General features: G+C 40.7%; 3 protein-coding genes and 1 pseudogene across 4 annotated transcripts; 1 reads left to right on the top strand and 3 right to left on the bottom strand.

Moving 5' to 3' along the window:
* Positions 1-1384: 1384 nt before the first annotated feature.
* LOC143626846 (uncharacterized) lies at positions 1385-3280 on the bottom strand (annotated as a pseudogene). Its single transcript, XR_013152501.1, has 2 exons — positions 1812-3280; positions 1385-1657 (listed from the first exon to the last, which is right to left on the bottom strand). The product of XR_013152501.1 is annotated as an uncharacterized LOC143626846 (transcript).
* A 9158-nt stretch (positions 3281-12438) lies between these two features.
* Positions 12439-18924, top strand: LOC143626847 (E3 ubiquitin-protein ligase UPL7-like). Its single transcript, XM_077096797.1, has 14 exons — positions 12439-12462; positions 12599-12718; positions 12931-13171; positions 13431-13999; positions 14525-15403; positions 16368-16702; positions 16907-17185; positions 17274-17526; positions 17638-17808; positions 17889-17981; positions 18059-18166; positions 18304-18420; positions 18591-18680; positions 18821-18924. Exons 1-14 carry the CDS (start codon positions 12439-12441, stop codon positions 18902-18904), a joined length of 3363 nt encoding a protein of 1120 aa, XP_076952912.1. The 3' UTR covers positions 18905-18924.
* Positions 18925-22674: 3750 nt separating this feature from the next.
* On the bottom strand, positions 22675-26303 carry LOC143626848 (threonine dehydratase 1 biosynthetic, chloroplastic-like). Its single transcript, XM_077096798.1, has 9 exons — positions 25893-26303; positions 24831-25010; positions 24465-24734; positions 24179-24385; positions 23698-23946; positions 23519-23592; positions 23306-23423; positions 23070-23204; positions 22675-22986 (listed from the first exon to the last, which is right to left on the bottom strand). The coding sequence occupies exons 1-9, from the start codon at positions 26301-26303 to the stop codon at positions 22846-22848; spliced, it is 1785 nt and encodes a 594-aa protein (XP_076952913.1). The 3' UTR covers positions 22675-22845.
* Positions 26304-29178: 2875 nt separating this feature from the next.
* On the bottom strand, positions 29179-33409 carry LOC143626850 (aspartic proteinase 36-like). The gene is made up of 11 exons (XM_077096799.1): positions 33385-33409; positions 32910-33177; positions 31563-31692; positions 31234-31481; positions 30698-30925; positions 30362-30524; positions 30094-30167; positions 29869-29965; positions 29635-29698; positions 29425-29496; positions 29179-29337 (listed from the first exon to the last, which is right to left on the bottom strand). Exons 1-11 carry the CDS (start codon positions 33407-33409, stop codon positions 29183-29185), a joined length of 1524 nt encoding a protein of 507 aa, XP_076952914.1. The 3' UTR covers positions 29179-29182.
* Between the last annotated feature and the right edge of the window lie 38680 nt (positions 33410-72089).

The raw sequence follows: 72089 nt of genomic DNA on the forward strand, positions 1-72089 counted from the left end.
AGGATGCCTAAACAAAACCAATGTCATATTTGTACCCAAAAAGTAGTTAACACAAATGATCCGTTGTCTGTGAAATGATCCGTTTTAACCCAAACTCGTCACCTCTAAAGGACGTCAACAAACAAACCAATGTCATTACCCAAAAAGAAGTTAAAACCATGGTTGTAAAACTCCCGACTAGGCGCCGAGTACTCACCGAGTAATCGCTACAAGGTATGATGCGGAGGCGACTTAGGCGACTTTCTTTAACTCCGTCTAGTTACTCGGCATCGATCAAAAGTGGTCAACCTTCGCCACAATTGGATCTAATCGGTCAACTCGAGCCAGCTATTTACTTTAAAAAGTTAAAACATAATTCATATTTCTATAATATTAAAGAATGACTATCACATTTTTAGTTAATTATCTTCAAATTTTAGATACTTTAGTATTTAAAAATGTATATTTTTTATTTATGTTAATATTCACGTATTTTGTTATATATATTAGTAGACTTTTGATACTTGACATATATATAAGTTTCCAAAAATTAATCTCATTATAAATTTATCACGCCCCAGTACTCCCCGAGTATTCTTCGCCTAGACCGAGTACTCGCAATTCCCCAGTCGACCGCCCTGGGAGCGCCTAACGACTTTTGCAACCATGGTTAAAACAAATAAATCCATTGTCATGAAAATAATCCGACAAATGATCCATTGTCACGAAAATGAAAACACCTAACGACTTTTACAACCATGGTTAAAACAAATAAATCCATTGTCATGAAAATAATCCGACAAATGATCCATTGTCACGAAAATGATCCGTTTTAATCCAAACTCGTCATCCGACATGGACCCATCCCTTTCAACACCTCTAAAGGATGTCTTTTTAACAAAAAGACATGTTATATTTGTAACCAGAGAGTAGTGTGTTTGTAAATAAAGAGAAAAAATAATCTGGTTGATTTCTTTCTTTTTTTTGGGGGGTAATTCCATGTTAAAAAGAGTCTTGAAAGCGATAGCTAATTTGACCTTAAAAGTCAACAAATCTCAATGAATTAAGTAAAATTTGCACTATTAAATTCATATGAATGTGAATACTCCATCCAATATAGAGATCCCACAAGTAATTTACATGACCACAAGAATCAATTCACAAAAGCCCCAAACAATAACACACTCCCACCTCACATAACCATAATCAACTATTGGCCAATAGTAATATTGTATTATTCTAGCAAGTAATAATATAATTCAAATATATTTTATATCAACATATAAAACAAAAGAAAGAACTCAGTGACAACTACCTTACAAACCCCAAAATGCACAACAGAAAACACAAACCACATAACAAAACAACCGCCAACAAAATCCACAACCATAAACCAAACATCAAATTAACCTATTGCCGACGTGTCTCCTCTCCTTCCACCTTCCTTATGTGTGCCTGCCTCCTCTCCTTCCACCTTCCTTATGTGTGCCTGCCGGAGCACCTCTCCGGTCGCACCCAACGGCGTGTCGTCCACGTCCACCATCGCCTTCATCCCCGTCCCCAACCCTCTCTTATTAACTTCCACAGCCGCCACCGCGGCTTTGGCGGCATCATCTCTCAGGTTCATAGCCTCCATCCGCTTCCTTGCATCCTCTTTTGTCACATCATCAAACATTTCCTAATCAAATAAAATCATTCATATTATTACTACTTCAAATATTATTATGGCAAATATTATTATGGCATACCAAATTTTACGCAAGATGTACATTATTATATATTTGCTAAAAAAAAGACTAAGTTGAACTTAATTACAATTACATTTTACTAACCTTTGTGGACTCACTAGTTTCAGACAACTTCTCCTTAGCCTCATCTTTCTTTCCAGTTAATAAATCCATGGCTTTTCTCGCGGTGTCGGCCGCGGCGTCCTTTAATCCAACCATCTTCCCCACCACCGTATCCTTCCCTTCCTTCGCTTTCTCTGCGGTGTAGTCTTTAGTATCCACAGCCTTTTTAGCGGTGTAGTCCTTTGCATCCGTGGCTTTTTGGGCGGCGTAATTACCATATTCGGATGCCGTATTCACTGTCACGTCTTTTGCATCTTTTGCCTTGTCTGCGGTGTAATCTCTGGTGGCGGCCGCCTTGTCCATTGTGTAGTCCTTAGCGGCAGCCGCCTTGTCGACGGTGTAGTCCTTGGCTTCTTTAGCCTTCTCCATTGTGTAGTCCTTTGTGTCGTAAGCCTTTTGAGCAGCATAGTCCTTGTATTCCCCCATTTTCTCCATTGTTGCATCTTTTGCTTCTCCAGCTTTGTTCACTGTGTAGTCCTTTGCGGCAGCCGCCTTGTCCATTGCTTCTCTTGCCTTCTCTGCCGTGTAGTCCTTTGCGGCAGCCGCCTTGTCAACCGTGTAGTCCTTGGCCGCAGCAGCCTTGTCCATGGTGGTGTTTTTGGCGGCAACCGCCCTGTCTACCGTGTAATCTTTCGCAGCAGCAGCCTTGTCCACCGTGTAGTCCTTGGCCGCAGCCGCCTTGTCCATGGTGGTGTTTTTGGCGGCAGCCGCCCTGTCTACCGTGTAATCTTTCGCAGCAGCCGCCTTGTCAGCGGTGTAGTCCTTGGCAGCATCCGCCTTGTCAGCTGTGTAGTCCTTGGCTGCAGCCGCTTTGTCATGGTGGTGTTCTTAGCAGCAGCCGCCTTGTCAGCAGTGTAGTCTTTCACGGCAGCCGCCTTGTCCATGGTGGTGTCTTTCGCAGCAGCAGCCTTATCAACTGTGTAGTCCTTGGCCACAGCCGCCTTGTCCACGGTGGTGTCTTTCGCAGCAGCGGCCTTGTCCACCGTATAATCCTTAGCCGCAGCCGCCTTGTCCACAGTGTAATCCCTAGCTTCTTTCGCTTTCTCAGCCGTCACATCTGCAGCCTCTCGACCTTTTGCCGCAGTATAATCCTTATACTCCCCCGCCTTACCCGCAGCCTCCCGCCCTTTCTCCGCGGTATAATCCTTATACTCCCCCGCCTTACCCGCAGCCTCCCGCCCTTTCTCCACCGTATAATCCTTATACTCCCCCGCCTTACCCGCAGCCTCCCGCCCTTTCTCCACCGAATAATCCTTATACTCCCCCGCCTTACCACCCGCCTCCCGCCCTCTCTCCGCAACATAATCCTTCCCTTCTTTCGCCTTCGCCGCCGTAACATCCACCGCATCATTCGCCTTCCCAGCAACCGCCTCTTTCGCGTGCTGCAACGTCCCAGTCACCGTATGAATAATACTACTAATAATCCCGGGACGGTCTTCATCACTACTCATTATCTTCTCATGTCTTTCCACCACCACTTCACCGGTCCTACCTGTGACATCTGCCCTGATCCGACCCGACCCAGGTACCCGTTTCTCTGACCCGATCTCTTTCTTTTATGATTTAATATTTATTTATACTTATATTTTACTTTTAATAATAATAATATATTTTCCTTCCCGCCTCTTTCTCTCTCTTTCTTTCCGCCGTCCCGTCCCTCTTCTCTCTTTCCGCCTTCTTTTCCCTCTTGTCGCCGTCCCGCCCTTACGCCTTGTTTCCCTCTTTTTCTTCTAACTCTTTGCTTGTCCTTTGTTCCTTCCCGCCTAAGGTTGTCTGCGCAGCTCCACGCGCCAGACCCCTTACAAGGAATCCTGCGTGAAGACCATCTGTTACAGCGATACGCGAGACGAACTCTTCTCGCAGCGTGCTAAGAATTGTAATTCTTCTCGCAGCGCGCTAAGAACGGTAGTTCTTCCCGCGACGCGCTAAGGATTTGTAGTTCTTCTCGCAGCGCGCTAAGAATCGTAGTTCATCCCTCGACGCGCGAAGAATTATAGTTCTTCCCGCGGCGCGCTAGGAATTTTAGTTCCTCCCGCGGCGCGCTAAGAAATGTGATTCTTCCCGCGGCGCGCTTAGAAATGTAGTTCTTTCCGCGACGCGTTAAGGTTGGCTCCGTCTGCCTTCGCGCTCGCGCTCTCTTGACCTTCTGTGTCTGCCTTCGCTCTCGCGCGTGCGCTCGAGCTTTCTCGCGCTGAACCCTTTGAGTTTTCTTCTGTTTAATCTAGCCGTTTGCTTTTGTGTTGTCTTATCTTTTGTGCTGTTGACCTAATCTGCTTTATGTCTGAAAAGTTACTTTCGGCGCAGCATGCGCACCAACCCCATTGGTTGGCAGAAAAAGTGACTGACATTATCTTTTGAGATCTGCTTTTTCCATGCTTGACCAGTACCTTTTTCTGAACTGCCCATGCCTTTTTACTGTTCCCTGTCAGCTTTTTCTCTTCTTCCCTGCTGCCATATCTTTTGATATCTTTTACTTGCTTTTGGATATCTTTTGTTATCTTTTGTTTTGTCTTGTTCTGTTTGTCTTGGAATCTTTTCCCCTTTTTCTGGATTCATGTCTCCTAGGGTTTCCCTATAAATAATAGTATTATTTTTCCTAACACTACACACACAAACACTTAATTTAACCTCCTCCTTGCTCTCTCTGCCGCCTCCCTCTCTGCCTCCGTCTTCCTCCCTGTTCTGCCCTGCTTTTCCGGTAATATATATTATATATAATAATTTACTTATTAATTATGCTAACTTGTAATCAAGACTTAAAACAAATCATTAAAACAATAATCTTTAATTATAGGTTAACTTGTGCTTGTTTAAAGTTGGTTCTTGCTTTATCTTACACCGCATCGTTTATCAAGTGAGTAATCTCGTACCTAATCCCTTTTTGCTTTTAATGTTTTGGGATGTTCATGTGTTCATACAAACTTAGAGTCTTAAACTTGTTTATGAGCTTTAGTCGCGCAGTATCCCATGTGTTGAGGACGTTTACTTGGCTGTTTATTTGTATGTGTGTATCATTAACCGCTTTGTTCGGCCTATTCCGCAGTTTTCATGGATCCATTAGATGAACACGGGAGACCTATCGTTTACGGTTTTCTTTGTTTACACTTGCACAGATGTTTTCTCGTTTTTGTGCTCAATTGGGAGCACGGATTGAACTATGAACTATGAGCTATGATCTATTTAGGCTTGATCACAATCTGATTGCACCCTTGTTAAACACCAGACATACACGTGTTGCGCGCAGATTTATTGTTATCTATGTATTGTATTAAACTTGATTTCTCACCAACACGCAAGTGTTTGACGTTTATTTTAACACATGTTCAGGTTTGCAGTAGCTGTTTTGGAGCTTGTGGACACGTAGGAAGTTTTCATTATTTTGGACCTAGATTAAAATGTATCAAGACAAGTCTTTGCTGTTCGAATATTATGATTTATAATATATTGATTTATGATGTTTACTTTGCGCGTGCGTGAATAAATGTATTTATTAAATATTGACACCCAATAGTGTCACGAGTAATGAAACAATATGTGGCGCCCCGATGTATAATCCGCCTTTGGTCGGGGTGTTACACTACCGTGCCGATTAATGTCCCTAAGCTCGTCCACGGCCGTCCGTGCCGCCTTCTCCGCAACCTCTTCCTTGCTTCTAATCTTTATTTGATGCCATTGTAATATGAAAATGTAACTTGAAATATTTAGAGAGTATGTTATATGATTGTTTAGTATGATTGATTAACAAAGTGTGAAGGAATTTATAGGAATGTGTAGTTTTATGGAAGGGGTTGTCGCTAAGGAACCGAATTCGGAAGATTAGGTTTCATGGAGGTAAGGTGGTATGGCTGCTTGCCACGTAGCATTGTGGATTGGCACGTGGACGTCATGCAGAGTAGTTTGGTGGCAAGTTTACTCTATTGGATAAAGTAAGAAGAACTGCTCGAAACAGATACGTGAACGCTTTAGACACTATGAATAAAATTTGTTACAAAGAAAATGATAAAATTGTTTAATTAATTAATTAAAGATTTTTGAATCTTTTTTAAGAAAACATAGTGTCATTTGATGAGCTTATTAAAGTAGCAGTATATATATAATCCGGAAACTATAATTCGGGTGTTACAATTTGATAAGAAGCGTGTTGTGGCGGAAACTATAATTCGGGTTGGGTTCTGAATACAAATTGTATCGAAGTACACGTGAATATAACTATATATGGTGTACTTCAAAAGGAAGTGAAATTAATATAATTGGAACCCACGTTCGTTTTGTTTTCATAAAATTTATTAAATAAACACCTAATTGAAGTTAAGTTTATATTGTTAAGGGTAACTCCTAATTAAATAGTAAAAGGAGTGAATTTGGATAATAAAAAACCAAAAATAAATCGATTGAAATAAGACAGGGGAGGTGGCTTTTTTCTAACTCGGGACACAGGAATGGAAAGGCGAGATGCTTACCACTTCATCATCGCCTGGTTGAAAACCTAATGGATGTGTGTTTAGGGGCATGTGTGTTGTGACATACAATCATCATCATTGAGAAGTAATATCACAACTCATAATATAATCTTGATCATTAACAAAACCAAAGGATTAATTAAAGTTTACACATTAACAATATCCAAGAGCATTCACTTAATGGAGATTTTTGTAACACTTTTTCATGTAACAATCGTATTTTCTTCTGTGGGGTTTTTCAAACGAGTTAGAATATTTATTTATAGTTCATTAATAGCACTGGAGTTATGACGTGCATTCTCCCATATGTGTTCATAGTTGCGAGGTACAAATCAAGAAATCTATAATATATATGACTTTCTTTTAAGTTGTTGATGTAACTTTATCCAATAATACATTTTGCGGACATATTGTACTATATATTAAAGGAAACACGCTACTACAATGTTTTCTTTAATATATAATATAAATTTGCACCTTAGTTCTTGAATTTTAGATTGTTTCAATTTAGTCCCTCTAAATTTTAATTTGTTTTAGTTTTGATCCATAGTATTTTTTTTTTGCTAAACTTTGTTTGCTTTTTACTTTAGCATCTCAAAGTTTTCATGGTTTTAGTATGTACCTTAACATGTGTTTTCCTTTTCATATAGTTTTTTGTTATTACTTATACAATTAGTTATTGATTCTTTGGTAATCTTTAGCATACGATATTTTAAAAATTTTTGTATGCCGTTACGACATGCTCATATTTTTATTTGTCATGCCGTTAAAATAAAGTTGTATTCGCAACAACTTATGTAAGTTCCGATAAAAACGGAGTTTTTTCCGCAATAGAATATTTTTTTTATATTGTAACCACATACTGAGTGTAGGTACCACATCAATGCCATAATTAGCCGAACCAATACCAACCAAATTCTTTTGATAGTTAGATAAACTTTTATTTTGTTGTGCCGAAGCGATATTCGTTACGATGTGTTTGCGTATTCGCGTTTTAATATGCGGGTCAGTTGTCGAGTTCCCCGCGCAAAGCGCGTTAGGAACACTCTAGTTAGATTTATGATAAAGGAAAGCAATTTCAACAAAAAAAATATATAGGGACTAAAATATCCAAAGCTAATATTAGGCACGCCTAGTACGTTGCACCCTTGTGTTTATAAAGGGATGTCTCTTTGCACACAAATGATTTCTACTTCCGAATGTGACTCCATTACCTAATAGATGACTCATTTTCTGAAAATGTATGTAAAAGCTACGGATCATCAATGAACTCACAACAAGTTGCGAACCTTTCGTTAGTTACTAACTGAAATCCTAACTTGGGCATCGTACATTTCAAAAGATACTTTGGACAAGCTTGGAGAAACAATAACAAAAAAGCCATACTGATCCAGAAGCTAAAATTCAAATAGACGTTGTTGTTCAACCACATTTGTAGCAGTGGGTAACATCAAGAGTCATACACTGAGCATATATAAATAAGTGCATCCTTCAAACTTTTGGTAGAGAAAGGAAATACAAGTTCAATATCTTTGTATTTTAATCTTATTAATTATGATATGAGCTTAAAGCGCTCTTGGTGGCCCAATCATTTATACTTGTTTGTTTGAATTGAAATTGACCCTAAACTATAAAAAACGATGATATACAAGACGCAACACTAGTATGCAAAGTAGAAAAGGGGGAACATTAAGAATCACACGAATGAATAGAGAAGAAAAGGGAAAAAATCATCTCAACAAACAAGATGATTCGTATTTTGGTTTCTACTTCAAAAACCTATATCATATCTATTTTTATTTTCCTAATTTTTTTTATTGTTTCAAGCTCCCATGTTTTTAGTTTGAATGGGCATTTTAGAGCTTATCCAATGCGGATGCCTAGATTCGACGTGAAGTTAACGTGGAGGAGTGAGAGAGACAAAAAGGAAGAGAGGATGAAGTGGGTCCAGAGTTTTGAAGATAAAATCGAACGCTCGGGCAGGTTTTGTGTGCGAGAGAGAGAGAGAGAGAGAGGCGGACGGTAATCTCACTACAACCACATGTTATTCTCATAGAGCACTTAATTTATTGCAATTACTAGAGCGGCATGTAAGTACTAAAAATGGTCTATGAAAGAAAAGTTTCATGAGCAAGCCCTCATATATTTGATTAGATAATTGTTCTTATCTCATCAAGTCAAGTTCTACGACCAAATGGTCATTGGACTATCAGGACCAAGGTGATTGATAAGAGTTTGCGTTTTCAAATCGTGAGGATTCAAGTCTCAAGATTGTAAAAAATGTATATTTAAATAGAGCAAGATAATATGTTAGGTTATATTCTAGCAAAAACAAAACCGATAATTGTCTTTGTCATTTGAAACTTTAAAACAAGATATTTATAAGAAAACGTATCACTAGTGGTAATTTCAGTAACCGTAACTTAAAAGTAATATGTTTTTCACCAAGATGCAAGTGAAAGGGAAAAGAATACTTCACTACATAATATTTTAGCTCACACATCTCACTTATAATGAATACCATATTTTCTAAACATCAATAAGATAAAAGAAATCAAGCTAGGCAAATTAAACAAGCGAAAATTGCAAAACAAATTCCACAAAACCACCCAATTACAAGCACCCGAGCTCACATCAGCGCCCCCCCCCCCCCCACCCCAAACGTATACTCCCATCAACCAGTGAAGCCAACATAACACCATTGTCCAAGGTCTTGCCCAAAATTTGAGTTGTGCCATTTCAAACATGCTATAATCAAATTATATATAAACGTGCTTAGTCGACAAAATTCAAAAAGATTTAACAATTAGCAAATCCTTAATCTACTTAGGAATTCGTTTTGTCGCACATATAGGGCTTGTTACGGATGTATAATGTGTTTTTAAGATTAAAAAAAATGCAGTGATGTCTGGGATGACGAGGGTTCCAATTAAGGTTAATATTGAACCGATGAGCTTTTTTACCTTTTTAGAAAAATTAAGATATTTCTATATGATGTACCAAAATTTTATTTCTATACTATTTTGTGCAATTGACCGTATGTAAGGAAGACCATTATCGATCATGTCAATTATTTCATATTATAGCAATCCAAAGTTTTAGTGGCATTGTGTAGACAAGCTTAATTTAGAACATGGATAGTCTTTCCATATTATCTTGTTTTCCTTATTTTATCTCGTATGCCACATCAACACAGCATCAACTTTTTTTTTCCTCGCAATTTTTCTTATTTTTTCCCAACATCATGGTGTCATGCGACTTCTTCCCATTTCTTCCTAATGGATTCCATCACACACAAAGTTCTGGTTTAGAGAGTTCTATGTTCAGATTTTTTCATATAAAATAACCAAGGACTGTTTTCTAGATATTTTCATCAAAATATCCAACAACTTGTGATATCTTTTGGTTGTTCTAGCAGCTTTGGCCAGCCTTTTCTAAGCCTTTCTATATATTAAATATCTTGATACGTATTTAGATTATGGTTCGAGGCTGGTCCAGAGCCTTCCACGACATGAACTTTGTGGTTGAAATACGCAACTCTACTTCTAGAAGCTTCTTTAGAGTTGTTTCCAACAACAGCTTTTTGGCAGAGTGTGCAACCATTCTAGGTTATTTCATGACGTTTATGGATTGTCATAGCAAACAACCGCATTTGGTCCAACACGTTGCGGATACTTATTACAGCCCTATTAAACAACCTGAAATTTGACGGTGCGTGACACTATGCTCTTATAAAATGTGATAAGTTCATAAACTATTCATTCAGTTATATTATCATTATTATTATTATATATAACAAATAATGACTTTGGTGTCGCTAAGTGCCGATTAGGCCACTTGGCGACACCTTATTAGTCTTTGTATTTTGTTTTTTTTTTAATTTTGGTACAATAACGAACATAAAGGAATTGACCAAACGCCAAATTTAGTGTCTTTTTATTGTTTTAATTCGATACAGCGACGAATGTGACGGAAACCCGGCTTTAATTCCGTGTAGACTCATAACCTCAATACCTGGGACCGGCAACGCTCGAGTTTACCGACCGACGCCACCACATTGGTCCACCTCAGTTTTTTATATGTTTTTCATTTTTTAGCTCCGGTATCATAACAAAGGTAACGAAAACCCATCGAATTCTTGTCAAGTTACTGTCTCAATGCCAGCACCGATAACGCCTGAGTTTATCACCACCCGGATTTACCGACCGAATAAACGTCGAATATTTTAATTTTTTATATGTTAATTTGACCGATTACTTTTTTTGGATTGTAACGTTGTCTATAGTGTACCGCCTATAATATCCAATTTCGTATCTCTTCACCCTTGTAGCATTGGAGTTTTACCAACAACCTGGATTAATGCCTTTTATTTAAATCAATCAATCAATCAAAAGGGTGTTATATAAGGCCGTGAAAATAAGCAATCCAAACACCCCCAAAATAAACAGACGGTAGTTAATCCCAATGAGTTAGGTCAAACTCGAACATACCCGGTGATTGCGTAATGCACCAGGTGGATTACCTCATCGTCACATCTATCATCATCGATCATCTGCTCTGATTCTTTCGCCATGGATAAACTTCGTAAACAACAGGTTACTCATCTCTCTGCTATTATCAATTTATCATCACATGCTTAGCACAATTCAAATTAATTCGATATAACATATAGATTAATCAATTTGTGGACTCTAGGTCATACTTTTGTTTCTGATTTAGCTCAAATTACTTCGATCTCCTGCTGTTAATCGCCATGGATAGGCTTCGTAAACAACAGGTTACTTTTATCTCTGGTGTTATCGAATACTTGTAGCACAGTTTAAGATAATTCGATATGTTAGGTGTTGTTAGCATATAGGTTAATCAATTTGTGGACTCTAGGTCATACTTTTGTCTCTGATTTGACTCAAATTGCTTCGAGCTCCTGATGGATAGACTTCGTAAACAACAGGTTCCTTTTATCTCTGTTGTTATCGACTACGTGTAGCACAGTTTAAGATAATTTGATATTTTAGGTGGTGTTAGCATATAGGTTAATCAATCTGTGGAGTCTAGGTCATACTTTTGTCTCTGCTTTGACTCTTACTTCGATCTCATGATGGATAGACTTCGTAAACAATAGGTTCCTTTTATCTCTGTTGTTATCGAATACGTGTAGCACAGTTTAAGATAATTTGATATTTTAGGTGGTGTTAGCATATAGGTTAAGCGGTTTGTGTTCAATTATCAGATAGTTTTTGGACTCTAGGTCATGCTTTCGAGTTTCGTCTCTGATTTGACTCCAATTCGTTCAGTGTTCTGCTTCGGATCACGATGGATAGACTTAGTAAACAACAGGCTGCTTTTATCTCTGTTGTTATTGAACATGTTTAGCGTAATTCAAGTTAATTCAATATGTAGGTGTTCTTAGCATATAGATTAATCAATTTGTATTCGACATCAGATAGTTTCTGTACTCCAGGTCATGCTTTCGTCTCGGATTTGACTCCAATTCATCCGGTGGTCTGCTTCGGATCGCCATGGATAGACTTCATAAACTACAGGATACTTTTATCGATTATGTTTAGTGTAATTCAAGTTAATTCGACATGTAGGTGTACTTAGCATATAGATTAGTCAATTTGTATTCGATCATCAGATTGTTTTTTTTGGACTCTAGGTCATACTTTCGAGTTTCGTCTCTGATTCGACTCAAATTATTTTTATCTTCTGCTTCGAATCACGATGGATAGACTTAGTAAACGACAGGATACTTTTATCTCTGCTATAATCGAACATGTTTAGCGTAATTCAAGTTAATCCGATATATACGTGTTCTTAGCATATAGATTAGTCAATTTGTATTCGATCATCAGATAGTTTTTGGACTCTAGATCATACTTTTGAGTTTCGTCTCTGATTTGACTCCAATTCGTGATCTTCTGCTTTGAATCGCCATGGATAGACTTAGTAGACAACAGGCTGTTTTTATCTCTGTTGTTATTGAACATGTTTAGTGTAATTCAAGGTTATTTCGATATGTAGGTGTCCTTAGCATACAGATTAATTAATTTGTATTCGATCGTCGGATGAGTCGATGGCGCTAGTTAGGCCGTAATCTTGTCTCTGATTCGACTCTTAGTTTCTTCAATCTTCTGCTTTGAATCGCTATGGATAAACTTCGTAAACAACAGGTTACTTTTATTCCTGCTATTATCGAGGATCTTTAGCATTTAAATTATCAATTTGATTCGATAATGAACGTATTATATTGCAATCGTATCTGTGTCCAAGGGTTGATGATTTAGAATGTTGTTTTGGTTGAATTAGGTGTCTCTTCGGGGAGCAAGTGAGAAGATCACTAGGGATGCTTTACTTGAGAAGGTGGCACAAGAGAGGGAGTTTCGCAATTACATGCGGCGAGCCACCACAGCTTCACTTTTTATTCAGGTTTTTGTTTTCTAAATAAGAGATTTACAATTTGAAATTGGATTGAGTTCTTAATTTCATTGAGACGAATTTGAAAACTTGTATTATTCTCAAGAACAAATACTTGGTATCATGAAATTATACACAAATATTACCTACAATGTTGGGCTTTTGACTGCAAGCAAGTCTTTACCTATCATTGCATGATTCGATTTTTATCAAATTTTGTTTAGAGGGTTTGGAGACGCTATGTTTCAATGAAGATGGCGGCTGTACATCTTAGAGAAGAGTGGCAGGAAATGGTCAAATGTCTTCCAGTTCCTATGAGCAGAGTTTGGATTTCCAATAGCCTATTGAGACCTTTTCTTTTCTATGTTACAACTTTAGCAACTCGAGGTCGAAGGTTTGAAGATAGGGATGTAGATTGTATGCAGATTTGCTTCAGAATTCTTTTGGAGAGCATAAATTCTAGTGGTATGGTTTTACTGTATTAAATATGAGATTCTTAGAAAACTTTATGGCACAATCTTCGTGCTTATCAGTTTCTATCTTTAACTTTAGCTGGTTCTTTTGTTTTGTTTCTAAAGATGTGTTTTGTAAGGCATAGATTAATAACCTTAGAAGTTAATCTGCAGTCTCAAAGTTAATAGTTTAATGCTTTGGCATATCTGTCTATGATATTAAACAGTTAAAGCTGAATTCTATTTCCTTAATTGAACCTTCTCTTTTGAAGATCCCCAGAAAAACTTTTGCACTCTTGCTACATCTAGCATTGAAGAACGAAGTACATGGAACTATCAAGCAAGGAAATTGATTTCTTTATGTGTACTCATTCTTTCAGAATGTGACTACTCAGACAAAGAGGGAAACCAATTTGTTGTTCTTACATCTATGGCAATGCGGTTTGTTGTTAGCTTGACTGATTTAAAATGTTGGAAAGGTCATAATGATATTACCCTGCAAGATGCAGATAAAGCAGTCAAAGATCTAGTTTGGTACATGTGCAGTGACAAAATTCAACTTTACATTTCCATCAGAAAATACCTTAATAGATTGGATATTCCTTTTTCTTCACCGACAAAAACAGTTGGCCATACAGATGATAGGTTCTTGATTACTGCCAGTGCAATAACTTTGGCACTAAGACCCTTCAATAATGACAACGTGAATTTGCGGCTTGCTGCTGAACAGTACTGTGTGCTGCTGCTCACAATTCCTTGGTTTAATCAACGCCTGCCAGCTGTGCTGTTATCTGCTATAAAACATAAATCTATCTTATCACCTTGCTTCAGGGAAATATTGGTAAGGCTTATGGGAACGCATTCTGAAAACATGTTATAACATCATAAATGATAACTTTATGTATATTATATCACTGCTTTTAATCTGCACATGCAGTAAGTTTTCTAAGTGCACTATTTTCATTTTGTGGATCACTTTATGAGGTGCAGATGTGGTATTTGGGGGACATTAGTACAGTTTTAAGCTAGATTTTGTTTCTCTTCATGAATTTTTTATGCTCATATTGTGAAACAGTAAGGATTTAGAAGTAGGATTGGCTTCGATTACCATTTCCAGCAATAAAATTATACAGCATATCATGTTATCCTAATCATTTTCCTTGGACCCATGTGACAAAAGTTTCGACCATGCTATCCTAATCATCTTTCTTGGACCCATGTGACAGTTTCGATGTTTAAGTTATTTTTTAGAATATTTGAGCTAATTATTCATTAGTCATGCTGATTTTCTTGTCAAACTTTAAAATAATACTGCATTAATATATAAAGCATGAGAAGCTGATCAATGTTTGGCAGGTGCTGGCAGATGTCGAAAGAGAGGGTTTTAAAAGAGATTTCAAATTTAAATAGTTCGGAACCGAGTTCAAGTCCAAAGATGTTGCCACCTGTTGGTTGGGCACTTGCAAACGTTTTATGTCTTGCAATCGGGTCAGACAGCAATTCAAAGGATTCTGGAAGGTTCACTCAAGATCTAGACTTTTCATCTTTCATTCGGGTTGTTATCAATTTTGCTGAAAACCTGTTAACTTACTTTGAGAAAGTTGAATGGACCCAAGTAAATAGTGAGTCATTGGCTGAGTTATCCCAGAAACAGTCAAATATGCTATACACAGATTTACTGAAGCCCGTTTGCCAACAATGGCATTTGATGAAGTTGTTGACCTTGGTCAAAGACCCATCCATTCAGAAAGTTGATGAGAAGTGTGAATTAACAGATGTTGCATACTATTATTCTTGTATGCTTAGAATATTCACCATTCTTAATCCATTCGCCGGGTCAATGCATATTCTCAATATGCTCGCTTTTACCCCTGGCTTTATTTTAAATCTGTGGGAACCACTTGAAAAGTCCTTTTTTCCTAAATTAAGTTCTGCTTCTGAGACTAACTTATCCAGTAATAACACTATTGAAGACTTGAAGGATGCGGTTTCCAAGAAGAAAAAGTGGGTGAATGTATTAAATAAGATAACTGGAAAATCCCAAGGAGATATTGAACAAACAGAGTCTGTTAGTAACCTCAGTATTCAAATTGGGGATGACTCTTCTGATGTATGGGATATTGAGTCTTTGAGGAAGGGTCCTGAGGGTTTAACAGCTGATGATTCTCATCTAATCCACCTCTTTTGTGCAACTTATTCACACTTGTTGCTGGTTATTGATGACATAGAGTTCTATGAGAAACAGGTAGTGTACTTCTTTCCCAAAATCAATATCAATGTGTCCTTATTTCTAGGGGTCTGCAAAACTTACGGGTGCGCGCGGGTCAGTTTTAGGCTAAAACCGAACCGAAAGCAGAAATTTTGGTTTTTGAAAACCGGTTGTTTTGTTTGTTTGTTTTTTTTCTGTTATGCCATTTGGGTTCAAAACTTTTGTGCCGAACAAAAAAAATTGGCTCAAAATAATGAATTTGGTTTAAATCTTTTTGTTGAGCCCTGCTTGCGGTGCGCGCATATAATGTATATGTGTGTGAACCCTCGGGTGGGCAAAAGTAAAATTGCACTAATTTTGACGTTATTTTACTAATCTCGTGAAAATAACGTTAAAAGTGGCGGAAGGTTAATCAGGCATCATGTGGTGGCGTTGATAGCCGAAAGACAAGGGCACATGCACCAATCAGCCGGTGTCCCGATGATTGAGTGCTATGTGCCTTATGTCCAAGGCTTGATGCAAAACTACTATCGAGCCGGGGGTCTCACCGGAAGCAGCCTCTCTATCCCTATGGGATAGAGGTAAGGCTGTCTACATCTTACCCTCCTCAGACCCTACCATAGCATTGCTATTGGTGGGATATACTGAGTACGATGATGATGATGATGATGATGTTTAAATCTTTTTGTTAATTAATACATAATTATTTATTATACATTTAGGCTGAAATATATAGGTTGCATGATGTTCAAAATAAAAAATGAAAATCTGTAAATTTGGTTCGGTCGGTTTTTATTACATGCAAAACCAAAACTGAAGAAAAAGTTTGGATTTTACGAAAACCTAAAACCAAACCTTCTTTTTTGGTTTTAGTTCAGTCATTTTGGTTTTTTTTGGTTTCCGATCAGTTTGTTCGGTTTCATGCACACGATGTTGCACACCCTATTATTACTATTGTTATTCTCCTATTTGATAACAAGTCATATTGGGAAATGAGTAGGTTCCATTTACACTGGAGCGGCAACGCAGAATTGCATCTATGCTGAATACTTTAGTTTATAATGCTCTGTCCCATAATGTTTCCCGCCAAAACCGTCCTCTTATGGATGCTGCTGTGCGCTGTCTACATTTGTTATATGAAAGGGATTGTAGGCACCAGTTTTGCCCTCCTGATTTGTGGCTTTCTCCAGCTAAAAAGAATAGACCGCCAATTGCTGTTGCTGCAAGAACTCATGAAGTTATGTCAGCTAATTTAAGATCTGATGATGCATTGGCTATTTCAAGCATGCACTCTGTTATCACTACCACCCCACATGTTTTTCCGTTTGAAGAGAGGTATTGCAAGTTAATGTGGTTAGTTAAACCCATCATTTCATACTTTGCATACTATGAAGATTTAACTTTGTTGGCAAATGTGAAGATAAAAGAGTTGATATTCTCCAAGTTCTACCCATTGAATTGTTTTTTTACAAAATCAGTAACTGGTTTTTATTTTCTTGAAAAATTAAAATACTGAAATAATTCTGCTTGTTTTGGCAGAGTTCAGATGTTTAGGGAACTTATCAGCATGGACAAGGTATCTAGGAGAATGGCTGGTGAAATAGTTGGTCCGGGTCAACAAGCTGTTGAGGTAGTAATCCGCCGTAGTCATATTGTTGAAGATGGATTTCAGCAATTAAATCCTCTAGGGTCAAGATTAAAGTCTAGCATTCATGTATCATTTGTTAGTGAATGTGGTCTCCCTGAGGCTGGACTAGACTATGGTGGTTTGTCTAAAGAATTTCTAACCGACATAGCAAAAGCCGCATTTTCCCCCGAGTAAGTTGAAAATAATTTCATATATTCCACTTTTACACCATTTCTGCCTCTTAAAAGTTATAATTTCCCTGATCTTTGTATATTTTAGTTATGGATTATTCACACAGACCTCAACTTCAGACAGACTGCTAATTCCAAGTTCAGCTGCAAGATTAGTGGATAATTCTATACAAATGATAGAGTTTCTCGGAAGAGTTGTTGGCAAAGCACTTTATGAAGGGATATTACTAGATTATTCTTTCTCACATGTTTTTGTACAAAAGCTGCTAGGCCGCTATAGCTTTATTGACGAGCTGTCAACACTTGATCCAGAACTCTACAAGAATCTTATGTATGTTAAGGTAAGCATTTATTATATACTAAACTGTGGTAGTAGAAATCCTTATTTTGGTTGCAATAAATAGCGCTCCCATAAAATAAAGTAGTGATGTATGTTAGTCATTTTATTGCAGCATTATGATGGTGATGTCAAGGATCTGTCACTAGATTTTACAGTTACTGAAGAATTACCTGGAAAGCGACATGTTGTAGAACTTAAAGCTGGTGGTAAGGATGTCAGTGTAACAAATGATAACAAGTTGCAATACATAAACGCTATGGCAGATTATAAACTTAACCGACAGGTATATATAATATTAAATTCGCTATATGAATATGATGCTAACATGCAAACCTTTTTGTATTCTTGATGCACATATGCCAGGTGTTGCCACTTTCAAATGCCTTTTGTAGAGGATTAACAGATCTTATATCTCCGTCTTGGTTGAGATTGTTTAATGCGGGTGAATTCAATCAGGTATTGCTTATTTGGGGTGTATTTGAATCTGAATTTGAATTTAAAGGGTAAGACTGATAGCTGATGTCTGTTTTAAGCTTCTTTCTGGTGGCAATCATGACATTGATGTTGATGATTTGAGGAATAATACACGGTACACTGGTGGTTACACTGAAGGGAGTCGCACAGTAAAGCTGTTCTGGGAGGTATACATTCTACCTATAAGGGGCTTTCCATCTTGAAAGCTTATATTTTCTACCTCCGATAGTTGGTTACTGATTGTAAGAAAATATATTTAAATCGAGTAGTTATTAATGACATTTTGCTGCTTACACTGGCTCAGGTTATTAGAGAATTTGAGCCAAAAGAACGTTGTATGCTCATGAAGTTTGTTACAAGCTGTTCCCGAGCCCCATTGCTTGGCTTTAAACATCTTCAGCCAGGTTTTACCATTCATAAGGTATTATCTTTTTTACTTTTAAAATCTATTGTTACCTTTTATTTCCACCCTTCTGGTGCTTTCTCTCCCATTTGTCTGATCAGAGATGATATAGCATGTAGTGGGTTAAATGTATAAATTATAAATCAACGAGAAGAGGGAAAATAACTTTTGATTTAATATTTATATAGGTTGCATGCGATTTACCTCTTTGGGCCTCGTTTGGGGGACAGGACGTGGATCGTCTTCCATCAGCTTCAACATGCTATAATACTCTTAAGGTATCATATTCTATTGTTGCAAGCTTATCAAACACACACACACACATGTATATGTCCATTATGTTTGGTTCTGTTTTGTCGTTAATTAAAGGAGTAGTTAATTGAAATATATATGTTGACCTTCATTTCGTTGTATGCAGCTCCCAACTTACAAACGGTCAAGTACATTGAGAACAAAGCTACTATATGCTATCAATTCCAATGCAGGATTTGAACTTTCATAAATATTGAACATAGTATGCGCATAGGTAAACCCCCTTTAATCACCTCCGATTTGCAATTATATAAATGAAAAACGGCCATGAGAGTTGAGCCGTGGAGGTGCATGTTTTAAAATCCACATGCCACTTAACATGTATGTGAGGCTCAAGAGAGCATTTATAAGAGTTTTTGAACGAGACATTTCTAGAGAGCATTTAACTTCTTTACATAGGGATGGTGGAAAGGGGGACTGAACTACCCGTGGGATTCGGATGAGGTTCGGGTTTAACTTATGATTTCCCGAACTCATTACTCATTAGTGACTATACACCTGCTCTTGAATAAACCTAACTTATGATTTCCCGAACTCATTACTCATTAGTGACTACTGCTGATTTCATAAATCTGCGAGTGCTCATGATTCTGATTATTCTTTTAAGGCAAGTTTTATTTAGTCAGTTTACTCATATTCCTTGATTTCGAGTAGGGCATTTAAGTTTTAAGTTTATATAATGCACATAACTTGCGAGAGTGCAACTTTCCGTTTATTTTAGGATTGTGTAGTGTATCAATAGTTGATTGCAATGTTTGATAATTCATTGTTAAGGTATATAAGTAACTAGCTATGTTTCTTCCAAATGTTTTTATATGTCTTTGCTAGTCAATTTTAATAAACACAGTGAAACATGAAAATTTAACCAAAAGAAAGCAAGAAAGCTGTAGCTTGCATGATCATAGTTGATGAGCTTTCTTTTAGTTCTGTGTAAAGGTTTTACGCATGATTGTAGTATTTTTCAACCATTGTTTAATTTAGATGTAGAATTATCCTCACTAAAGATGCTTACCATATGTTTCTTGATGAAATGAGAAAAGATTATAATTTTTTTTTCTTTTATAATATACGTGCAAGAAACATTGGTAGAATATGTTACTCACAGTTGTACCTCCAGATAAAGAGTGAAGTATGCGTGTCTTATGACACACCCAACGTAACAGCTAAGGGTAGGGTACGTGGATTTTACCAATAACCGAATCCCCTGAATTCTGAACGAGTAGATCGGTTCGGGTACTTTGGGTGAGCATGTGACCGGTTTCAATTAAACTGATCTAATATGGTTTGGTGAATGGGTGGTAAAAAAACTGACTCTGGTTACCCGAACAACCAGAAGTCTTTCATATTTTGGAGAAATAGGGTCGCCGGAGAAGTGAATATTATACAAATTAACCTGAATAAACTGATAGTATTTGGGTTAAATGGGTTTATTTTGAAAGACTAACTGATAAATGACCCTGATTACAATCAGGTATCGAGGGTTGGTTCAGTTTAATCGAATCTGGGTATTATACCATCGGCTTAAAATGGAGGGGACTTCAATGAATACAGTGGGCTTGGAAAGCAAATTCATCGAAGTCCACTAGTTTAAGCCCGTTGTTTAATACTATTCGATCAAACCAGCCTGTTAACCGAGCACCTGATTAAACCGATTGTAATTAGGGTCGCTTATCGGTTAGACTTACAAGCATAAAAATCCGAATAACCTGAACCAGTTAACCCAAATACCATCCTTTTGTTCCGGTTAGCCCAAAACTGTTTAATACCCACTTTTTCTCCGGCGACCCTTCTCTCACATTTGAAAGTAGCTACATCATGTTATTCCGGTTAATCCAAATCTTTTCTTTTACCGTCGATTGACCGAACTGAATTAGATTAGCTTAATTGAAACCTGATCACATGCCAATCCGATACACAAACAAACTACCCGTTCAGGATTAAGGTTATTTGGTTAAGTATGATTTATTGTATCAGCTTTTACATACAAAGACTTTTTATTGTTATTTCTAAGCATTCATTTTTTTTAATCACCAAATCTGCATTTGTTAAAAGTTAAAACAGCCCTAACAATCTTTGACTCGAAACTTAGAACTAATGCCACCCACCTCGTCAAAGAAAATATATGAAAATCATTAAGTTTAAGATTCTTATCTCAGTTATTTCTTTTGGGAGATGTTCTTTTTTTTTTGGTAATTCAAAGTTGAATTAATGCACAAGATATGTTAAAAGCTTACACGATCTAAGCAAAAGGAAACTCAACTGCAAATGGTACATAAAACTAGTTTGTAAATTGTAGATGCAGAATAGTTAAAAATAAATAATATAAACTACAGTTAAGACAAATTACTAAATTTATAATCTTAAATTGCCAAAACATTGTATTAAATTGTTAATAGTTACCCTAACACGTAACCTCAGGAAGCATCATGATTCACACACACACAAAAAAAAAATTCTATGGGTGAACAAGCAACTTTGGTTCTTCGTTCTCATGCTAACAGGAAGCAGTGCAATATGCAAATCTTAACAAAGACGGAATGTAACAGACTTGGCAGATTATATGCATATAAACCATACTCAAAATCAAGGACAAAGGGTAAACCTAATAAGGAACACTTACCTTTACAGAATGATCTGAATCACAAACAGTCGGGAGGAACCGTGCCTCTGAGCCAAAGACTTACTTAAATTGGGGACATGGTATTTATAAGTTCGGTTTGGGGGGTAAGATTGTGATGATGAAAATAAAAAACATACATTGGGAATATAGGATGCTTGGAAATATATTAAGTAATATCTATAAATGACATTAGTAAAGTTTGTTACTTTACTAGTGGTAACCAGAATTTAAAATCAACATGAGTACTTGTACAATACAATTGCAGGTCATATTTTTGTCACACCTGCTACTAGGGATGAGCAAATTCGGTACTGGTACCAGTTGGTACAATAACTTAACGATCAGTTGCTTAACAATAACTGCTCTTGAAAGAACCTTACTGTTGTATGCAACATGATCATATCGTACCAGTTATTAAATTGGCATTTTCCTACAAGCAACCTGAACTTGTAATTTTCAATTTTAAAGATTAATATGGATGGCGTGGAACTAATTCACAAGTGTCCAAAATATCTTTCCGCAGGAAAAGCTGTCTGAAAGGTCAATTCTCGTTCCAATGTAGACGTACAGACTGGAATCTTCGTCTACTGCAATCTTGTGTTATTGTAACTATATTGAGAGTTGTATAATTTGCTTTGTGGTGTAAATAATATCACAGATTTTTGTAGGTATAATTTGCTTTGTGGTGTAAATAATATCACAGATTTTTGTAGGTATGTGTGTCTAAACAAGAACTAGCACAAAACCTGATCTAAATTTTCATACATTCATTGGCTGGTGTGTTTTGCCATGGGTTGCTTGCTTAATCACAGTTTTTTTGTTTCTTATTTTGGGTTTTCAGCGAATTGTTGCTTTTTTTTATTCCGCTAAAGGAAAACAATCCAAGCTATTAGCAATCGAGGCTTGTATTCAGCGTGACATATAAAGGAATGATGTGTGTTGGTATAAATGCTTAACTTGTTATAATATAGAAATCATGAACAAATAAAGATGGATCAAGGTGCAACTTTTTAAGATGAACTGGTACTACAACCGAGTCTATTTGTTGTTTATTACATACCCAAGTCGTCGAATATGAAACAAAAAGTGTTCATGTTTTGTTAGGTCCGCAAAAGCTGATCACGCCAAACTAAATAGCATATTACCGTGTCTGTGTTAGGTTCAGTTTGGTTTCAGTTAAAACCGGTTACATAAAAATGGGTTAATGGCTGAGATCTAATGTTAAGCTAAGATGTTCCACTTATCTTTACATCCCAACTTGCACACACGTTTATCGAATAGGTTATATGCATCCCCGTCCGTTTCCCTGTTTCTATCGTTTCAGGTACTATAAATGAAAACTGCAAGAATCAGCCAACGAACACACCCTTGATAAAGCCTATTATTCTGAGACGTGACACATTGTTACAAGAGACATAAATTAAAAGTTACACAAGCACCCATATCTACAACAATGTCATGTTTTGGGTGACATAAAATTAATGTTTGAACCTTAATCACTAACACGCATCTTAACGCATTAATAGCCGGAATGCTTCATTATGGGTCTCAACTGCATACTCGTATCCAAGATTGTTTGCATGATACCGAAACTCATCTAACTCATTCGATGGAACTTGAATACCAACCAAAACATTTGCCCCCATTTCTCCCTGCAAACATAAAAACCAAGCTTTAGAGTCACCAACATCGAAAGGGCAAAACAGGAATTATTCACTTGGTTGAAAACTCAAACCTGTGCACGGTAATGAAACAAGCTTATATTCCAACGCGGGCTAAAAGCGTGCAAGAATTTCATCAAAGCCCCTGGCCTCTCGGGGAAAACAAACCGACAAAGAAGCTCATTTTCAACATTAGTTCGCCCTCCCATCTGAGAAGTCAAGAGTGGTTTTTGGTTTTACCATTAATCCATATAACCTACTAAATAGCTTTTATTCCAAGAATATAAAAATAAAGTTAATAAATTGTTACCAGATGGCGTAAATGATCTTTAACCATGTCGTTATTTGTGAACTCGATAGTTTTTAGGTTATATGACTCCATTCTTTCCACCATTGCTTGGAGCTCAAACTTTGTATGAAGACCAACACTATAACAAATTACAAAAGAAATATTAATTTATTAAAAATAAAATACCAGAAAATAAACTTAAAAACTTTCTTAAAATAAATTAAATGTTCTTGCCTGTATAGAACTAGAGCTTGTTTCTTTTCAGATTCATATCTGTACTTGAACTCGGTAATATTCATCTTCCCAATCTGCCAACAAAAATATTGATATTATGCAAAATTTAAGGGGTAAATATGACATTTTATCCATAATGAATGACGTTTAATAGTTTTTGGAAAATACAGAAAACTAACCAGTTCGGCAAACTGTTTAAAACTTCCAGGTTCCTCGGGCATGAAAGTTGCAAGAACAGCCTCTCGTTGTCTACCAACGTTTGCAAGTTCGGTTACTAATCTTAATCTATCAAAATTCATGTTGGCCCCACTAGTTATTGATACAACATTTATATCCTTAAGATTATAAAACTTGCAATATGCTTCTGCACCCGCAAGAGCAAGTGCACCTGCTGGTTCTAAAATGCTCCTTTTCTCCTCAAACATATCCTACAATATAAACACTTTAATCATTAATAACTTTTTTTCTCTTTTGAAAAACAAAAATCAAACCAATGCAAACAAAGAGAAATTTCATTCATTCACTAAAATTTGAAAACTATGTTAATCTGCTTGTTTTATGGTGATAGAAGCTGTTTTAAATAAGTAGTTTAAATTTGCTTACTTCAGACGAATTATTATTGACAGATGCAAAATTACAAGTTTACCCTTTGGGACTCACTTTTATGGATGCACAGATGGCATCACGACTGACAAGAACCACTCCATCAATCAATTCCCTGCATAACCGAAACGTTTCTGAACCGACTTCTTTAACCGCAACACCATCTGCAAAGCCTCCAACTTGGTCAAGCATTACCCTTTGACCATGATGTAACGATAACGCCATTGCATTTGCATCAGCAGGCTCTACACCAATGATCCGTACCTATATGATAAAGTTGATTAAAAAATATTAGGAAATAAAAGCTTATGCAATATACAGTTAACAACATTTGAAATATTACCTCTGGCGATACCCTCTTTATGTAAGCAGCAATACCAGCTATCAAACCGCCACCACCAACAGGCACAAATATGGCATGAATTGGACCTTGCATTTGGCGTATGATCTCCATTCCAACCGTCCCCTGGCCCATTATAATATCTGGGTGATCAAAAGGTGGAATGAACGTTCGGTTCTCACTCTCGCATCGTTTTTTAGCATATGCCTGTGCTTCATCATAAGAATCACCTTCAAGAACAACTGTTGCACCTAACCTCTTAACCGATTCCCACTAAACACATCATTCAAAAAAATACTGTTTTAAGATCATACAAGTTATATGTAATATGCATAATGCATGCATGTTTCATCAAGCAAGCAAGCAAACCTTGATCCGAGGTGTGGTGACTGGCATGACGATTACAGCATCACATCCCAGTGTCTTGGCCGCTAATGCAACTCCTTGAGCATGATTTCCAGCAGACGAACATATGACACCTTTTGCCAGTTGTTCTTTTGGAAGCTTTGCCATCATGTTATACGCTCCACGAAGCTTGAATGAGAAGACCTGCAAACTCAAATTTAGCATCTTAGCGTTATTATTGTTGAGTAATGGAGCCTTGGTTGGCCTTTTGCATGGTCAACATGAAGAAACAAAAAAGGGGATCTTAATCATTTTAGGCCAAGCTAATAAAAGAGAAACCCTAGTTGTAGCTAGGGATGTAAACAAGTTGAGTCACGCCTTAACTCCAATAGGCTCGAGCTAGGCTCGTTTTAACTTATGAGAGATCAGCTCGCTTCAAGCTCTTTTCCCAAAGCTAGAGCTCGGCTCGTGAGTCGTTTGTTATTTATTAACTGATTTTACATATTTTTAGTTATTATTATATGTTGAGAAAAACCTTAAACAAGCCTAAGCTAGAATCAAGCTCATGTGCAACACCTTAAACAAGCCAAGGCTGGCCTCAAGCTTGGTTGCATGGTGTAAAATTAATACATAGAAGTCCAAAAAAAACTTAAAAATACACAAGGCTTGTTAAGGCTCGAAGGGCCTAAACGATCTTCCAATGCAAGGCTCAAGCTCAGGCTCGATAACTAAAAAAGCATTATTTAAGACTCAGCTCTTTTCGAGCTTTTTATCGATCCGATCACAAGTAGCTCACGAGTAGCTCGACTCGTTTGCACCCCTAGTTGTAGCCATGGACATAGGTTCCACATCAAAACCAAACCACATTATATTGTCGTGTTCGTTTATTTTCTATTCTACACGATATTCATTTGTGTGTGTCTTGTTTTAATTCCTAACAATTATGTTAATAATTCGACTAATTAATCAAAATTAAGGAATATGTGCACATCCCTATCAAAACCACCACCAATTTTCAATAGCAACTAATACTAATTCGAATCAAAACATGTCGAAAACCGATATCAAATTAAAACTTCCGCTTACAGGCTGAAGATCTTCTCTTTTAAGCCAAACATTCACCCCTAACCTCTCCGAAAGCTTCGGGGCAAGCGACAAGGGCGACTCAATGGCGACATCGTAGACTCGATTCGACGACAAGATATTGGTCAAATACTCCATCTCCGTCAACGCACCATTCCCTTCCTCCACCTTATGGTCCGGCACCGCTCCCAACCGTCCCGATTCGTATTGAAATGACGACGGCGAAACCCTAAGCCGTTGCTGTTGTTGTTCAGGCACCTGCTGCACCACCTCCGTCGCCTTTGATTTGGACACCGTGGCGAGGAAGGAGAACCTGAGTCTCGTTCGGCGCCACGGCGTCGTGAATGACGCCGCATTATTGTGTGGTGCGGCGTCATTGGTTGGGAGATTGGCGTACGGGGTGAAGCACTGCATTTTGTTTGTTGTATATTTATTTATATGGTGTTGTATGACTTAAGGGTGGAGCGGGATTGTTGTTATAATGTTGGTTTGATAGATGGAGGAGGTTATGGTTTGGGTAATCAAAGTCAATTTGGCAGCCGCCGGTATTTTTATTATTAGATACATGTGTTAAACATGACTGCCAGCATGAGGGTTGGTTATTTAATTAGGTTGGTGATGGTGATGGTGATGGTGATGGTGATGGTGACTTCAAGATCAACCAATGTAGTTTTTAGGACAGGTAATTAATGATTGTTGCGTTTTCATGTTAAGTTTATGACTTCAAGATCAACCAATGTAGTTTTTAAAATATTGAATTTTGCAATTCAAAAAAAGGATAAAGGCGTAGCTTGTTGTTCGCTTGTCTTTTGTTTTATGTAATCAGTCGTTTTCAGTTTTATAATTTTTTTTACATTTAAATTCAAAATAAAATAAAAAATAAATCGTAAAGAATAGGAAAATAAATATGTTTGGGTGTAGTGCTCGGTGGCTTCTGTGTGCTACGGTGTTTCAATGAGGCCACTAGTGGTGCTCAATGGCTTTCACGCCAGTAGTGGTTTGTGGGTAGGGACGCGGTGTTTCAGTGAGACCACTTAATTACTAATGTCACTTCAGCACCACTAGCGGTGTTGCATAGACCATGCCGCATAGATTAATCGGTGTTGTAAGACTCGTTCTACTTGGTCGAGTACTCGCTACTCGGCATTCTTCAGAGGCTCTTTTCTCCAACTCGGCCTATATTACTTAGACTCGAATCTAGGCAGCCAACTCAACGATTCGTCGAGTCTAGTCGGTGGCCCACTTGGAACTACTCGACAATTACGCGGATCTAGTCGTTGGCCCACTCAAAACTACTCGACAATTACGCGGATCTAGTCGTTGGCCCACTCGAAACTACTTGGCGATACTTGGTGATTTCACTCGGATTTAGGAGATTTTGAACATGTGTCCGTTAGATTAATATTGATATTCACGTATATTGTTATAAATACTAGTAAACTTATGATAAGTGACGGTAGATATAACTTTCTAGAAATTAGTTTTTTTTTATAATTTATCATGTCCGATTACTCACTGGCTAGGCCGAGTACTCACAATTCACCTGTCCACCAACATAGCAGTGCCTAGCAAATTCTCTTGTTCAGTACTCGTTGGGTTCTATCTTGTAATTACTTGTAAGGCGTTGGATTCACCTGTTAGTTTGCTAAAATTACCCGTTTATATTTTCAAATACATTTTGTACTATTTAATCTTTCATATAGTTTTACAACCGAAGAAAATTAGAAGTTAATGAATTAGTAGATTGTTTTATTATTCAACAACAAAGAAAAATAGAAAGAGAGAATTTTTACGGTATTGCTCAGGTAAATAGGAACCTTTGTTTCGGTAACTGGGGCAGGCATTATCTAATACCATGTCCGTCCCATGCCCATGTAACATTATTAAGACTAGTCTAATAAACGGTTGGTTGAGGGGGGGGGGTGAATTTTATCGTTTGTATTTTGTCCGTTAAGTTTTGGTTCATTTCCCATTTGTAACCGAACTGAACGGGGAAAGTCACTTGTAAATGGTACAAGCTAGCAAACGGTCCAAAATGTCACAAATCTTCTAGATTTGTATAAAGCATTCATGCTTTTCAAATGTCTACATGTTAGGTTGTCATTTAAGAGCCTCATTATTACCATTCATATTTTCTAAAATGTGATACATATCCCTGAAGATAATAATGATGACAAGTTGTGATAAGAAACTAAAGGGTTATATACACAAAGCATGCTAATAACAAGTTGCTTTATGCTTTAATTAAACATAGAACCATTTTTATAATCCTAACACATTATGAATTATGAAGGAAGACAAAGGTGGAGGGCATTAATGATGAATTTTGACTTCCAATTGGAAGAGTTTTATGATAAGAAACCTGTGATATATAACTTTATAAAATGTGTTACAATTATAAAAATGATTTACGTTTTAAAACACAGTAAAAAATACAGTTACATTTGTCGGGCTGAAATTAATTTATGTGTAAATCATATTAATCCTAACCCAAACACAATTAAAACCATGAAGCACAAAAACAAATTATGTACTTTGATTATTTAAATAGGCAAAAGGGGTTGGCGGGCCAAATAAGTAGGCGGATTTGGCGAATTTGTAATCAAGGTGTAAACGGGTTGATGATTCATAGCAAAGTTGTAAACAAGTTGACGGGCCGAGCTTTATAAAATTTTATATTTTTAGTTCTAATATTAAACAAGTTGATGGATCGACTTCTATTTACATCACAACTCATTTATTGAACGTATTAGACGGATCAACCCGTTTACAACCCGAACATAGACCCAACTTAAAACTTTATTATCCATCTAAACTCTAAAGTTCAAGTCCCAAACCCTAGTTAAAACACAAAAAATACAGTATACAATATACAACCATATACATACACTCATAAAAACATATAGATATACAATTTAAGTTAATATGAATAATCAAGATTAACAAATATGTATTTAGTTATTTTACAAAGAATAGTTACATAAATCATCGCTAAAACGTGGTTCAAAATGACAAAAAGAAATATCTAATAATTTTGAACATGTTAGCACAACATGAATGAAAAAAAAAAGACCAAAAGATCTAAAACCGTGTTCTAAACAACTAGGAAGACGGGCCCCTTAACTCGAGCCAAACTTAGCCAGAGTTCATTTTAACTCAAGACCACAGTTGTAAACTTTCCACAAGCAGCATAGTGCCGCCTGCTCATCACCAAAACACAGGCCGACACAACCAACGGGCCAAAACAATGACTTTTGAGTTATTGACTTTTTGATTTATTTGAACTTGACTTTTTACCATAGTGAAGAACCAAGAGTAACTACTACTATATGAAGCAAAAGAGCTTGAATAACACTTATCGTTCTTGATGAACCGCTCTCACTCAACTCTCCTGCATACCGGGATTCGTCTTTACTTGAAGTTATCGACACGTTTACATCATTTGAACCTGAAAAAAGGTTGTGAAAAAGACGGTAAAAATGATATTATTACCTTTGGTATAAAAACAATGTAAAGGTAAAAAGATTATGCTTACAATCATAATCAGTCCATCCAATTCGTTTCTTTGATAAATCATAAACGAATATCTTATCTTTAAGAACAAGATCTGCATCGAAAAATAAATAAAATGGTGATCAAGAAGTAATACTTGAAAAATTAAACGGGCGGGTCAAGTGAAATATTTTTTTATTATAATTAACTAATTAATTAATGTATGATTTTAATCCAAGCTATTTTAACTGACCTCCAAGAATTGATACCCCGTTTTGAACTTTCTGAAAGCCGATGCACCATGGTGTACCTCCGTCCTGTAAGCATTCATGCAATCAATATTAGCTTGGTGCTTTTTGATACGCTTTCGTTTTAAATTTAAAAAAAAAACTGAATAATATTAATAATAATAATAATAATAGTAATAGTAATAGTAATAACATATATTAATAACTGAAAATAAAGAGACAACGTTAGGGACACTCACAACGGGATCTCCATGTACAAGATAGTTCTCCGGCTTAAGGATCATAGCCGCACCGCCCGCAAAGTTTAAAGAAACCTCCGGGAAAATCTCATTTATGCTTTTTTATGCAAAAAATAATAATAATAATAATAATAATAATAATAATAAAAAAAGAAAAAGGATCAGTTGGATGCCCAAATGACTACAAGTAAAAACCGAAAAAAAAAAATAGACATCAAGAGGTACCTTGATGTAACTAAATAACATTGGGTGTCCTTCGAGAGAACAGACGTTGCTAATTGTGAAACAGCGGCCGTTATCTGCAATGTTTAATAAAAACTATATCTAACTAAATATCTATTTTCTATAGAATTACCTTAATGTTGAAAGAATCTGACATACAACACGTTTGACCAGTAAAGTCAAAAAAACAAAAACAAAAAATAATAATAATAATAATAATAATAATAATAATAATAATAATAATAATAATAAAATAGAAACTGAAACTTACAGCATTGACAAAAGGTTCAAATGCTTCTGCAACAAGGTATGTCAAAGTTGTTCCAGAGTCAACAATGGTTCCTCGGTTATCTGACGTGGCGAAAACAGTCGGGTCAATTGGCAGCATCTGTCCGTTGACTGCAATACTTTGCAAATCAAGATTGTAATGAGGCCTGAAAGATTAAAATTAAAGCCCGTTACGATATTTGTGTTCTCTAACTAATAACAAATCTACTCAAGTGTATTAAAATTAAACAAAAAATCTAGCGTTTACTTGTTCGCCAACTTTAACATTTGGCTAATCAAAAAGTCGCGATTAAAAAAGTTACAAAATAATAATACGTACTGTGACGGGACAAGGGGACTATAAACCATGGTGGGGTCCATTATTTCACCAAGAACAAGCTTGCCACCACCCGTTCCATCTCCTTTTAAGCAATGTGAAAATACCTTTGGAGTAATCCCATGTGACGAGAGTTGTGACACAACAGATAAACGTTGTTGACCAAAACCAAAGATCCCGTCAATCGCCTTATCGGGTTTGGTCAAACTACCTGTTTGATATGTGCTACACCTATTACATATTATATAAAAAATATAAAATTGTTAACATTTTTTTAATGATGAGACTGAAATAAGATGTTCTACGGTAAGAGTCAAATATTATGTGGCGCGATAGTTAAGATTTTAGAATTTCCGTCATTGTTTAATTCTAACTTAAGTCATAAAACACATTTAAAAATATAAAACGGGTTACACGAACATGACCCGTGTAACTAAACGAGTTTGCGTGAAAAGATTATTAAACTTTCCAATACGATCAAGTCACATTGCAAGTCAAAGAAAACTTCTAAAACACGTGACAAAACATGAAGAACTCACCCAAAAGTAATGTAAGCCGAAGAGTTAGCAACCATGGAGGGTCCCACAATCGTGTCAAAATAAAACAAATCCGTGACGTAATGACCCGATGTGCCACTACCATCTCCATACTGAAACTTATAACCACATTGATTGCCTTCAGAACACAATGCATCCGAGGTTTGAACTATTGAAGAACACATTGAGTCCGAACATGATACCGTGGAAGCCGTTGTTGAGCTTCCAATATCAAAGAAATTGAGATCAATCTATAAAGTATAAACCCAAAAAGCATTATTAAAAAAATATTTTTACTGGAACTTAAAAAGCAAGAAAAGAAAAACACATACACCGAATCCACTTGACTGAGGGCAATCAGTGCAAGAACTACAAGTCACCCATAAAATGTCACTCCCGGTGTCGATCTGCACATTGAATTCTTTTGGTGGAGAACCCAATTTCACTTTAGTAAAATACAACCTGCAACACAGATAAAATTACACATTTTGACTTTTTTTAGTCAATCAATTTCTTCAAAATCTTCACATTTGTTCTAAAGCAGAGGAGTAAACGAGCCAACCTGCTCGCGACGCACTCGAGATCGGATCGATAAAAAGCTTGAAACGAGTTGAGCCTTTTCAAGATCGAGCCGAGCCAGAGCCTTAAATAAAGCTAGTTCAGTTATTTATCCCCAGCTCGAGCCTTGTATGGGAAGCTCGTTTAACAAGCCTCATGTATTTTTAAGTTTTACCTCTTTTGGACTTCTATTTATCAATTTCACACTGCACAGCCGTGCTCAAGCCGGGCTTTGGCTCGTTTAAGGTACTACATGAGCTCGAGCTGAACTTAGGCTCGTTTAAGGTTTTTCTCAAAATATTTACAAATAATTAAAAATGTATATAAATTAATCAATTTAATTAATTAATAATGAACGAGCTCGGCTCGATCTCTCATAAGTCAAAACGGGTCGAGCTTTAACGTAGTCGAGCTTGGGCTCGGCTTGGCTCGTTTACACCAATAATAATCTAAAGTATGCAACTTTTTTAACAAATTTAATAACCACCCTAGTAAAGTTACAACCAGCAGCTTCAAATGAACCAAGTAAGTGATCAATAAGTGACAGAATCCATATTAATTTTGTGTTTGTAAACAAATAGATTTGACTCCAAAAGGTCAAAATGTATCCAACTGTCAGTAATCATTAAGTCACATTTTTTAAAGAATCTATACATATCCATATTCACATTCATACACAAAATGTCATACAAATACCAGACAAACAAAAACATGATCACCGACAACAATGCATAATTCACAATACCAATAAAAAAAATACCAACTTTATAATAATAAACCAAGAAAATCAAAACCCACTAATAAAATCAAAAACTATTACTGGGTTTTCAATAAAATTACCCGCCGTAGTAAGAATCGGCGGCTCCGGCGAGATTGAAGTGAACAATGCATAGTTCACACCAACAATATAAAAAAAAATACCAACTTTATAATAAACCAAGAAAATCAAAACCCACTAATAAAATCAAAAAATATTTGTGGGTTTTTAATATAATTACCCGCCGTCAAAGTCAGCAATGCATAATTCACACAACCAAAAAAAAATAGCTTTATAATGAATCAAGAAAATCAAAACTCATTAATAAAATCAAAATATATTAATGGGTTTTCAATAAAATTACCCGCCGTAGTAAGGATCAGCGGTTCCGGCGACATTGAAGTCAACAATGCCGCCGGAGAACCGTTGCAAGATTCTGGCGTGTCTCACACGGTCACGTGCTCTCAGGACTTCAATCTCCACCGTCTTGTTCGCCGGGAAAACCCTTTCCAGTGTCAGAACTCTCGTCGGAATCCCGCCGCCGGTCACCACTGCCGCCAGCAGAATGATTGTTATTATTATCAAGAGCTTCATGCCGGTCTTTACCGGCGGTTTAATGATTAAGTAAATTACTTTTTTTTTTCACTAATTCATTAATTGGTTTTTGTGGGGGTTTAAAAGAATTAAAGATTTAAAGAGTGTGGATTGTAACGGTTGAATGTGTGTGTGTGTATATATAGTTGTACATGAAACTATGAAAGTATTTGTTTTGTAGAGAGAATGAGGATGGTGGTGGTCATCATTGATTTTGATTGGTCACTTTATTTAAAGTTGCACACCTCGATTGCTACAATAATGTGTCATTGGTCAAATAAACCGGTTAATCAAAATGACTCGAATTCAAAAACCGAACTGGTTTGAAACTGATTATGTAGAAACTGGTTTAGAACCAATTAAAATCGTAGGTTCAGAATCCGTTTGTAATTTTCTCCACCAAAACCGGTTTCAAACGGTTAACCGAACTGAAACCTAGAAAAAGCCGGTCAAAATCCGAATCGAAACCCCGATCGTAACATTGTGAAAAACCAGTTTCAACCCGAACCGAAACCGATGATAACCGGTTTTGAGTTTTGAATAACATTACACTCCTATTCGTATAATTTATGGCAAAAGAAAAACATATTTAGCGAGATGTGTAGTCAGTTGGTAAAACCCGCGTGGTACAGCTGTAAGTTAATTTGAATTCGGTTAGTATCGGGTGTAGGTAAGTAAAAAGGTTGGGGACACACATTGTGTTTGGTTTCCTAGAATGTAGGAACTCTAAGTGGTAAGTTGTTGGAGTTGGTAGATGTGCTTAAAAGGCGTAGGGTTCAGATAGCATGCCTTCAGGAGACTAGATGGAAAGGGCATAAAGGGCCCGAGTGTAATGGATACAAATTGTTGTACTCGGGGTCTGATGGGGCTAAGAATGGTGTAGGGTTCCTAGTGGCTAAGGAACTACACAATAGTGTGGTGGAGGTGATAAGGCATAATGATAGGATTATGGTGTTAAGACTAGTCCTAGGTGAGGAAGTAGTGACAGTAGTTTGCGCTTACGCACCACATGTTGGACTAGGAGATCCGGAAAAAAGAGATTTTTGGGATTGCTTAGACGCGGTGGTAAGGGCCATACCTAGGGATGAGAGGATGTGCATAGGAGGTGATTTTAATGGTCATATCGTAAGGATAGCGATGGCTTCCAAGTCGTTCATGGGGGTTTTGGGTTTGGTGATAGGAATGAATCTGGCACAGATCTCCTGGACTTAGCAGTGGTGTGACATCTGCCCTGATCCGACCCGACCCAGGTACCCGTTTCTCTGACCCGATCTCTTTCTTTTATGTAATATTTATACTTATATTTTACTTTTAATAATAATAATATATTTTCCTTCCCGCCTCTTTCTCTCTCTTTCTTTCCGCCGTTCCGTCCCTCTCCTTCTCTCTTTCCGCCTTCTTTTCCCTCTTGTCGCCGTCCCGCCCTTAAGCCTTGTTTCCCTCTTTCTTCTAACTCTTTTGTTCCTTCCCGCCTAAGGTTGTCTGCGCAGACCCCTTGCAAGGAAGCCTGCGTGAAGACCACCTGTTTCAGCGATACGCGAGACGAACTCTTCTCGCAGCGCGCTAAGAATTGTAATTCTTCTCGCAGCGCGCTAAGAACGGTAGTTCTTCCCGCGACGCGCTAAGGATTTGTAGTTCTTCTCGCAGCGCGCTAAGAATCGTAGTTCATCCCTCGACGCGCGAAGAATTATAGTTCTTCCCGCGGCGCGCTAGGAATTCTAGTTCCTCCCGCGGCGCGCTAAGAAATATGATTCTTCCCGCGACGCGCTTAGAAATGTAGTTCTTTCCGCGACGCGTTAAGGTTGGTTCTGTCTGCCTTCGCTCTCGCGCTCTCTTGACCTTCTGTGTCTGCCTTCGCGCCTTAGCCTTCTCGCGCTAACCCCTTTGAGTTTTCTCCTGTTTAATCTAGCCGTTGCTTTTGTGTTGTCTTATCTTTTGAGCTGTTGACCTAATCTGCTTTATGTCTGAAAAGCCACTTTTGGCGCAGCATGCGCACCAACCCCATTGGTTGACAGAAAAAGTGACTGACATTATCTTTTGAGATCTGCTTTTGCCATGCTTGACCAGTACCTTTATCTGACCCGCCCATGCTTTTTACTGTTCCCTGCCAGCTTTATCTTGCCCCCTGCAGCTGCCATATCTTTCCATATCTTTTGCTTTTGGATTCTTATGCTTTTTGATATCTTTTGCTTGATCCTGTTATGATCCTTTCCCCCTTTTTTAGGGATTATGTCTCCTAGGGTTTTCCTATAAATAATAATGTTATTTTTCTTAACACTACACACACAAACACTTATTATCTTTCTCTTCCTTTGCTCTCTGCCGATTGTCCTTCTGCCGCCTCCTCTCTTGCCTCCGTTTTCTCCTCTCCTCTGCCCTGATTTTCGGTAATATATATATTATATATAATAATTTACTTATTAATTATGCTAACTTGTAATCAAGACTTAAAACAAATCATTAAAACAATAATCTTATTTATAGGTTAACTTGTGCTTGTTTAAAGTTGGTTCTTGCTTTATCTTACACCGCATCGTTTATCAAGTGAGTAATCTCGTACCTAATCCCTTTTTGCTTTTAATGTTTTGGGATGTTCATGTGTTCATACAAACTTAGAGTCTTAAACTTGTTTATGAACTTTAGTCGCGCAGTATCCCATGTGTTGAGGACGTAGACTTGGCTATTTATTTGTATGTGTGGATCATTAACCGTTTTGTCGGTCTATTCCGCAGTTTTCATGGTACCATTAGATGAACACGGGAGAACTATCGTTTATGATTTTCTCTTTTGTATACACATGCACAGTTTGTCTTGTTTGTGAGCTCAATTGTGAGCACTGGCAGTCTTATGAATCTTAGAGTTGGTCCCGATCAGATTACACCCTTGTTGAAAACCAGACATACACATGTTGCGCGCAGATTTATTGTTAACTATGTATTGTATTAAACTTGATTTCTCACCAACACGCAAGTGTTTGACGTTTTATTTTAACACATGTTCAGGTTTGCAGTAGCTGTTTTGGAGCTTGTGGACACGTAGGAAGTTTTCTTTATTTTGGACCTAGATTAAAATGTATCAAGACAAGTTATTGTTGTTCGAATATTTTGCCTTATAATATATTGATTTATGTTGATTTATGTTATCTTGTGTTTACCCTGCGCGTGCGCGAATGAATGTATTTATTAAATATTGACACCCAATAGTGTCACGAGTAATGAAACAATATGTGGCGCCCCGATGTATAATCCGCCTTTGGTCGGGGTGTTACAGATTGGTATCAGAGCTCGTTGACTTTAGGATAGGTGGTTAGACGTAACGGCCTAGAATACCTAAGAGTCCCTTCTCGCGCATGAGAGAAATCTCATGTTTGCGCGCTTATTGTTAATTACTCGTTATTTATGAATATGCTCGCACTTGCGCAGTATATGATTTTATGTTTTATTTCGCGATATTTCGATTTTTGTTGAATTTCGATTTTTATTGATTTTTCTTACATGTTCGTTTGTTGGATTTGAAAATCCGAAAAGTCATGGTGATACATGAATAGTTGATTTTCAATTTCCCTTTACGATTATGTTCTGAGGTTGGAGACTTGAAAAGTCATGGTGATACATGAATTGTCAACTTCCAATACTCATTTTCTTGTATGTTTTATATTGAAGATTGAAAAGTCATGGTGATACATGAATCGTCAATCTCCAATACTCGTTTGCTCGTATATTTTAAATTGGGAATTCGGAAAGTCATGGTGATACATGAATTGTCGATTCTTGATTCGAATTTGTTACCTTTATTAAGTCTGCATTTTAGGATCATTTATTTTACTTTAACTTTTGACTGTAACTGACTCCGTGAAACCAAGCTTTTCGAGGTTATACTTTGCGCTAAAACCAAGATATTAACTAAAATTAAAATTTTTATAGAAATGCCTCCGCTATCTCGCCGATTTCAGAGAAGAGAAGCCTCGCGCATGCGTAGACAGCAACGTTCCCATGAAATGGCCGCCGCAATAGCCCAAGCTTTGAGCCAAAACAATACCAACACCTCTAGTTACAACATTAAGTCCTTTAACGCGGGTAACCCTCCAAAGTTCACAGGTCTTGAAGGAGCCACCATGATGCTCCAGTGGCTTGAGAAAATAGAAAACACTTTCCTCCACACCCAATGCCCCTCAGACAGACGAACCCTGTATGCTTCCAGTGTCCTGGAATCTAGAGCGCTTACATGGTGGAATGGAGTAGCTCATGCGCGTGGCGCAGAAGCTGCTTCTAGCATGCTCTGGGAGGAATTCAAGGAAATTCTGACGCGAGAATTCTGCCCTCCCAACGAAGTTAAGCGCCTGGAGGAGGAATTTTGGAATCTTAAGCAGTACAGTGGCGAAGCGCGCGAGTACGCGACACGCTTCCATGAACTAAGCCTGCTTGTCCCTCACCTTGTTACCCCTTCACGCCGAGCCATAGAGAAATTCCTTGGGGGTCTTCCCATGGAAATTCAAGATTCTGTATGGGCCAGAAACCCAGTAACCCTTTCTGACGCCATCGAGTTGGCCGCTGTGCTCAGCGACAACCATGTCAGAGCAGGAACCCTGTTCCTGCGAGAACAGAAAAGACCAAACTCACCAAGACTGCCCCTGAACCAACAGAAACCAAACCTGAACCCTCAAACCGTAACAACCTCAAGCGCAGGCGCAAGGCCTATGCGCTTACCAACCCGCCCATTGCCCAGCAACCCATCTACCAACCCCCAGTTTATGCGCCTAACCCACTGTCAACCTACCCAACACCTGTAGTCCACAACTATGCCTTAACCAATCCAGCACTCCCTGCCCCGCCACTTAAGAAACCTTACACAGGAAACCATCCCTTTTGCCCAACCTGTAGATTTCACCACCCAACCCAAACCCCGTGTCGACTTTGTACCCGATGTGGCCGTACTGGTCACACTGCTGAGAACTGTAGAGTCCTTCTCGCCAATCCAATTGCGCCAACACCACCAGTCTACCCGCAGAACCCACAACCAACCTACCAAAACCCACGACCCAGATCGTGCTTTAACTGCGGTGATCCCAGTCATTTCCGGAACGCGTGCCCGAGACTACAAGTTCAGATCACACAAGCGAATCCGGTGAACCAGATTTCGAACCAAGTGACGCGTGGACGAGCTTTTAACATAACCGCGCACCAAGCGCAAGCGAATAATGACGTAGTTAATGGTACATTTTTACTTAACGGATTTTATGCTTCTGTACTTTTTGATACTGGCGCCGATCGAAGTTTTATCTCTCGCGCCTTCGAGCAGAAGCTTGCGCGACCGCGCAACGATTTAAAAGAAGATTTTTCAGTTGAATTGGCTAATGGTGAAACTGTTTTAATAAACTCAGTGATTAAAGATTGCACGCTTAACCTTAACGAAAACGATTTTCTGATTGACCTCATCCCCATGCCTCTTGGAAGCTTTGATGTTATCATTGGTATGGACTGGCTCTCGAAGAATCGCGCCGAAGTTATTTGCGCCAAGAAGTTGATTCGCATTCCTCGAGAAAATGGTGATCTTCATATTTACGGCGAAAAACCCTCCAGTGGTCTTAAGCTTATGTCTTGCGCCGAAGCCCAAAGACTCATGCGGAAGAAGTGTATTGCATTTCTAGCCCATGTGGTTAAACCTGCTGAAGAAAAGAAGCTTCGCGATATCCCTGTTGTGCGTGATTTCCCTGAAGTTTTTCCTGATGATCTTCCTGGTATCCCTCCCGCTCGTGAAGTCGAGTTCCGTATTGATCTTGTCCCTGGTGCTTCCCCCGTAGCTAAATCTCCTTATCGTCTTGCACCCGCTGAGATGCAAGAATTGGCCAGCCAACTTCAAGAGTTGACTGCTAAAGGATTCATTCGCCCTAGCTCTTCGCCCTGGGGTGCTCTGGTGTTGTTCGTTAAAAAGAAAGATGGATCGTTTCGCATGTGTATTGATTACCGCGAGTTGAACAAACTCACCATTAAAAACCGGTATCCCTTACCGCGTATTGACGACCTCTTTGATCAACTCCAAGGTGCCTCTTGTTTTTCCAAGATTGATCTCCGCTCTGGCTATCACCAGTTGCGCATCCGCGATGAAGATGTTCCGAAGACTGCTTTTCGAACTCGTTATTGCCATTTTGAATTCTTGGTCATGTCCTTCGGTTTAACCAACGCACCCGCCGTTTTCATGGATCTAATGAACCGGGTGTGTAGGCCTTTCTTGGATAAATTCGTGATTGTGTTTATCGATGACGTTCTGATTTATTCTAAGACCAAGGCCGAGCACGAGCAACATCTCCGATTGGTATTGCAAAAGCTTAGAGCTGAGCAACTCTATGCTAAGCTTTCCAAGTGCGAATTCTGGTCTGATGAAGTACAGTTTCTTGGTCATGTTGTCAACAAGATGGGTATTCATGTCGACCCATCCAAGATTGAAGCAATCAAGAACTGGATTACGCCATCCTCTCCTTCCGAGATCCGTTCCTTTCTGGGCTTAGCTGGTTACTTCCGGCGATTCATTTCGAACTTCTCGAAGATCGCTTTGCCTTTAACAGCTCTAACGCACAAAGGTAAACCGTATATTTGGGGCTCGAAGCAAGAAGAAGCCTTTCTAACGCTCAAGCGTTTGTTGTGTGAAGCTCCTGTTCTTGCGCTACCTGAGGGTAATGATGATTTTGTCGTGTACTGCGATGCCTCCAACCAAGGTCTCGGTTGTGTTCTTATACAACGAGGCAAGGTTATCGCTTACGCATCAAGGCAACTCAAGGTTCATGAAAAGAATTATACAACTCACGACCTCGAGCTTGGTGCAGTTGTATTTGCCTTGAAGATCTGGAGACACTACCTTTATGGTACTAAGTGTATCCTTTACACTGACCATAAAAGCCTTCAGCATATCTTTGATCAGAAGGAACTTAACATGAGACAACGCCGATGGAACGAACTCATCAGCGATTACGATTGTGAGATCCGGTATCATCCTGGTAAGGCTAATGTGGTAGCTGATGCGCTCAGCCGAAAACCCTGCCAGCTTAACTGTATCTTGCCGCGCACCCAGCTTCACTTCGCGCCGATTCAAAGCAACCTTGAATCGCGTATTAGTGACGCGCAGCGCGCATCCATCAGTAATGGTAACCTTCGCGCCGAGTTAGCGTGTGGCGCGGAAGCGCATTTTGTGCCTAATCTGAGTGGAATTCTCTGCTATCTCAATCGCATCTGGATTCCCTTTGATGTGAATCTTCGCGCTGATATCCTGAGTGAAGCGCACAAATCTCGGTATTCTATTCATCCTGGCGCTGATAAGATGTACAAGGATTTGCGCATTACTTATTGGTGGCCCGGTATGAAGAAGGATATTGCTGTGTTCGTAGCTAGATGCCTGACTTGTTCTAAAGTAAAAGCTGAACACCAACGCCCATCTGGTTTGCTCGAACAACCAGAAATTCCTACGTGGAAATGGGAATGTGTAGCGATGGACTTTATTACCAAGTTACCTTTGACAGCAAGCAAACATGATAGCATTTGGGTAATAGTGGATCGTTTGACTAAGTCTGCTCACTTTCTGCCCATTCGTGAAAACTACCGTGTTGAGCAACTCGCGCAGCTTTATGTCAAAGAGATTGTCTGCCGCCATGGTACTCCTTTGAGCATCATATCCGATCGCGATGGCCGTTTTATATCCCGCTTTTGGAAATCCCTCCAATCTGCGCTAGGAACTCGCTTGGACATGAGTACGGCATATCATCCCCAGACTGACGGTCAGTCTGAGCGAACTATTCAGACTCTTGAGGATATGCTCCGATCTTGTGTTCTTGATTTTGGAGGTAATTGGGATTCACACCTGCCTTTGATTGAGTTCTCTTATAATAACAGCTATCATTCCAGTATCGGTATGGCCCCATTTGAAGCACTTTACGGTCGTAAGTGCCGCTCCCCGATTTGTTGGAGCGAAGTGGGAGAAACTCAAATCACAGGACCCGAACTTGTTCAAGAGACAACCGATAAAATCGCCAAGATCCGTGATCATCTGCTGACTGCCAGAAGCCGACAGAAGAGTTACGCAGATCGTAGGCGAAAGCCTCTCGAATTTCAAGTTGGTGATCTTGTTCTCCTAAAGGTGTCGCCTTGGAAAGGTGTTGTCCGCTTTGGGAAGAAGGGTAAGCTTGCTCCTCGATATGTTGGACCATTCAAGATCATCGCGCGTGTGGGAAAAGTTGCCTACAGACTTGACCTGCCGCCCGCGCTCAGAAATGTGCATCCAACGTTCCATGTATCCAATCTCAAGAAGTGTTTAGCTGACGAGAACCTTCACATTCCACTTGATGAAGTTCAAGTTGATGAAACTATGCATTTCGTTGAGAAGCCTGTTGAGATTATGGATCGCGAGGTTAAGCAAACCAAGCGCAGTCGTATCCCTATCGTGAAAGTTCGCTGGGAGTCCAAGCGCGGAGCCGAGTTTACATGGGAAAGGGAAGATCAAATGAAGATCAAGTACCCGCACCTGTTCTCTGCGCAACCTACTTCGAGATAAATTTCGGGACGAAATTTCTTAAAGTAGGGGAGACTGTGACATCTGCCCTGATCCGACCCGACCCAGGTACCCGTTTCTCTGACCCGATCTCTTTCTTTTATGTAATATTTATACTTATATTTTACTTTTAATAATAATAATATATTTTCCTTCCCGCCTCTTTCTCTCTCTTTCTTTCCGCCGTTCCGTCCCTCTCCTTCTCTCTTTCCGCCTTCTTTTCCCTCTTGTCGCCGCCCCGCCCTTAAGCCTTGTTTCCCTCTTTCTTCTAACTCTTTTGTTCCTTCCCGCCTAAGGTTGTCTGCGCAGACCCCTTGCAAGGAAGCCTGCGTGAAGACCACCTGTTTCAGCGATACGCGAGACGAACTCTTCTCGCAGCGCGCTAAGAATTGTAATTCTTCTCGCAGCGCGCTAAGAACGGTAGTTCTTCCCGCGACGCGCTAAGGATTTGTAGTTCTTCTCGCAGCGCGCTAAGAATCGTAGTTCATCCCTCGACGCGCGAAGAATTATAGTTCTTCCCGCGGCGCGCTAGGAATTCTAGTTCCTCCCGCGGCGCGCTAAGAAATATGATTCTTCCCGCGACGCGCTTAGAAATGTAGTTCTTTCCGCGACGCGTTAAGGTTGGTTCTGTCTGCCTTCGCTCTCGCGCTCTCTTGACCTTCTGTGTCTGCCTTCGCGCCTTAGCCTTCTCGCGCTAACCCCTTTGAGTTTTCTCCTGTTTAATCTAGCCGTTGCTTTTGTGTTGTCTTATCTTTTGAGCTGTTGACCTAATCTGCTTTATGTCTGAAAAGCCACTTTTGGCGCAGCATGCGCACCAACCCCATTGGTTGACAGAAAAAGTGACTGACATTATCTTTTGAGATCTGCTTTTGCCATGCTTGACCAGTACCTTTATCTGACCCGCCCATGCTTTTTACTGTTCCCTGCCAGCTTTATCTTGCCCCCTGCAGCTGCCATATCTTTCCATATCTTTTGCTTTTGGATTCTTATGCTTTTTGATATCTTTTGCTTGATCCTGTTATGATCCTTTCCCCCTTTTTTAGGGATTATGTCTCCTAGGGTTTTCCTATAAATAATAATGTTATTTTTCTTAACACTACACACACAAACACTTATTATCTTTCTCTTCCTTTGCTCTCTGCCGATTGTCCTTCTGCCGCCTCCTCTCTTGCCTCCGTTTTCTCCTCTCCTCTGCCCTGATTTTCGGTAATATATATATTATATATAATAATTTACTTATTAATTATGCTAACTTGTAATCAAGACTTAAAACAAATCATTAAAACAATAATCTTATTTATAGGTTAACTTGTGCTTGTTTAAAGTTGGTTCTTGCTTTATCTTACACCGCATCGTTTATCAAGTGAGTAATCTCGTACCTAATCCCTTTTTGCTTTTAATGTTTTGGGATGTTCATGTGTTCATACAAACTTAGAGTCTTAAACTTGTTTATGAACTTTAGTCGCGCAGTATCCCATGTGTTGAGGACGTAGACTTGGCTATTTATTTGTATGTGTGGATCATTAACCGTTTTGTCGGTCTATTCCGCAGTTTTCATGGTACCATTAGATGAACACGGGAGAACTATCGTTTATGATTTTCTCTTTTGTATACACATGCACAGTTTGTCTTGTTTGTGAGCTCAATTGTGAGCACTGGCAGTCTTATGAATCTTAGAGTTGGTCCCGATCAGATTACACCCTTGTTGAAAACCAGACATACACATGTTGCGCGCAGATTTATTGTTAACTATGTATTGTATTAAACTTGATTTCTCACCAACACGCAAGTGTTTGACGTTTTATTTTAACACATGTTCAGGTTTGCAGTAGCTGTTTTGGAGCTTGTGGACACGTAGGAAGTTTTCTTTATTTTGGACCTAGATTAAAATGTATCAAGACAAGTTATTGTTGTTCGAATATTTTGCCTTATAATATATTGATTTATGTTGATTTATGTTATCTTGTGTTTACCCTGCGCGTGCGCGAATGAATGTATTTATTAAATATTGACACCCAATAGTGTCACGAGTAATGAAACAATATGTGGCGCCCCGATGTATAATCCGCCTTTGGTCGGGGTGTTACAGATTGGTATCAGAGCTCGTTGACTTTAGGATAGGTGGTTAGACGTAACGGCCTAGAATACCTAAGAGTCCCTTCTCGCGCATGAGAGAAATCTCATGTTTGCGCGCTTATTGTTAATTACTCGTTATTTATGAATATGCTCGCACTTGCGCAGTATATGATTTTATGTTTTATTTCGCGATATTTCGATTTTTGTTGAATTTCGATTTTTATTGATTTTTCTTACATGTTCGTTTGTTGGATTTGAAAATCCGAAAAGTCATGGTGATACATGAATAGTTGATTTTCAATTTCCCTTTACGATTATGTTCTGAGGTTGGAGACTTGAAAAGTCATGGTGATACATGAATTGTCAACTTCCAATACTCATTTTCTTGTATGTTTTATATTGAAGATTGAAAAGTCATGGTGATACATGAATCGTCAATCTCCAATACTCGTTTGCTCGTATATTTTAAATTGGGAATTCGGAAAGTCATGGTGATACATGAATTGTCGATTCTTGATTCGAATTTGTTACCTTTATTAAGTCTGCATTTTAGGATCATTTATTTTACTTTAACTTTTGACTGTAACTGACTCCGTGAAACCAAGCTTTTCGAGGTTATACTTTGCGCTAAAACCAAGATATTAACTAAAATTAAAATTTTTATAGAAATGCCTCCGCTATCTCGCCGATTTCAGAGAAGAGAAGCCTCGCGCATGCGTAGACAGCAACGTTCCCATGAAATGGCCGCCGCAATAGCCCAAGCTTTGAGCCAAAACAATACCAACACCTCTAGTTACAACATTAAGTCCTTTAACGCGGGTAACCCTCCAAAGTTCACAGGTCTTGAAGGAGCCACCGTGATGCTCCAGTGGCTTGAGAAAATAGAAAACACTTTCCTCCACACCCAATGCCCCTCAGACAGACGAACCCTGTATGCTTCCAGTGTCCTGGAATCTAGAGCGCTTACATGGTGGAATGGAGTAGCTCATGCGCGTGGCGCAGAAGCTGCTTCTAGCATGCTCTGGGAGGAATTCAAGGAAATTCTGACGCGAGAATTCTGCCCTCCCAACGAAGTTAAGCGCCTGGAGGAGGAATTTTGGAATCTTAAGCAGTACAGTGGCGAAGCGCGCGAGTACGCGACACGCTTCCATGAACTAAGCCTGCTTGTCCCTCACCTTGTTACCCCTTCACGCCGAGCCATAGAGAAATTCCTTGGGGGTCTTCCCATGGAAATTCAAGATTCTGTATGGGCCAGAAACCCAGTAACCCTTTCTGACGCCATCGAGTTGGCCGCTGTGCTCAGCGACAACCATGTCAGAGCAGGAACCCTGTTCCTGCGAGAACAGAAAAGACCAAACTCACCAAGACTGCCCCTGAACCAACAGAAACCAAACCTGAACCCTCAAACCGTAACAACCTCAAGCGCAGGCGCAAGGCCTATGCGCTTACCAACCCGCCCATTGCCCAGCAACCCATCTACCAACCCCCAGTTTATGCGCCTAACCCACTGTCAACCTACCCAACACCTGTAGTCCACAACTATGCCTTAACCAATCCAGCACTCCCTGCCCCGCCACTTAAGAAACCTTACACAGGAAACCATCCCTTTTGCCCAACCTGTAGATTTCACCACCCAACCCAAACCCCGTGTCGACTTTGTACCCGATGTGGCCGTACTGGTCACACTGCTGAGAACTGTAGAGTCCTTCTCGCCAATCCAATTGCGCCAACACCACCAGTCTACCCGCAGAACCCACAACCAACCTACCAAAACCCACGACCCATATCGTGCTTTAACTGCGGTGATCCCAGTCATTTCCGGAACGCGTGCCCGAGACTACAAGTTCAGATCACACAAGCGAATCCGGTGAACCAGATTTCGAACCAAGTGACGCGTGGACGAGCTTTTAACATAACCGCGCACCAAGCGCAAGCGAATAATGACGTAGTTAATGGTACATTTTTACTTAACGGATTTTATGCTTCTGTACTTTTTGATACTGGCGCCGATCGAAGTTTTATCTCTCGCGCCTTCGAGCAGAAGCTTGCGCGACCGCGCAACGATTTAAAAGAAGATTTTTCAGTTGAATTGGCTAATGGTGAAACTGTTTTAATAAACTCAGTGATTAAAGATTGCACGCTTAACCTTAACGAAAACGATTTTCTGATTGACCTCATCCCCATGCCTCTTGGAAGCTTTGATGTTATCATTGGTATGGACTGGCTCTCGAAGAATCGCGCCGAAGTTATTTGCGCCAAGAAGTTGATTCGCATTCCTCGAGAAAATGGTGATCTTCATATTTACGGCGAAAAACCCTCCAGTGGTCTTAAGCTTATGTCTTGCGCCGAAGCCCAAAGACTCATGCGGAAGAAGTGTATTGCATTTCTAGCCCATGTGGTTAAACCTGCTGAAGAAAAGAAGCTTCGCGATATCCCTGTTGTGCGTGATTTCCCTGAAGTTTTTCCTGATGATCTTCCTGGTATCCCTCCCGCTCGTGAAGTCGAGTTCCGTATTGATCTTGTCCCTGGTGCTTCCCCCGTAGCTAAATCTCCTTATCGTCTTGCACCCGCTGAGATGCAAGAATTGGCCAGCCAACTTCAAGAGTTGACTGCTAAAGGATTCATTCGCCCTAGCTCTTCGCCCTGGGGTGCTCTGGTGTTGTTCGTTAAAAAGAAAGATGGATCGTTTCGCATGTGTATTGATTACCGCGAGTTGAACAAACTCACCATTAAAAACCGGTATCCCTTACCGCGTATTGACGACCTCTTTGATCAACTCCAAGGTGCCTCTTGTTTTTCCAAGATTGATCTCCGCTCTGGCTATCACCAGTTGCGCATCCGCGATGAAGATGTTCCGAAGACTGCTTTTCGAACTCGTTATTGCCATTTTGAATTCTTGGTCATGTCCTTCGGTTTAACCAACGCACCCGCCGTTTTCATGGATCTAATGAACCGGGTGTGTAGGCCTTTCTTGGATAAATTCGTGATTGTGTTTATCGATGACGTTCTGATTTATTCTAAGACCAAGGCCGAGCACGAGCAACATCTCCAATTGGTATTGCAAAAGCTTAGAGCTGAGCAACTCTATGCTAAGCTTTCCAAGTGCGAATTCTGGTCTGATGAAGTACAGTTTCTTGGTCATGTTGTCAACAAGATGGGTATTCATGTCGACCCATCCAAGATTGAAGCAATCAAGAACTGGATTACGCCATCCTCTCCTTCCGAGATCCGTTCCTTTCTGGGCTTAGCTGGTTACTTCCGGCGATTCATTTCGAACTTCTCGAAGATCGCTTTGCCTTTAACAGCTCTAACGCACAAAGGTAAACCGTATATTTGGGGCTCGAAGCAAGAAGAAGCCTTTCTAACGCTCAAGCGTTTGTTGTGTGAAGCTCCTGTTCTTGCGCTACCTGAGGGTAATGATGATTTTGTCGTGTACTGCGATGCCTCCAACCAAGGTCTCGGTTGTGTTCTTATGCAACGAGGCAAGGTTATCGCTTACGCATCAAGGCAACTCAAGGTTCATGAAAAGAATTATACAACTCACGACCTCGAGCTTGGTGCAGTTGTATTTGCCTTGAAGATCTGGAGACACTACCTTTATGGTACTAAGTGTATCCTTTACACTGACCATAAAAGCCTTCAGCATATCTTTGATCAGAAGGAACTTAACATGAGACAACGCCGATGGAACGAACTCATCAGCGATTACGATTGTGAGATCCGGTATCATCCTGGTAAGGCTAATGTGGTAGCCGATGCGCTCAGCCGAAAACCCTGCCAGCTTAACTGTATCTTGCCGCGCACCCAGCTTCACTTCGCGCCGATTCAAAGCAACCTTGAATCGCGTATTAGTGACGCGCAGCGCGCATCCATCAGTAATGGTAACCTTCGCGCCGAGTTAGCGTGTGGCGCGGAAGCGCATTTTGTGCCTAATCTGAGTGGAATTCTCTGCTATCTTAATCGCATCTGGATTCCCTTTGATGTGAATCTTCGCGCTGATATCCTGAGTGAAGCGCACAAATCTCGGTATTCTATTCATCCTGGCGCTGATAAGATGTACAAGGATTTGCGCATTACTTATTGGTGGCCCGGTATGAAGAAGGATATTGCTGTGTTCGTAGCTAGATGCCTGACTTGTTCTAAAGTAAAAGCTGAACACCAACGCCCATCTGGTTTGCTCGAACAACCAGAAATTCCTACGTGGAAATGGGAATGTGTAGCGATGGACTTTATTACCAAGTTACCTTTGACAGCAAGCAAACATGATAGCATTTGGGTAATAGTGGATCGTTTGACTAAGTCTGCTCACTTTCTGCCCATTCGTGAAAACTACCGTGTTGAGCAACTCGCGCAGCTTTATGTCAAAGAGATTGTCTGCCGCCATGGTACTCCTTTGAGCATCATATCCGATCGCGATGGCCGTTTTATATCCCGCTTTTGGAAATCCCTCCAATCTGCGCTAGGAACTCGCTTGGACATGAGTACGGCATATCATCCCCAGACTGACGGTCAGTCTGAGCGAACTATTCAGACTCTTGAGGATATGCTCCGATCTTGTGTTCTTGATTTTGGAGGTAATTGGGATTCACACCTGCCTTTGATTGAGTTCTCTTATAATAACAGCTATCATTCCAGTATCGGTATGGCCCCATTTGAAGCACTTTACGGTCGTAAGTGCCGCTCCCCGATTTGTTGGAGCGAAGTGGGAGAAACTCAAATCACAGGACCCGAACTTGTTCAAGAGACAACCGATAAAATCGCCAAGATCCGTGATCATCTGCTGACTGCCAGAAGCCGACAGAAGAGTTACGCAGATCGTAGGCGAAAGCCTCTCGAATTTCAAGTTGGTGATCTTGTTCTCCTAAAGGTGTCGCCTTGGAAAGGTGTTGTCCGCTTTGGGAAGAAGGGTAAGCTTGCTCCTCGATATGTTGGACCATTCAAGATCATCGCGCGTGTGGGAAAAGTTGCCTACAGACTTGACCTGCCGCCCGCGCTCAGTAATGTGCATCCAACGTTCCATGTATCCAATCTCAAGAAGTGTTTAGCTGACGAGAACCTTCACATTCCACTTGATGAAGTTCAAGTTGATGAAACTATGCATTTCGTTGAGAAGCCTGTTGAGATTATGGATCGCGAGGTTAAGCAAACCAAGCGCAGTCGTATCCCTATCGTGAAAGTTCGCTGGGAGTCCAAGCGCGGAGCCGAGTTTACATGGGAAAGGGAAGATCAAATGAAGATCAAGTACCCGCACCTGTTCTCTGCGCAACCTACTTCGAGATAAATTTCGGGACGAAATTTCTTAAAGTAGGGGAGACTGTGACATCTGCCCTGATCCGACCCGACCCAGGTACCCGTTTCTCTGACCCGATCTCTTTCTTTTATGTAATATTTATACTTATATTTTACTTTTAATAATAATAATATATTTTCCTTCCCGCCTCTTTCTCTCTCTTTCTTTCCGCCGTTCCGTCCCTCTCCTTCTCTCTTTCCGCCTTCTTTTCCCTCTTGTCGCCGTCCCGCCCTTAAGCCTTGTTTCCCTCTTTCTTCTAACTCTTTTGTTCCTTCCCGCCTAAGGTTGTCTGCGCAGACCCCTTGCAAGGAAGCCTGCGTGAAGACCACCTGTTTCAGCGATACGCGAGACGAACTCTTCTCGCAGCGCGCTAAGAATTGTAATTCTTCTCGCAGCGCGCTAAGAACGGTAGTTCTTCCCGCGACGCGCTAAGGATTTGTAGTTCTTCTCGCAGCGCGCTAAGAATCGTAGTTCATCCCTCGACGCGCGAAGAATTATAGTTCTTCCCGCGGCGCGCTAGGAATTCTAGTTCCTCCCGCGGCGCGCTAAGAAATATGATTCTTCCCGCGACGCGCTTAGAAATGTAGTTCTTTCCGCGACGCGTTAAGGTTGGTTCTGTCTGCCTTCGCTCTCGCGCTCTCTTGACCTTCTGTGTCTGCCTTCGCGCCTTAGCCTTCTCGCGCTAACCCCTTTGAGTTTTCTCCTGTTTAATCTAGCCGTTGCTTTTGTGTTGTCTTATCTTTTGAGCTGTTGACCTAATCTGCTTTATGTCTGAAAAGCCACTTTTGGCGCAGCATGCGCACCAACCCCATTGGTTGACAGAAAAAGTGACTGACATTATCTTTTGAGATCTGCTTTTGCCATGCTTGACCAGTACCTTTATCTGACCCGCCCATGCTTTTTACTGTTCCCTGCCAGCTTTATCTTGCCCCCTGCAGCTGCCATATCTTTCCATATCTTTTGCTTTTGGATTCTTATGCTTTTTGATATCTTTTGCTTGATCCTGTTATGATCCTTTCCCCCTTTTTTAGGGATTATGTCTCCTAGGGTTTTCCTATAAATAATAATGTTATTTTTCTTAACACTACACACACAAACACTTATTATCTTTCTCTTCCTTTGCTCTCTGCCGATTGTCCTTCTGCCGCCTCCTCTCTTGCCTCCGTTTTCTCCTCTCCTCTGCCCTGATTTTCGGTAATATATATATTATATATAATAATTTACTTATTAATTATGCTAACTTGTAATCAAGACTTAAAACAAATCATTAAAACAATAATCTTATTTATAGGTTAACTTGTGCTTGTTTAAAGTTGGTTCTTGCTTTATCTTACACCGCATCGTTTATCAAGTGAGTAATCTCGTACCTAATCCCTTTTTGCTTTTAATGTTTTGGGATGTTCATGTGTTCATACAAACTTAGAGTCTTAAACTTGTTTATGAACTTTAGTCGCGCAGTATCCCATGTGTTGAGGACGTAGACTTGGCTGTTTATTTGTATGTGTGGATCATTAACCGTTTTGTCGGTCTATTCCGCAGTTTTCATGGTACCATTAGATGAACACGGGAGAACTATCGTTTATGATTTTCTCTTTTGTATACACATGCACAGTTTGTCTTGTTTGTGAGCTCAATTGTGAGCACTGGCAGTCTTATGAATCTTAGAGTTGGTCCCGATCAGATTACACCCTTGTTGAAAACCAGACATACACATGTTGCGCGCAGATTTATTGTTAACTATGTATTGTATTAAACTTGATTTCTCACCAACACGCAAGTGTTTGACGTTTTATTTTAACACATGTTCAGGTTTGCAGTAGCTGTTTTGGAGCTTGTGGACACGTAGGAAGTTTTCTTTATTTTGGACCTAGATTAAAATGTATCAAGACAAGTTATTGTTGTTCGAATATTTTGCCTTATAATATATTGATTTATGTTGATTTATGTTATCTTGTGTTTACCCTGCGCGTGCGCGAATGAATGTATTTATTAAATATTGACACCCAATAGTGTCACGAGTAATGAAACAATATGTGGCGCCCCGATGTATAATCCGCCTTTGGTCGGGGTGTTACAAGTGGCCCATGACCTAGGTATTTTAAACTCTTTCTTTAAGAAAAGAGAACCACATTTGATTACCTTTAGCAGCGGGGGACGAAACACACAGATCGACCACATATTGACGAGGAAAGGAGACCGACGTTGGTGGAGGGATTGCAAGGTGATACCGAGGGAGACAGTTGTGGTTCAACATTGATTGCTGGTAGCAGATATAGACTTTAGAAATAAGTTGATTGAGCGAGAGAGAAAAGGTACACCTAGGATTCGATGGGGAAAACAAAAAGACGACAAGCTGTCACTATTTAAGGATAAGCTTATATCGATGACCTTGGTTAGAGCAGAAGAGGACTCATGCCAGATGTGGGAAGCAGTGGCGACAAAGATTACCCTGGTAGCGAAGGACACTCTCGGGGTTACGACTGGAAAGACGGGGAGGCATAAGGAGACGTGGTGGTGGAATATAGATCGTCCAAGAAAAGATATGGGAAAAACAAGTTAGGAAGTTTTAGGGAGCTTATGAGGTGCATGAATGAGGAAGAGCGAGTGGGATTGAAGGAGTCATACAAAAAGGCTAAAAGGGAGGCGAAGAAGGCAGTGTCGGAGGCAGAGAACAATGCCTATAAACAGATGTATGAACATTTAGAAACACAAGAGGGGGAACATGATATGTTCAAGATTGCCAAAGCAAGGGAGCATGGAAGGAAAGACCTAGGGGCTGTGAAGTTTATAAAGAGTGAGGATGGGCAGGTACTAGTTAAAGAGCAGGACATCAGATTAAGATGGAAAAACTATTTTCATAACCTTTTCAACGGTGAGAGGGCCTACCAAAAAGAAAACGACAACACACGCCTACGACGACAACAACGGAATAATTGCTTCTGCCGACGTGTTACGCAGGAAGAGGTAAGGAATGCACTAAGGAGGATGGGAAAAGCTAAGGCAGTTGGCCCAGACAACATATCTATTGAGGTGGGGAAGTGCCTATTGGAGGAAGGAGTTTTGTGGTTAACTACTCTATTCAATAGTATCTTCAAGTCCGGTAAGATGCCAGATCAGTGGAGGAGCAGCGTCGTAGTACCTATTTACAAGAACAAAGGAGACGCCCAATGTTGTGGGAACTACAGAGGCATCAAGCCACTAAGTCATACTATGAAGCTACGGGAAAGAGTTATAGAGACTAGAATTAGACGGGAAACCCAGGTTACGGTGAACCAATTTTGTTTCATGCCGGGGCGGTCTATTATAGAGGCAATACACCTCATAAGAAGACTCATGGAAAAGTATAGGGAGAAGAAGCGTGATCTACATATGGTGTTCATTGACCTAGAAAAGGCGTACGACAATGTGCCACGTCGACTGCTTTGGGATAGTCTTGAAGGCAGAGGGGTCCCATGGAAATATATAGAGATGATTATGGATATGTATGCCAACACTACAACAAGTGTGCGTGCGCCCTTTGGGGATACTGACTTATTCCCGGTGGATGTAGGCCTTCATCAGGGCTCAGCACTCAGCCCATTCCTTTTCGCAATAATCTTGGACGAGTTGTCAAAGTCAATTCAGGAGACAATCCCTTGGTGTATGATGTTCGTAGGCGCTATTGTCTTGGTGGCTGAGAGAAAACAAGATCTGAACATGAGGCTAGAGGAGTGGTGAGCAGCTTTAGAAAATAAAGGTTTAAGGATTAGTCGCTCAAAGACCGAGTATCTCCATTGTAACTTTGGCGGGAGAAACGACGATGAAGAGATCCAGATCGCTATCGAAGACCAAGTGGTTCCGTAGGTAACGAAGTTCAAATATCTAGGATCGTTTGTCCAAAGTGACGGGGAAATAGATAGTGACGTGGCCCACCGTGGCACCGTGTCCAAGTTGGATGGAGTAAATGGAGGGCAGCTACAGGAGTTTTGTGCGACAAGAGATTCCCAAACAGGCTAAAGGGTAAATTTTATAGGGTCGCGGTTAGACCGGCAATGTTATATGGAACGGACTGCTAGGCCATCAAGAAGTCACATGCGCGTAAGCTAGAGGTAGCAGAAATGAGAATGCTAAGGTGGATGTGTGGGCACACACGATTAGACCGAATAAGAAATGATGTTTTCCGAGAGAGATTAGGGGTTGCTAACATTTCAGATAAGATAAGAGAAGGGAGATTGAGATGGTTTGGACATGTGAAGAGAAGAGAGATGACGGCTCCTGTCCGATCTGTAGAAACTATTAGTATAGAGGGGAGGAGGGATGGAGGACGTCCCAAATTAACTTGGGCCGAGAGGATTAAGCATGATTTGCTAGATTTGCACCTCTCCGAGGACATGGTTGAGGATAGGAATTCGTGGAGACGTAGGATTAAGGCTAAGGACTTTTAGGAGAAACGTAGAGTTTTGATTATAATTCTTTTATAGGGGGTGTTTCTTTACCTTATTTCGAGTGAAAAATGATATATTACTATAATACCCTTCCCTCAAATTAGTATTTATAACACATATTTAGTATTCATTACTAATATCACTATTATAATTGATCTATTTCTATATTTAGTACAACTATTATTACTATAACACATATTTAGCAGTCATCACTAATATCACTATTATTATTGTAACACATATCGAGTATTGATCTATTCATTATAATATCACTATTATTGATCTATTCATTACTAATATCACTATTATTACTATAATACATATTTAGTATTCACTACCAATATCACTATTATTATTGATCCCATGCATATGGTTTTCGAGCCGAGGGTCTCTCTGGAAGCAACCTCTCTATCCTTTAGATGGAGGTACGGTTTCCTACATCCCACTCTCCCCAGACCCTGCTAACAGCTTTGCTATTAGTGGGATTTATACTGGGTATGGTTGTTGTTGTTTAGTATCGGGTTACGGAACCAAAATTTAACTAAAAAATGCCCAAATACAAAAGATTAAGACATTTAAAATTAAAACAGAACATGCAAGTTGTGACGGAAAACCAACACGGATTCAGTCAGTATTGGGTTATGGAGTCGAAACTAAACCATAAATTAAATTCTTTGATGTATAAATAAAAACAAATTAACAAATATAAAATAAAATTAAAAACAAAACCTGTACGTTGCGACGTCAAATTGACGCGAATTCGATCAGTATCAGCATTAACCCGTAAACATAAAGTGGTAAGCCCAAAATATTATCTAAAAAAAATTAGTAACATGACACCACAACATCCCGTCATATGTTTCAGTCATTTTCCGCTGACACCAACAATGCATATTAATATCATGTAATATACAAATTAAGAAGAAATATAATTTATAGTTAGGAATTTAAGATTGTTAAATAGGTTTTTTTGTATATAGATCGATATTAGACCAAATCATGAGTAATTTTTATAGTTGAAACTTTGTTTATATTAAATAACTATTAGCTCAATTCTGTATATGTAGCTAATATTAGCTACATATACACGGATGGCAATGAGTCGGGTTTAGCTATTTCTAAACCCATACCCAATTATGAAAGCTTGTTCCAAACCCATCCCAAACCCGTTGGGTTTTAATCGGGTAATTACCTGTCGGGTTTCGGGTTTTTAATCGGGTTTTGTCAAAATACCCATTGGGTATACCCGGCCTAAACCTATCAGGTTTCTATCGAATTTTGGCAAAACATAACTAATCGGTTACAAATAATGATTACCATAAAATAAAATGTCTTAAATAATTGCTATAACAAGTTTCGACAAATAATATATTTAAAATATTTAAAGTATACTATATATTTATATATAGAAAAAGTTATGTCGGGTACATCGGGTATATAATCAGGTAAATGGGTTAATGTTATCGGGTAATCGGGTTGGGTAATCGGGTATATTGCAAATCCCAAACCCATCCCAAACCCACGAAAAAATTCAAAACTAATCCCAAACCCTAATAGGTCAGGTATTACCCGTTCCATTTATATCAGGTTTCGAGTTTTTTCATCGAATTCGGGTTCCATTACCATGTCTACTTATTGAGCTTTCTACACTATGCTTTGGTCTCATTGTGTTTCTAAACTATTTAAAGGGCTCTACCATTAGTTTTATATTTAAATGATTATATTACAGAAAAAGCTTTACAAAGTGTGGGTATCACAACCCCCACCGATATTACTCACTAAGCTTTTCGTAGGGATGCAAACGTGATTCCACCAAATTTAAGTTTGACATATTATCTTTAATGACTGACAAACATGTCGGTTAAGGTTTGGGATCTTAATGTCTTAAGTTTGAAACCTAATTCAAGGGGGTTTCCTCCTTGATGGTGTTACTGGATGAGTCAATCCTGAAGCGTCAAAATCAATATCTACGGTTAACATCCAGTCTCAAGAAAATCTCACTCGGGTATTATGATAGTTTCAAAGGTTGTTAAAAAAAGGTTTTGGAGCTTTCAAATATAGAGAACTGAGATAAAACATGAAGTACACAACAATGCAAATAATAGTCATAAGTCATGTATCTTTATTCAAAAGTGTGCCAAAAGTTGTAACACATTGAAGACTTCTACTACTTTGATATATTGTGAAACTTAATAAATAAGACATGGTTTTAATGAGAAAAAGTTTACCAAGTACGGGCGTCATGATCAACACCGACCTCTAATCCTTCGAAAATGCTAAACAAACCTTGTTTGTACATCACTAACACATTTTGGTGCATACATGATTTGACTGAATCACATTTGACATATTATATTTCATGTTTGAAATCAGACCTAAGAACATAGAATTCGATCTCAATCAAGATCAACTATTTATGTTTATTATAATTCTAGGCACACTAATCGATTAGGGCACATGTGGCTTTCAAATAAAGAGAACCGGAATAAAACATAAAGTTTACAATAGCGCGAATCAAAATTGTGTATTTCGAATGCTAGAAAAGGATTATCCAAAAGAAGAAAAAAAACATCTTAAAGATACCCGGAGGCAATTAAAAATTTTATAAAATATAAAAGAAAAATCAATTATAAAGTTACTGGTTTAATTGATGATAATTAGAGCAATCTTTAACTAATTAACATTTATATGACTTAATTTTCTTTTCTAAAAACAATGTTTAAAGAAAGTGAATTCTTCATCAAGAATAAACTATAAACCTAACATGTTTTATACCTTGAAATTTAAACATACCACATGTGTCTATATATTTACATTTCAAATTTCAAGCCAACATCCCATATGCTTTGAACATTCATAAAAGATTTGTCAAATGTGTTTGAATTTCTACTTTGGTCTTGCAAGCAAATTTAGGATTAACAATTATGAAAACACCAAAAAAATTTGATTTATGTGGAATTGAGGTTTAGATGATACATGGACGTTTTCAGGCTATTTACCGAAAATGCCCCTATGCATGTTATGTGTTTGAAGAAACGTGGATCGACTCACTGGTAGACGATCTACTTTCCTCGGGTGTGATTACGCTATTTCACCGATGGTTCTCTTGGATCTGGATTCTTCCACCTACAAAATGAACAGCACCGTAAACTTACCCCTCAGAAAGGGACAGAGGGGTCCTCTTTGGGGTAACCCTCCGGTGTGAGAATAAGTATTGGTAGGAGAAGATAATAATATGAGAGTAAGGAATTTGGAGTGTATTGCTTAATGTAGCTGAATACTCTGTAATTGGATGATATTGGATGATATTCGATGATCTCTCCTTGTGGAGTTGATGTGGTATTTATAGTGCTAGGGTTTCCAATGATTGGGCTCAGACCCAATTAGGGCTTTGTTGGCCTCTTCCAGTTGCTTTGCGCCACGTGTTCTTTTGGACACCTGGTGCTTTTTCATTGGTTATAATCACGTGGTAGCACATGGGTTTTGCTGAGTTGTCCACCTTTCATTGGCAGCTGTCAACATCAGCATATTCTTATTCCTTAAAAAGATACCTTCTGGAAGGTTGTCTGACGTGCACAATCAAGGTTGCCCTAATCCTGATTTGGATAAGGACGAGGTTGATTATGTGCATGTGTGATACGCGCCTATCCTGAGGATGCGCGAGGTCTTCTCTTTATTCTCACGCGCAGATGTTTCATGCGCAGATGTGATATGCACGAGCATGTGATATGCGCCACGCGCGGATGCGCCACGCGCATATGTGATATGCGTGAGCATATGTGATGCGTGAGCATATGTGATGCATATGATGCCTGAGCATGTGATGCATGAGCATATGTGATGCCTGAGCATCTGTGGTGCCTGAGCATGTGATGCATGAGCATATGTGATATGCGTGAGCATATGTGATATGCGCCATGCGCGTAGGTTTTGGCTTTGTGCCTTCATAATGTCTTGATTTCAAGCCTCTTTTCCATATCTTGTGGGTTGACCCGCCTCGCTCGGTGTTGAGGCGGGTACATACCTCTTCAAGCCCCCCCAGTCTAATGTGTGTCTTGTCTCGCGCGAGCGAGGTAAGATAGATATTAGACTTAGTAGTTTGCTCTTTTAGTAGGGGTTTGTCTTTTTCTTCTTATTAATCATCGTTGCGCGAAATTCTATCCTTTTGGTTGAAAACGAATCGTCCCTGTACGTGGTTGGTTGTTGCTGACATGCGTCAGTGATGGAGACGTGTCAGACCTTTCGTGTGCTCGAGGTGCTACAGTTGCCTTTCGTGTCCCCTCACATAGTGTCAGGGACACGTGTCGCGCTCGCGTTGGTCCGTTCGTGCGAGTGGTGGCGCGTGAACTCTGGCAGCAGCTGTATAGTTTCTTTTCGTGTCCCCTCACACAGTGTCAGGGACACGTGTCGCGCTCGCGTTGGCTTACACCTGCGAGTGTTGGTGCGTGAAGTCCGATCAGCACCAATTTTTCTCTCTCCTGGGCCTATAAAAGCCAGCCCCCTTGAGTTTTTTATCATTCATCTTCTTGTTTATTCAGAGCTTTTTCTTTCTTTCATTCTATTCCGATTAGCTGTCTTCTGCTTCCAGATCTCTGTTCTTCAGATCATCGTTTGTCAGTTTTTACAGTTGTATGTGTGACATCTGCCCCTATCCGACCCGACCCAGGTACCTGTTTCTCCGATCCGATCTCTTTCTTTTATGGTTTAATATTCATTTATACTTATACTTTACTTTTAATAATAATAATATATTTTCCTTCCCGCCTCTTCCTCTCTTTTCCTGCCCGCCGTCCCGTCCCTCTTCTTCTCTCCACCTTCTTTTCCCTCTTGTTGCCGTCCCGCCTCTTTCTCTCTCTTGTCGTCGTTCCGCCCTTGTGCCTTGAACCTCCTTCTCTTAACTCTTTGCTTGTCCTTTGGTTCTTCCCGCCTAAGGTTGTCTGCGCAGCTCCACGCGCCAGACTCCTTACAAGGAAGCCTGCGCGAAGACCAGTTGTTCCTGCGATACGCGAGGCGAACTGTTCTCGCAGCGCGCTAAGAATTGTAGTTCTTCTCGCAGCGCGCTAAGAACGATAGTTCTTCCCGCGACGCGCTAAGAATTGTAGTTCTTCTCGCAGCGCGCTAAGAACGGTAGTTCTTCCCGCGACGCGCTAAGAATTGTAGTTCTTCTCGCAGCGCGCTAAGAACGGAAGTTCTTCTCGCGACGCGCTAAGAATTGTAGTTCTTCCCGCGACGCGCTAAGGATTTTAGTTCTTCCCGCGACGCGCTGTGGACTGTTTTCTGTCTGCCTTCGCGCTCGCGCGCTCTTGACCTTCTGTGTCTGCCTTCGCGCTCAAGCTTCTTGAGTCTTTTCTTCTGTTTAATCCAGCCGTTTACTTTTGTGTTGTCTTATCTTCTGTGTTGTTGACCTGACCTATCTTATGTCTGAAAAGTTACTTTCGGCGCAGCATGCACACCAACCCCATTGGTTGGCAGAAAAAGTGACTGACATTATCTTTTGAGATCTGCTTTTCCCATGCTTGACCAGTACCTTTATCTGACCCTCCCATGCCTGTTTACTGTTACCTGTCAGCTTTTCCTTTGCCCCCTGCAGCTGCCATATCTTTTGATATCTTTTGCTTTTGGAATCTTTTACTTTTTGGAGATCTTTTCCCCTTTTCTAGGGATTGTGTTCCCTAGGGTTTCCCTATAAATAATAATGCTATTTTCTTAACACTACACACACAAACACTTACCTTCCTTTGCTCTCTGCCGTTGTCCTCTGTCGCCTCCTCTCTCTGCCTTCGTCCTCTCTCCTGTTCTGCCCTGTTTTCCGGTAATATATAATATATATAATAATTTGTTTAAGTTACTTATTAATTATGCTAGCTTATAATCAAGACTTAAAACCAATCGTTAAAACAATAATCTTTAATTATAGGTTAACTTGTGCTTGTTTAAAGTTGGTTCTTGCTTTATCTTACACCGCATCGTTTATCAAGTGAGTAATCTCGTACCTAATCCCTTTTTATTTTTACTGTTTTGGGATGTTCATGTGTTCATACAAACTTAGAGTCTTAAATTTGTTTATGAACTTTAGTTGCGCAGTATCCCATGTGTTGAGGACGTTTACTTGGCTGTTTATTTGTATGTGTGTATCATTAACCGCTTTGTTCGGCCTATTCCGAAGTTTTCATGGATCCATTAGATGAACACGGGAGACCTATCGTTTACGGTTTTCTTTGTTTACACTTGCACAGATGTTTTCTTGTTTTTGTGCTCATTTGGGAGCACGGATTGAACTATGAACTATGATCTATTTAGGCTTGATCACAATCTGATTACACCCTTGTTAAACACCAGACATACACGTGTTGCGCGCAGATTTATTGTTATCTATGTATTGTATTAAACTTGATTTCTCACCAACACGCAAGTGTTTGACGTTTTATTTTAACACATGTTCAGGTTTGCTGTAGCTACATTTGGAGCTTGTGGACACGTAGGACGTTTTTACTTTTGGACCTAGATTAAAATGTATCAAGACAAGTTATTATTGTTCGAATATTTTGTCTTATAATATATTGATTTATGTTGATTTATGTTATCTTGTGTTTACGTTGCGCGTGCGTGAATGAATTTATTTATTAAATATTGACACCCAATAGTGTCACGAGTAATGAAACAATATGTGGCGCCCCGATGTATAATCCGCCTTTGGTCGGGGTGTTACAGTATGTCTGATAGCTCAGACAACACAATCTCCCCTATCCATCGCCGTGTTAAATCATTAGTAATGTCTACGTTGAAGAAGACCGGCAAGGGGAAAAGGGCTGCTGAGGCCTCGTCGGAGGAGGTAGGGAGGACCAAGGCCGTGAAGAAGTGGGATGAGATCCCCTGCAAACTCAGGCAGTCCGATTTTGACAGCCTTATCGCCTCTCAGGGTTTTCTCCCTGAGTTTGGCTGCATGTTGCCGGGGGCCGGGCAAACGGCGGCGGACCCGCCTACCAGCTATATATCCCTTTACTGCCATTTTTTCACCCACTGCAACCTTCGTCTCCCGATGACAAGGTTTGTGGGTGCGGTGCTTAGGTTTTATGGGATTCATATATCCCAAGTCCATCCGTTTGGACTTGTGCGCATGACTCATTTTGAGTTCATGTGCAAATCTCAGCGCGAGGAGCCCACCCCTCGGCGCTTTCAGTTTTTTTATAAGCCCAAGATCCAAGATTCTTGGTTCTCATTTATTCCTCGCAGTCAGAAGGTCAAGTGCTGCACTGTTTCATTCAAGAGCCTTCATGACTGGTCTGAGAGATTTTTCTATATAAGGGCTGGTGTGATCCCCATCCGCATGACCATGCACGCGATCTCTTCTGCGCCTGCGGATGTGGGTGTCCTCAAGAACCCATCTGGCGCCTGGGTAAACAAGTTGACTGCCGAACCATCCCCCGCCAAGAACATTTGCGAGGAGGCGCTGGTGGGGGTTGGCATGAGCAGGAGGTGGGCCGACAGCGCGACTGAGCCCGTTATCCAAGTTGACGGCTTGTGTAAGTTAATCTCATTCCATTACTTCTGCGCTAATGTACTTCGTTTTGCTGATATCATTTGACTTGTTTTGTGCAGTCAGCAAGGAGTATGTCCACGCCGCCTATGACGAGCATATGGAGGGTGGCTCTGTCGCGCTGGGCGCTGGTGAGGTTGGTTTCCCCGATCGCTTCGATGACATGTTCATCCCTGTTGATCTGGGATTTGTCTTTGACAGCGATGCGCCTGGTAAGCCTTTGTACTTATGCTTATGCCTTTATAATACCAAATTTGGCTAACATTTCCGTTGCGCGTATTGTAGATGCGCTCGAAAACTACGAGCTGGAGCTCGCGGAAGAGGAGGAGGAGGCGCCCCAACTAAAGCGTAAAGCTAAGTGGAAAACTGGCGCAGGGGCCAGTAAGAAACAGAAGAAAGATGATGCCCCTGTTGTTTAGGATCCTCCTACTCAGGCTAGGGGATTTGAGAAAACCCAGGAGTTTCCCTCCAAGTTTTCCTTCTCTTCCCTGCCTCAAAAAGTGGGCAGACCTCCTGTCCACACGCGGTATGGTGCCACTACCTCCTCCCTTCGCGCGGCGGAAAAGGGAAGCGGCGTTGCGCCTTCGACAGGTATACTTTGCTTATCCTTTGCTTATCTTTCATGGTTCTACGAGCGCGATTCTGATAGAATTACTAATGAATCTTTGCTCACTCAAATGTTTGTAGAGCCGGCGACCTTGGTGGATCAACCTCAAGCGCAACAAGATGCCGAGGCTTCGCCGGGGGTCGCTTCGAAGTCCCCTGTTTTACCCTCGAAAAAGGGTAGAATGGACTTCATGGCGATGTTTGCCTCGCGAACGGAGTTGCGCCAAGGTACGTATTGTGCTTTTATTTTCTGACTTTCTTTTAAATCAAGTCATGAACCATTTCTTTTTGTTGATTTTTTCACAGGAGTCATTGCTGGCGTCAAAGCTGCTAGCGGCACTCCTGGCGCCGGTGCCAGCGGCGTTGGTTCTGCTCCTGCTCCTGCAAGCGCTGAATCTCCCCTCATCGGGATTACTAAGGAGCAGGAGGCCGTTTTACGCGCCGACCTGGCGGCGTCTAGACCTCCCTCACCTCCTCCTGCGCACAGCCCTCCTCGCGAGCATGATTTTGGTTCCAGGTCGCAGGAGAAAAGGCCTGTTTCAGAGGAGGATGAGGAGTTTGAAGTTGAAGACTCCGACGTCGGCCGCGCCAGCCCTGCAGCGCCACGAGATTTTCCGGCGCAGCCTTCTGGTGGGGCTGGCGCTGACTTTTCTGCTTCATCCCCGCAGTTACAGGTTCGTTTTTGCTCCTCTGCGCGGACTTTCATATTACTGTTTTGATGACTTAGATCATTACTTTGTGTTTGCAGGAAGCCGATCACATTTACCGCCCTAGATGGAACATTACTGAGGACAGCTCATTCCAGTCCATGGGTGTGTGTGAGGACTTCTGGGCTCATTCTGTGCCTCCAGCTGAAAGGAGGTTTCAGGAGGCCCGCGCTCGCGATGACTTGCTCAAAGATCATCTGTTTGCTGGGTCGGCTTTCTTTGCTGCCTCCCAAGAGCTTCGCTATGATTACGTAAAGGCACGTGATGCTCTTGCGGAAGCCAAGCAAGAGGCTAAAGTATCTGCTTGGCATCTTTCTGATGCTCGAGAGAGAGCTGAGAAGCTCCAAGCAGAGCTCAGTGAGAACAGGGCAAGTGCCAACACCGCTTTCGTGAAGCGCGGGCATGAGCTACAAGCTGCGCGGGAGAAGCTGCAGGCGGCCGAGGCGGACGCTGCCAAGTACGCGCGTAGAGTGCGCGACTTGGAGCTGGACGCGGAGGCGCGTGACCAAGCTCTTGTCCAGTCTATAACTGACAAATCATCACTGGAGAGTGAGGTTGCCCGCCTGAAGAAGGAGCTGGCGGCCGCGCAGGCCGAGAAAGACAAAGCCTTGGCGACGGCAGCGTCTAGCCAGGAAGCACTCGATGCTGCGCGGGCGGAAAAGGAAGAAGCCTTGGCGGCAGCAGCGTCCGACAAAGAGGAACTGAAACAGACTAAGGAAACTGTTGAGTTGTTAAACTCTCAGATTCCTGCCCTCGAGACGTCTGTTGCTTCCCTCGCGCAGGATCGCCAATGGCTAATCTCACAGGGCATGACTCGTTGCGCTTATGCGATGAAATACTCAGACGAGTTTCAGGCCCTTGTGATGGATTGCAACGCTGCCGCGCGCTTGGTGGGTCGAGCTGAAGGGTTTACGGATGGCTATGAATATGGCATGTTGAGGAAGAACCCATCCGAGTACCCTTATCAGAGCGACGTTGCCTGCGCGGACATGGCCGCGATGGGGGAGAAGTATTTGAATACTCCCATTCCCATCCTTGCGCAGGTATTTTAACCTTAATGAGATAACCTTGATTTATTTTCCAAGTCTTTTTGTACTCATATTTTTCCTTATGCTTTGCAGATATCCGCGCTTGCTGACCAGCCCGACGTCGGCGCGCTAAAGAAATTACTCGACGAGTGCAAAGGGGCTGGTGGCGGCGATGATGGCGCTGGGCATGCTGCCCCTGCTAGGGGCTCTGGCGTGGCCAAAGGATCCGCTCCTGACACTGTTGTGATAGAAGACTCCATTCAGGACGAACAACTTGACTATGGTCAGTTTGGAGATGACGAGGAGCGAGCTGCGCCAGATGCTGAGGGCGGTGATGAGGACTATGAAGAGGCTGACGTCGACGTGGAGACTTGAGAAGCCCTTCTTTTTTTTTTTTTTATTTGTAGTCTGTATCTCATCATCTTGTAAACTTGTAAATTTCAATGCTTTGGAATGAAATTTTGTTTTTCCTTTCTTCGCATCTTGCGCATTCCCCATTCATCTCTTTATATTGCATGTTTGCTTGTTGAATATAAGATATGCTTGCACGTTGGAATAAGATCAAGGTTGTAAGGAAATTATTATACTTAATCCTTGTCATATTGTAAGTGATTTTGCCATATCTTGATTACGTTGACACGTGCCTAGGCGTTTTCATTATTCCTCTTTTGCGCGACGTTATCGCGCATTTCTTATATGGAATTATGAGTTTTTTAGCCTTTACGTATCAATGTGTTGCTCAGATATCCATTACAATTGCATGCGCGACCTCGACCTGAGACCTTAACAACTATGTTTTGGCATTTGTTTTGCCTTAGTTGTGTTTAGGTATTTTTATGGTCAGGCTGCGCAGTATGTAGGATGGATGTTGAGTGATTTGAGCTAAGGCTCACATTATTGGGCTAAGGCCCTGACGTTTTAGAGTTAAGACTCGTTAACGCGTTTGAGCTTGAAGCTGGCGTATGTATGTTTTACTTCGTTTTATTTCGTTTTGATGTCAATACAATGTTGTCATATTGCTCAAAATTAATAAAGGGAAGTGTGAAACATGTATGCAAAAGGTAATAGAATTGGGCTAAGGCCCTGACGTTTTAGAGTTAAGACTCGTTAACGCGTTTGAGCTTGAAGCTCGCGCATGTATGTTTTACTTCGTTTTTATTTCGTTTTGATGTCAATACAATGTTGTCATATTGCTCAAAATTAATAAAGGGAAGTGTGAAACATGTATGCAAAAGGTAATAGAATCCACATTAAGAGAAGATAGCGCGTATCATTATTCATAATGGCTTAAAAAGCCTTGATTACAAACTTAACATTTTTTACATGAAACATTTTCTAAGCTGTGCCGCGTTCCATGCGCGCGGGATCTTCTTTCCATTCAAATCTTTTAAAGCGTATGCGCCTTTTCCCAATTCTTCAGAGACTTGATAATGTCCCTCCCAATTGGGGGACATTTTTCCCGGGGGTATCGCGCGGCTAGCTTCATTGTTTCGAAGGACAAAATCATTTTTCTTGAAGTGGCATTCTTTCACACGCCGGTTGTAATATTTTTCCAGTTTTTTCTTGTATTTGGCTTCACTGATGATAGCCGCCTCTCTGCGCCCTTCAAGTAAGTTGAGATCCAACCTTCTTTCGCGCTCGTTATCAATCTTGCTCATCATGAGCACTCTATGGGATGGGCATCCAATTTCTGCCGGAATCATTGCCTCCGTTCCATAGGTTAGGCTGAACGGGGATTCGCCATTGCTGGTTTTGCTTAATGTCCTGTGTGCCCACAGGACATTAGGTAGCTCTTCGACCCAAGAATGGGATTCTCCCTCCAACCTTTTCTTCAGCCCATTTAACAAGCTTTGATTCGCGCGCTCCACTTGGCCATTCCCCTGAGGGTGGTATACCGAAGTGAAGATTTGGTTGATGCGCAATTCCTTGAGCCAGTTGGATATCTTCTTGTCAGTGAATTGTTTGCCATTATCGCTCACAATTTCCATGGGCAAGCCAAAACGGCATATGATGTGGCTCCAGATAAACTGCTTCATCGCTTCGGCTGTGATTTTTGCTAGTGGCTTGGCTTCAACCCATTTTGTAAAATAGTCTATTGCCACTACCAAAAATTTTACTCGCCCTTGCGCTTGCGGTAGGGGACCCACAATATCGATTGCCCATTTGTTGAAAGGCCATACGGAGGTCACCGGAATCAAGTTGTTCTTTGGCCGCATGGTGTTTGGCGCATAGCTCTGACATGCTTTGCATTTTTGGATCTCTTTTAAAGCGTCCAAGTACATGCCTGGCCAATAGTAACCTGCGCTCATTGCCTTGGCAACCACCATGCGCGGTCCAGCATGTATTCCACAGATTCCTTCGTGTATCTCTCTGATCACATAGCTTGCTTCCTCAGCATCTAGGCATTTCATGAGCGGTCCAAGATAAGAGCGTCGATATAATGCACCATCAAGCAGTTCATAGTTCTGCGACTTGTGTCTTATCTTCCTCGCCTGTGCGCGATCGTCTGGTACTTTTCCCTCCTTCAAGAATTCCATTATTGGAGTTATCCATGATGAAGGGGTTGTATGAGTTACAAGGACAGACTTCGCTCCCACCGACGGGTTGCTCATTACTTCTACTCTGACATCTTTGCCAAAGTGATCGAAGCTGGTTGATGCCATCTTGCTCAGCGCGTCGGCAGATTTGTTTTCACTGCGCGGAATATGAATGATTCTGAAGCAGTCAAATTGCTCGATGAGCTTTTTCGCCTGCTCTAGATACAGAGGCATGGTGTTCTCCTTGGCATCATAAAGGCCATTGACCTGTGCTGCTACCAAGTATGAATCAACATGGGCCTCTAGCTTTTTAACTCCGAATTTTTGCGCGATGCGCAGGCCAGCCAGCAGGGCTTCATACTCAGCTTCATTGTTGGTACTCTTGAAGTCCAACCTGATGGCGTAAGTATATTCCTGATTCTCTGGATCCACCAGCTTGAGGCCTGCGCCAGATCTTTCGTTGTTTGAAGCTCCGTCAGTGAATAATCTCCAAACATTTTCTTCATCATTGGCTCGCGGAGGGTCTACCTCGCGCTGAGCCTCTTCAATTTTTCCTTCCGGGATTTCTACAATGAAATCAGCCAAGACTTGTCCCTTTATTGCTGGACGGGGCTTATAGGCGATCGTGTGTTCACCTAATTCCAGCGCCCATTTTGTCAGCCTTCCCGAGAGCGCGGGGCGCCGCAAGACTTGCTGGATGTTGTAACCAGTCAGAACTTCAATGGGATGACCATTGAAATATCTATGCAGCTTGCGCGACGCGTGTGTTAGTGACAAAACTAACTTTTCCATGATGGAGTAGCGCGTCTCAGGATCTGTCAGCACCCGACTCACATAGTATATTGGCGTTTGGATTCCCTTGCGATCCACCAACAATACTGCGCCGATGGCGCGCTCTCCTGCTGATAGGTACAATGTCAAAGTTTCACCAGGAAGTGGAGCTGTGAGCGCGGGCAAATTTATCAAACATTCTTTTATCTCACTGAAAGCTTGCTCGGCCTCAGGAGTCCATTTGAATTGGCTTTTCTTTAAGCAGTTTCTCAATGTATTGACAAATGGGGTAGATTTGCTTGCATGGTTCGCTAGGAACCTGTTGATTGATACCAATCTACCATTCAGCTTCTGAACTTCTTTCATGGTGGATGGCGAGGGCATGTCAAGGATTGCCTCCACCTTCTCAGGGTTCACCTTAAAACCATCCTTGGTGACCATTACACCTAGAAATTTTCCCTCTTGCACGCCGAAAGTGCATTTGCTCGGATTGAGCTTCATGTTAACTTCCGTTAGGCGCCCAAGGGTTTCTTCGATGTCTTTGAGCATTTGTTTTTCCTCCCTACTTTTGATCACCAAATCATCCACATAGACTTCTAGGTTTCTTCCAATTTGCTCGCTGAAAACGGCATCCATAAGTCTTTGGTAGGTGGCTCCCGCATTCTTCAAACCAAAGGGCATTTTTGTGTAACAAAAAACACCCTTGTCGGTTCTGAAGGCGGTCTTGTCCTCATCTTGTGGTGCCATTTGAATCTGGTGATAGCCTTTGTAGGCATCCAGGAAACATTTGAGCTTGAATGGCGCCACGGAGTCCACCTTTGCGTCGATGTTTGGGAGGGGGTAACAATCCTTTGGGCATGCTTTGTTGAGGTCCTTGAAGTCAATGCACATCCTCCATGACCCGTTACTTTTCTTTACCATCACAGGATTGGCTACCCATGTCTGGTATCGTATCGGGCGGATGATGTTTGTGCGCAGTAGATCCTCAACCTGCTCATTCATGGCCCTCGCTTTCTCATCCCCCATGACTCTCTTCTTTTGAGCAATTGGCTCTACAGACTTGAACGTGTTGAGAGAATGTTGTGCCAGGTCTCGCGGAACCCCAGTCATATCAGAGTGTTGCCACGCGAAGACCGACATATATGCCGTGAGCAATCTTTTCATTCTCAACCTCGTGTCGTCTGATATCGTTGCGCCAATTGTGATCTTCTGCCCCGGGAATTTTGGGTTGAGAATCCATTCCTCTAGCGCGTTGTCTGCCATTGGAAGTTTCATTCTCCCTTCCCGCGGAGTATTTGTCACTGCACACAAATGATCTCGGTATACAAAAGTTACACCTGTTGGTGTTGGGAACCCCAACGCGCCGTGCGCTGGCGACGGTATGGCGTTAAATTGGGCAATCGTTCCTCTACCCAAGATCATATTGTGGCAAGAAGTGGTGGGCAAGACCAAGAAGTTTACAACTTCGGCTCGCTTGTGTTTCTCATCCCCCATAGTTATCTCAAATTGTATTTGACCTAGGGGGTGAATGATTTCATTTGACACACCAGAGATTGGTGCATTCACAATTTCAAGCCTTGCTTGGTCTGCCGGATCCAGTTTTCTGAAACATTGCTCATACATGATGTCTGATTCGCTGCCAGTGTCCACCAGGACTTTTGACACTTCGTAATGAGCAATGTGTGTAGTGATGACAAGAGGACTGCTGATAGAAGGGCCTCCCCTGATTCTTGGGAAGATTACTTGTTGCTCGCGCCAATCTCCTTGGATTTGCGCGCTTCTCTTTCTTGATGTTTGCCCTTGCCTTCCTCCCTCGGCTACACAGATTCTTTTGTACTTTTTGCTGGCAGAGGCTCCTTCTGGTTGTTCACTTTCTGGTCTTGGGTTTTTCACCAGGTGAGCCAGCTTGCCTGATTTCACATCTTTTTCAATTGCATCCTTCAAGTGATGGCATGCATCAGTGTTGTGTCCCGTGGACTTGTGAAACTCGCAGTACTTGCCACTGTTTGATGGTCCCTTGTAGTGTAGTGGCTTGGGGCTTTTGAACTGGACATTCTCAGTGCTTAACACTTGTGAAGGTGTTTTAGTGAGGGGAGTCCAGATTCTTGGCAGAGGTCTGCTAGGATCTCTGCCGCCTTCCCTCTTGTCACCCTCCCCGCCATTACGAACGTCTTTTTGGGGCTGGGGTGAGCTTGGTTGCGCCTGCTTTTCTGCGGAAGAAAAACTGGTTGATTGCAACCTGGACCATACAGTGTTCTGTTTGCCCCTTCTTTCGCTGCTGCGCGGTGCCTCTGCTTGATGCCCTCTTTCTCTCGCTCACAAGAGCTCGGCGGAGTTGATCACTGCGCGCGCCTTGTATAAAGGCCACGCGCAATAGTTGCTCAGTGATACCTCCGATTGCCAGAGACTCCTGATTGAAACGAGTGATGTAGTCTTCATTCGTTTCATCATTCCTGCGCACGCAGTGCATGATGTCACCAGGGTCGCGCGTGTGTCTGCGCTGTTGTACGAAGTGAGCTTGGAACTTTTCCAATAGTTCCTCGAACCCATCGATTTGCCCAGTAGGCAAGCTTTCAAACCAGACACGCGCCGCGCCCGTGAGGCAGCGAGCAAACATGTGACATCATGTTGGCATCGTCCAGCTTTCTAGGTTTCCAGTGTTGTAAAAACCTTGTAAGAAATCGTCTGGATCTGTTGTGCCGTCATATTTACCCAAACCACTTGGCATCTTGGTCTTGTGCTGGATGGGGGCCTTCGCGATGCGCTCGGTGAATTTTGAATGTTTCACCAAGATGGCTGGCCTGTACGGTGTGGTTACATCCACTTGCCCTCTCACTGGTGGGCTGTATGGTGTGTGCAGATCCAGATCGGCTCTGGCTCCAGGCGCCATGTTTACGTGCGCGCGGATCTGTGAGCCTCCTGCATGAGTATCTTGCGTCTTCCTCATGCTGTGCACTTCTTCATCACTAAACTCAGTGTGCGCAGTGTGAACGGAATGACCATCTTCCGGCGCGCGCGCCCTTTGTTCCATGAACGTTTTGCTTGTCAAACGCTAGCCTTTGTGTTAAGTCGGCTGTCTTTTTGTGTTTGACCATCTCATTGTACTTGTCCATTAGACGTCGTTGCTCGTTTATGAGCCATTCTTTGGGGTCATTAGTTTCATCTTCCGGACCCATTGGTCCTTTTTGTTTCGCGCCGGCGAGATTTTGTAACGTGAGATCGTCTGGAGGAGTTTCAGTCTGGCCATGAGGAGTTGTGATGAAGGGACGGTTACTGGTGGTGCGCGTAGAATCACGCGGCACCCTCAGAAACTGCTGTCCCTCATTAACATCCTCACGTTCAATATCCTCCAGAACTTGATCAACGTTACGAACGCCAGAAACCATGGTGAAAATTGGTTTTTTTTTTATATAGATCTGATGAGATCTTGTTGCCGTTGTAACAGTGGATGGCGCCAATGAAGAAACGTGGATCGACTTACTGGTAGACGATCTACTTTCCTCGGGTGTGATTACGCTATTTCACCGATGGTTCTCTTGGATCTGGATTCTTCCACCTACAAAATGAACAGCACCGTAAACTTACCCCTCAGAAAGGGACAGAGGGGTCCTCTTTGGGGTAACCCTCCGGTGTGAGAATAAGTATTGGTAGGAGAAGATAATAATATGAGAGTAAGGAATTTGGAGTGTATTGCTTAATGTAGCTGAATACTCTGTAATTGGATGATATTGGATGATATTCGATGATCTCTCCTTGTGGAGTTGATGTGGTATTTATAGTGCTAGGGTTTCCAATGATTGGGCTCAGACCCAATTAGGGCTTTGTTGGCCTCTTCCAGTTGCTTTGCGCCACGTGTTCTTTTGAACACCTGGTGCTTTTTCATTGGTTATAATCACGTGGTAGCACATGGGTTTTGCTGAGTTGTCCACCTTTCATTGGCAGCTGTCAACATCAGCATATTCTTATTCCTTAAAAAGATACCTTCTGGAAGGTTGTCTGACATGCACAATCAAGGTTGCCCTAATCCTGATTTGGATAAGGACGAGGTTGATTATGTGCATGTGTGATACGCGCCTATCCTGAGGATGCGCGAGGTCTTCTCTTTATTCTCACGCGCAGATGTTTCATGCGCAGATGTGATATGCACGAGCATGTGATATGCGCCACGCGCGGATGCGCCACGCGCATATGTGATATGCGTGAGCATATGTGATGCATATGATGCCTGAGCATGTGATGCATGAGCATATGTGATGCCTGAGCATCTGTGGTGCCTGAGCATATGATGCCTGAGCATGTGATGCATGAGCATATGTGATATGCGTGAGCATATGTGATATGCGCCATGCGCGTAGGTTTTGGCTTTGTGCCTTCATAATGTCTTGATTTCAAGCCTCTTGTCCATATCTTGTGGGTTGACCCGCCTCGCTCGGTGTTGAGGCGGGTACATACCTCTTCAGTGTTCATGACACGTTATCTTAAGTTAGTGAGTGTATTGTGCTACGTTTCACTTCGTATGAAGAACCGTTGCATTTGCACTGTTTCGTCTAAACTCTCTTAAGAAAGTGACGCGCACAATTTTGTATTGAAATTCAAATAAATCATTTTCTACATAAATAAGTATTGAATAACTATTTATTATATTTCTTAAAAATTATCTAATACTTTAACTTTTAAGAAAGTCAGTTGTTAAATTTTGATTATTAAATAACATAACAATCTTAAAATAATTTAATGTATATTACACGTTGTTGCTTATATTACATTTAATTTAATATTGTTGTTGCAAAAAATAGTTAATTTAGAAATTTGTTTGGTGTGATGTGATGATAACTTGAACTACTGAGTAATGTATACAAGGAATCAAATGACAAAATCACCCTTATATCTAGTGTATAGTTGGTATACTATGAGATATAGTGAGGGGTAAATTTGACTTTTCCGGCTTTTGATTCCTTTGGATAATATTTTTCTCATACGATTAGCATTTGACTAAAAATAGAACCAAAGAGTAATCTACACTTAAGGATTTAGCATGTGACAAGTTTTGTTTGGTCGTCATTTGTGTTTTCTTATGTTGTTTACATCATGAAACAAAATAGAACTTATCCAATTATATAAAATATATTTTTAGTCCTTTATAAGTTTTTTTTAATTTTACCTATGTTTTAATCGTTATAGAAACGTAGCGTATGCAAACATGTCATGTACAGTATCGGGCTCGTATATTTAGAAGGTTGTTTATGTAATTTACATCATCCATGTCGGTTGTAAGATTACCATTATTATTTTCTTTACTAAACTTTTCATTAAATCCTACTTATTCTCGCATCGTTTACGTTTTGTTATGCACATAATAGCTAATGGCTATAAGGATTTCTCCTCCTCATACATCATCAACGCGTTTTGGATGCATTGTTGGTGGATAAGGGGAAAACT

Source organism: Bidens hawaiensis, unplaced genomic scaffold (genome assembly GCF_021521415.1).
Source record: "Bidens hawaiensis isolate Kalapana, Puna unplaced genomic scaffold, B.hawaiensis_p1.1 tig00004525_1, whole genome shotgun sequence".
NCBI lineage: Eukaryota > Viridiplantae > Streptophyta > Magnoliopsida > Asterales > Asteraceae > Bidens > Bidens hawaiensis.

Excerpts from the sequence above, each read along its gene's own strand:
- LOC143626847 (XM_077096797.1), top strand. The coding sequence starts at position 12,439 with ATGGATAAACTTCGTAAACAACAG. Across the intron at positions 17,186-17,273 it reads AAAGCCGCATTTTCCCCCGA|TTATGGATTATTCACACAGA; the intron begins GTAAGTTGAAAA and ends TGTATATTTTAG. Across the intron at positions 17,809-17,888 it reads ATTATAAACTTAACCGACAG|GTGTTGCCACTTTCAAATGC; the intron begins GTATATATAATA and ends CACATATGCCAG.
- LOC143626848 (XM_077096798.1), bottom strand. The coding sequence starts at position 26,303 with ATGCAGTGCTTCACCCCGTACGCCAATCTCCCAACCAATGACGCCGCA. Across the intron at positions 24,735-24,830 it reads TCACCACACCTCGGATCAAG|TGGGAATCGGTTAAGAGGTT; the intron begins GTTTGCTTGCTT and ends TGATGTGTTTAG. Across the intron at positions 23,205-23,305 it reads AAGATCATTTACGCCATCTG|ATGGGAGGGCGAACTAATGT; the intron begins GTAACAATTTAT and ends TTGACTTCTCAG.
- LOC143626850 (XM_077096799.1), bottom strand. The coding sequence starts at position 33,409 with ATGACACATTATTGTAGCAATCGAG. Across the intron at positions 30,926-31,233 it reads TCGGCTTACATTACTTTTGG|GTGTAGCACATATCAAACAG; the intron begins GTGAGTTCTTCA and ends AATATGTAATAG. Across the intron at positions 29,966-30,093 it reads TGTTATTTAGTTACATCAAG|CATAAATGAGATTTTCCCGG; the intron begins GTACCTCTTGAT and ends TGCATAAAAAAG.